The 72089-nt window shown below is 36.7% G+C and overlaps 3 protein-coding genes across 6 annotated transcripts; all 3 read right to left on the reverse strand.

The window, feature by feature from the left end:
- Positions 1-47074: 47074 nt before the first annotated feature.
- On the reverse strand, positions 47075-51069 carry LOC115718548 (disease resistance protein RPV1). Its single transcript, XM_030647348.2, has 4 exons — positions 49865-51069; positions 48687-49749; positions 48267-48569; positions 47075-48161 (listed from the first exon to the last, which is right to left on the reverse strand). The coding sequence occupies exons 1-4, from the start codon at positions 50344-50346 to the stop codon at positions 47283-47285; spliced, it is 2727 nt and encodes a 908-aa protein (XP_030503208.2). The 5' UTR covers positions 50347-51069; the 3' UTR covers positions 47075-47282.
- A 119-nt stretch (positions 51070-51188) lies between these two features.
- Positions 51189-55165, reverse strand: LOC115720925 (riboflavin biosynthesis protein PYRR, chloroplastic). Of its 4 annotated transcripts, none has more exons than XM_030650137.2 (10): positions 54563-55165; positions 54335-54469; positions 53831-53930; positions 53622-53747; positions 53237-53550; positions 52992-53111; positions 52641-52886; positions 52431-52556; positions 51874-52093; positions 51189-51455 (listed from the first exon to the last, which is right to left on the reverse strand). In XM_030650137.2, exons 1-10 carry the CDS (start codon positions 54932-54934, stop codon positions 51445-51447), a joined length of 1770 nt encoding a protein of 589 aa, XP_030505997.2. In that variant the 5' UTR covers positions 54935-55165; the 3' UTR covers positions 51189-51444. The 4 variants fall into 4 exon arrangements, with proteins under 4 accessions (XP_030505997.2, XP_030505996.2, XP_030505995.2 ...); XM_030650136.2 differs by having other exon boundaries at positions 51189-51463; positions 54563-55164; XM_030650135.2 differs by having other exon boundaries at positions 51189-51585; positions 54563-55164.
- A 12940-nt stretch (positions 55166-68105) lies between these two features.
- Positions 68106-71582, reverse strand: LOC115718645 (uncharacterized). Its single transcript, XM_030647467.2, has 8 exons — positions 71120-71582; positions 70520-70543; positions 70302-70407; positions 70125-70193; positions 69313-69806; positions 68774-69035; positions 68451-68659; positions 68106-68355 (listed from the first exon to the last, which is right to left on the reverse strand). Exons 1-8 carry the CDS (start codon positions 71122-71124, stop codon positions 68289-68291), a joined length of 1236 nt encoding a protein of 411 aa, XP_030503327.2. The 5' UTR covers positions 71125-71582; the 3' UTR covers positions 68106-68288.
- Between the last annotated feature and the right edge of the window lie 507 nt (positions 71583-72089).

The raw sequence follows: 72089 nt of genomic DNA on the forward strand, positions 1-72089 counted from the left end.
GTGTGACAAATTATTGTTCATATATTTAATAATTCTTTTTGATTAATGAGATTCATATATATATAAATGTGTATATTGAATTCTTTATTCAAATAATTATTTTTTATTTTTACGTGATTATTTATTGTTCTTTATTCAAATAATCTCACCTAATAACTAATAATGTTTTTTCTTTAATTTTTTATTGTATCACTTTCAAATAACATAGAAAAAAAAACTAGCATAAAATTTAGTATACGTGCCTCGCACGTAGTTTTTGCTAGTATATATATAAATTTATATATATATATATTTACGGCTTAGTTGGTAAAAAGAAAAACTCATAATACTTATTAGTCCAATCAGTACTAGCTAGTATTGGTCGGTTTGGCCTAATATATATTTTTTCCTTTCAAACTTAGCTCTTTTATGATTCCATTATTTGAATTTCATAAACTTTGGATAAGATAGGATTCATAGTTTTAGGGTCAATTGTCTTATTTATTTAAATGTATTATCTATCATGACACATGGTTCTATTTTTTAAGAGAAGAATAAAAAAAAAACAAGATTAATGTTATTTGTGTTTTCAGCAAGAGATACATGAATTTTAAATCAGGATCAAAAGTTGACCCGTGAGTCTAAAAAAGATGATTTGGGCCAAGCCCAAGTCATACAAGGCCTTCCAGAAAGGTACCTATGCACACAGAATAAGAAATTAAATCCTCCTCAAATTTTGATAGAAGATAGTATCAATCCAAAAAGAAAAACTATCAAAATAAAGATCAAACAATTAATAATTTAATCTTTATCCCTAACTAAAATTTGAAATCCAAATTGTCTTTAAACTAAAACAATTGATTTAAAAATAAATTGAAGAGATTCATCTTCATCTGGACGATTTCACCCTTGGTCCAGCTTTCCAACTCATCTGAGTTCAAGTAGCTTGCCCTATAAGAAGAAGAAAATAAACAAAGTTAGTCCAGAATCATAAATCCAATTGGATAATAATTCACTAAAACTCTTAAAGTTTATAAATGGAAATACCTTGTTTCTTTGCAGGAATTTTAGGACACTGGGGTTTCCAATGACCTTTCTCATTGCAGTAGAAACACTTTCCTTTAAGTGTAGCATCACCAGAAGGAACAGCCTTTTTATTCTTCATGGCTTTTGTTCGCTTCTTGGTGTTGTTCCACTTCTTCTTCGATTTGGTCTTCGAAGCTGTAACACCCTAACTAACATAGGCGTATTACGTGATTTTTAAACATACTGTGCAGCTCGTTGCTAATCAACGAGGTTTATGGAAAAACGTGATTAATTAAAATTTTTCTTTTTAATTAAACTTATAAAACAATATTACAAAAGACTCGGGATCCCGATTATAAAATCATTTACAAAAAGATTTAACTGTTTAACTGTTACATAAAATAAAAGTCGTCTAACGACCAGTTACAAAAATCAGCCTCGATGTCCCGATGATCGTACGCTCCAGGCCTAACCGCCCCGACATGTACAATCCTCACAAGCTCGCTCACGGTCCATCAGCTTTAGCCTTGCCTTTACCTACACATAAACGTAGATCTGTGAGTCGACAGACTCAGTAAGAAAACCATAATAATACTCATACATAATTCTAACTGCCGTGTCCAACACGATACTGAGTCCCGCTACTGCCATGTCAAACATGGTACTGAGCCACTACTGCCATGTCCAACATGGTACTGAGTTCTGAACGTTCATAGGGACGGTACTATTGACACGTAACAACCTGATCGGTCGAACCGGTCATACTCCGGCTGCTGGTCATACTCCAGCCTGTACCGACGTGTTACTATATCCTCCTGATCGGTCGAACCGGTCATACTCCGGCTGCTGGTCATACTCCAGCCTGTACCGACGGGATACGTCAATAGTACGGAACCACCAACCAAGTGTCAGCCTGATCGGTCGAACCGGTCATACTCCGGCTGCTGGTCATACTCCAGCCTGTACCGACGTGACAGGGTTGGATGGTTCGAAGCCAACATACATATCTAATGTAATCTAATAGGCTTCCTACATGCACGCTAAACATGTAATCTACATATGCATACTGTTATACTAATCTTACCTGGATTCCGAATTCAGGTGTGCCGGTCAACCTGACTGGAACTTTAGCTGCGGCGGATTACAGGCTCCTAAACCATAAAAATCACAACACTATAAGTGACACGCTAAATCACTTCCCGGGGACTTAAACTAGGAACTAAAAGTTTCCCTATCGATAAAAAGCATGGCAATACCCCCTAAAACATAAAAACGAGAAAAAACACGGGTTCTGAAAATTCCCCAACCGGCAGACCGGTTGCCCAACCGGAATTCCGGCTCTGGGAATTTTCGAAGCCCATCCGGAATTCCAGATGCACAACCGGAATTCCGGTTCCTCGCAGGCAGCAACATCAAATTTTCATATCTCAACCAATTCAACCCCAAATTGATTCAAACTTTCCAGACATGTTCTATACCTTCCCTAGAACATATCCAAGGCATCAAAACAACCCAGAAACCTCAAACACGAAAAATGCCATTGGAGCTCAAGCTTTGAGTTCTAAACTCAAACTTGAGCAAAACAACCTAATCATGCATTCCACTAGCTTAATTCTACTTAAACTAGCATAAAATCACCTCTGAAAACTATTAAAAACAACAGCAACATCACAGAAACAGATTCACTATATTTCATCAAAAATCACATATTTTGCTTAGAAAAATCATGGCTTTAAACAAGGTACTATACATGCATTTCTAATAGCTTAATTAACCTCAAAATAACATACATACATCCCAGAAATTAACCATAAAACCCAAATAAAGAATAACAACTAAGAATTCATGCATGCATCACCAACTTTTCATCAAAATTCAACAAAACATAAAGAGAAGCTACAAGTGATCAAACCTTGACTAGGATTACACAAAGATGAGTTGAAAATTACAAGCTTTGAGCAGAAAAATCCCAGCCCTAGCAGCCCAAGCTTTGGCCGAAAAGAGAGAGAGAGAGAGCTTTGAGTGTTTTTGAAAATTTCTTCTAATTTTGACTAAGTGTAAAATTTGAGAGAAAAAGAGTTTTAATACATATATCACATTATTTCAGCCAAGATAATCAATTAAAATAAACATTTATTCCATTTAATAACTCACATAAGACAAAACACTAATGGGGCAAAAAGTCCATTTTGCCCCTCCACCACAAAATCACATAAATCATACTAAAGGGGTATTTTTGAGAAATTCTAAATTCCCGGCCATTCCCGACATTCCCAATGTCTAAAACCCGTCCCAAACTAATAACATGCTAAGTTGTGATTCCTACTGAGCCAAACGCCGAGTTCCAAAATACCGGGCACCGGAAATGCAAAATATGAAAACTACTGAATAACATAACCATGCATTTCTGAATTCCATAAATAACAGTATAATAAATTATTTAAATAGCTATAAATAATTTCATAATTAATCATAATTAACTGATAATTTCCAAATTAACTAAGCGGGCTTTACAACTATCCCCCCCTTAAAAGGATTTCGTCCCCGAAATCTAACCTGAATAACTCTGGATATTGAGCTCTCATATCTGACTCTAGCTCCCAGGTGGCTTCTTCCACCTTACTGTTTCTCCAGAGAACCTTGACCAATGCTATGGTCTTATTCCGAAGGACTTTATCCTTTCTATCCAGGATCTGCACTGGCTGTTCTCATAAGTCATGTCTGGTTGTAGCTCAAGGCTCTCATAACTGAGTATATGAGAGGGATCTGAAACGTATTTTCTCAACATCGAGACATGGAATACGTTGTGAACTGCTGATAAGGCTGGAGGCAATGCTAACCGATATGCCACTTGACCTATCTTCTCGAGAATCTCGAAAGGTCCTGTAAATCTAGGGCATAACTTGCCTCTTTTCCCGAAACGTTTAATCCCCTTCATCGGAGATACCCGTAAAAACACATGTTCCCCTACTTGGAACTCAACATCTCTGCATTTCGGATCTGCGTAACTCTTCTGTCTGCTCTGTGAGGCAAGCATTCTAGCTTTTATCTTCTCATCGCCTCATTGGTCCGCTGTACTGACTCTGGACCTAGATATTTCCTCTCCCCTGTCTCATCCCAGTGGATAGGGGATCTACATTTCCTACCGTACAACAGTTCATAGGGAACCATCCCTATCGTACTCTGATAGCTGTTGTTGTACGCAAATTCTATCAACGGTAGATACTTATTCCATGAGCCTTCAAAATCCATAACACAGGCTCTCAACATGTCCTCCAATATCTGAATTGTCCTTTCGGACTGACCATCTGTCTGAGGATGGAATGCTGTACTAAATTTCAGTTTTGTACCCATTGCCCGTTGCAAACTTTGCCAAAATTTGGAGGTGAACTTCGGATCCCTGTCCAAAACTATAGACTTCGGTACCCCGTGAAGTCTTACTATCTCTCTGACGTACAGTTCTGCCAACTGATCCACTGATAATGTTGTTCTAACCGGCAGAAAATGAGCAGATTTCGTAAATCGATCCACCACTACCCAGATGGAATCAAATAAACCTGTGGTCCTAGGTAACCCGACCACAAAATCCATCGTAATATCCTCCCATTTCCATTCTGGTAGGGTTAGAGGCTGCAACAACCCTGCTGGTCTCTGATGTTCAGCCTTAATCTGCTGACAAGTGAGGCATCTTGATACGAATTCTACCAAATTCTTCTTCATACCGCTCCACCAGAAGTACGGTTTCAAATCTTGGTACATCTTAGTGGTGCCGGGATGTAGAGAATACGAGGTAGAATGAGCCTCCTCAAAGATCTCATTTCTAAGTTCCACACTGTTCGGAACACAAACCCTGGCTTTATACAAAAGCATCCCACTAACTGGCACTGAAAATTCCTTGGCTTGACCAGCCAACACCTCATCTCGGATTTTCACTAACTCCGGATCTGTCATCTGAGCGACTTTTATTCTTTCCAACAGATCAGATTGCAGCGTTAAGTTGTGAAGCTGACCTACCACAAACTCAATGCTGGATCTAACCATATCCTCTGCTAGCTGAGGTGAGATCTGAACCATACCAGCTACTTGCCCGGGACCCTTTCTGCTCAGGGCATCGGCCACTACATTGGCTTTTCCGGGATGATAGAGAATCTCACAATCGTAATCCTTCACTAATTCCAACCATCGCCTTTGTCTCATATTCAAATCCTTCTGAGTAAAGAAATATTTGAGACTTTTATGGTCGGTATAGATCTCACACTTCTCCCCGTAAAGGTAATGCCGCCAAATCTTCAGTGCAAAAACCACTGCGGCCAATTCTAGATCATGAGTCGGGTATCGCTGTTCATAATCCTTTAACTAACGGGAAGCATAAGCGATGACCCGATCGGCTTGCATCAACACACACCCCAAACCCTGTTTGGATGCGTCGCAATATACTACGAACTTCTCCTTGTCCGAAGGCAAAGCTAGTACTGGAGCGGTAATCAACCTCTGTTTTAGCTCCTGAAAACTAGCTTCGCACTTGTCTGACCAAATAAATCGCTGATTCTTCTTTGTAAGCTCGGTTAGGGGCATTGAAATTTTAGAGAACCCTTCGACGAACCTACGGTAGTACCCCACTAAACCCAAGAAGCTTCTAATCTCTGTCACTGTCTTCGGTCTCGGCCAATCCCTGACGGATTCGATCTTCCCGGGATCCACCTTGATCCCATCTTTGCTCACAATGTGCCCTAGGAAGGACACCTGAGATAGCCAGAACTCACCTTTCTTGAACTTGGCATAAAGCTTATGTTCTCGAAGCCGTTGCAGTACCATCTGAAGATGTAACTCATGCTCCTCTTCTGATTGAGAGTACACGAGGATGTCGTCGATAAACACAATCACACAGATATCGAGGAAATCCTTGAATACTCTATTCATCAGGTCCATGAATGCTGCAGGAGCATTGGTTAGTCCGAATGACATAACCAGAAACTCATAATGTCCATACCTAGTGCGGAAGGCCGTCTTTGGAATGTCCTCCTCTCGGATTCTCAACTGATGATAACTCGAACGGAGATCAATCTTAGAAAAGACCGTCTTCCCCTGAAGCTGATCGAACAAATCATCGATCCTAGGTAATGGATATTTATTCTTCACCGTAAGCTTGTTCAATTCCCTGTAGTCGATGCACATCCTCATCGATCCATCCTTCTTCTTGACGAATAAAACCGGGGCTCCCCAGGGCGACACACTGGGCCGAATGAACCCTATGTCAAGCAACCCTTGGAGCTGAATCTTTAATTCCTTAAGTTCAGATGGAGCCATTCTATACGGGGTTTTGGAAACCGGTTCCACCCCTGGTGCCAAGTCAATCACAAAATCAATCTCCCGCTGATGGGGTAACCCTGGAAGTTCTTCGGGAAAAACATCCAAAAATTCCCGAACCACTCTGATGTCTTCTGGCCGAATGGTATCTGGCCGAGTGGTGTCCACCACCACGGCCAGAAACCCTAAGCAACCGCCGTGCAACAATTCTCTAGCTGACATAGCCGAGATCACCGGGATCCGAGATCCCTGAACTGAACCAACAAATACAAACGGTCCTTCACTTTCCGGTTGGAAGACCACCATCTTCCTTTTACAGTCAATGCTCGCCGAATATTTAGATAGGAAATCCATTCCTAAAATAATATCGAATTCGACTAAACTCATCTCTATCAGATCAGCACTTAACTCTCTACCATCTATCCTGATCGGCATAGACCTAATCCACCTATTGGAGATAACCAATTCTCCGCCAGGTAACAGGGTTCCAAGCCCTGATTCATATCTATCATACGGTCTACCCAATTTACTAAAGACTCTGGCCGCCACATAAGAATGTGTAGCCCCATAATCAAACAGCACTGAATATAGCGAGTTGTTAATAGAAAGCTGACCTGTGACAACTGATGGGCTGGCATCTGCATCAGCCTGAGTGATGGGGAACACCCTGGCTGGAGTGGGTATCGCTGGAGCTCGCGGTGCCTATGGTCGGAGCTGGGGACAGTCCCTCTTGAAGTGTCCGGGCATGCCACAATGAAAGCATCCCTGACCTTTGCACTCACCCCGATGGTGCCTCTTGCAGTTAGGGCACTCGGGATATGAGAATCGGGTCTCAGTACCACCAGGACGACTCCCTCTGCTCTGGTTCCCCCGGAACCTCTTGTTCTGACTCGAGCCACCGGAAGCAGTGGGTGCTCTCTTCCTCTGGTCAATGGCCAAACCACTACTCCCCCTGCTATAGCCTGATGCAGGAGGGGTAGGAGCCCCGCCACTCACTGGAGTACTGGCTGACTCTGACATGCACCCAACTACGCCCTCAGCTCGCAGTGCCTTCTCCACCATCTGAGCATAGGTGGTGCTGTCGTCGGTGGTGATCATCAAATCATGCCTAATCCTGGCATTCAACCCGTCCAGATACTTCTCCTTCTTGCTGAAGTCGGTCGGCACAATTCCCGAGGCTAACCTCGCCAACCGATCAAACTGAGTAGTATACTCAGTGACGCTCATGTTCTCACGCTGGGTCAGGTGAGCGAACTCTTTCCTCTTGGCGCCTCTGACCGCCTCATTGTAGTACTTTGCATTAAAGAGTTCCTGGAACCTTTCCCAGGTCATGATGGTGACGTCATGGATCTGAGACACCATGTCCCACCAGACCAGAGCGTCCTCCTGGAACTGGAATGTGGCGCACACCACTCTGTCATTACCGGTGACACCCATGAAATTCAGTATCTTGGTGATCACCGTCAGCCACTGCTCGGCTTTCATCACGTCCGGACCTCCCAGGAAAACTGGAGGCGCTTGCTTCCGGAACCGCTCATACAGAGGTTCCAATCTATGGGCCGCCACCACTATCTCGGCCTGGGCAGCAGGGGCAGGTGCCACTGGAACTACGGGCACAGGAACTGCAGGAGCACCCTGCTGTCTCAACCTCTGAATCTCGAGGTCTTGTTCTTCGATCCGGGCTTGCATCTCCGCAAACCGTAACTCCCAATTCTGGGCTCCCTGATCGGCTGGGGGAGCCTGGGCAGCCTGTGGCGGGTTCTCATCACCCCGACCACGAGCCCTGCCTCGGGGACCTCTACCTCGGCCCCTAACAGGTGGGGGAAACTGAGCTCCCTGTCCTTGGTTCGACCCCACTGAGTTTCCCTGACTCCTGGTGGTCCGCCTGGCGTCCATCTGATTAGAACCGCCTGCGAAACCAAGAGTTGGCATATCAGGTCGTATTCAAGGAGAGCTTACTAATGCCGCTTAATTTGGAAATTAGAAACGAAACATGCGCCTATTCTACTATCAGGCTACTAACATGCTTCCTAACAGGCTTTTCTTTTCTTTTTTATAACTGAATAAAATAAACTACTAAAGCAATAAAGGCTTACTGAACCGTGAAACGAGCTAACTGCTGATGATGATTGTACATGTCGTGACGATCTTCGGAAGACAACCTGGCGGCTCTGATACCAAATTGTAACACCCTAACTAACATAGGCGTATTACGTGATTTTTAAACATACTGTGCAGCTCGTTGCTAATCAACGAGGTTTATGGAAAAACGTGATTAATTAAAATTTTGCTTTTTAATTAAACTTATAAAACAATATTACAAAAGACTCGGGATCCCGATTATAAAATCATTTACAAAAAGATTTAACTGTTTAACTGTTACATAAAATAAAAGTCGTCTAACGACCAATTACAAAAATCAGCCTCGATGTCCCGATGATCGTACGCTCCAGGCCTAACCGCCCCGACATGTACAATCCTCACAAGCTCGCTCACGGTCCATCAGCTTTAGCCTTGCGTTTACCTACACATAAACGTAGATCTGTGAGTCGACAGACTCAGTAAGAAAAGCATAATAATACTCATACATAATTCTAACTGCCGTGTCCAACACGATACTGAGTCCCGCTACTGCCATGTCCAACATGGTACTGAGCCACTTCTTGCCATGTCCAACATGGTACCGAGTTACGAACGTTCATAGGGACGGTACTATTGACACGTAACAACTGATCGGTCGAACCGGTCATACTCATTCTTGGTCATACTCCGGCTGTGCGACGTGTTACTATATCCTCCCGATCGGTCGAACCGGTCATACTCCATACTGGTCATACTCCGGCTGTCTGCAGACGGGATACGTCAATAGTACGGAATCACCAACCAAGTGTCAGCCTGATCGGTCGAACCGGTCATACTCCGGCTGCTGGTCATACTCCAGCCTGTACCGACGTGACAGGGTTGGATGGTTTGAAGCCAACATACATATCTAATGTAATCTAATAGGCTTCCTACATGCACGCTAAACATGTAATCTACATATGCATATTGTTATACTAATCTTACCTGGATTCCGAATTCAGGTGCTTGGCCAACCTGATCGGAACTTTAGCCGAGCTGACGGATTACAGGCTCCTAAACCATAAAAATCACAACACTATAAGTGACACGCTAAATCACTTCCCGGGGACTTAAACTAGGAACTAAAAGTTTCCCTATCGATAAAAAGCATGGCAATACCCCCTAAAACATAAAAACGAGAAAAAACACGGGTTCTGAAAATTCCCCAACCGGCAGACCGGTTGCCCAACCGGAATTCCGGTTCTGGGAATTTTCGAAGCCCATCCGGAATTCCGGATGCACAACCGGAATTCCGGTTCCTCGCAGGCAGCAACATCAAATTTTCATATCTCAACCAATTCAACCCCAAATTGATTCAAACTTTCCAGACCTGTTCTATACCTTCCCTAGAACATATCCAAGGCATCAAAACAACCCAGAAACCTCAAACACGAAAAATGCCATTGGAGCTCAAGCTTTGAGTTCTAAACTCAAACTTGAGCAAAACCACCTAATCATGCATTCCACTAGCTTAATTCTACTTAAACTAGCATAAAATCACCTCTGAAAACTATTAAAAACAACAGCAACATCACAGAAACAGATTCACTATATTTCATCAAAAATCACATATTTTGCTTAGAAAAATCATGGCTTTAAACAAGGTACTATACATGCATTTCTAATAGCTTAATTAACCTCAAAATAACATACATACATCCCAGAAATTAACCATAAAACCCAGCAGTAACAACAACTAAGAATTCATGCATGCATCACCAACTTTTCATCAAAATTCAACAAAACATAAAGAGAAGCTACAAGTGATCAAACCTTGACTAGGATTACACAAAGATGAGTTGAAAATTACAAGCTTTGAGCAGAAAAATCCCAGCCCTAGCAGCCCAAGCTTTGGCCGAAAAGAGAGAGAGAGAGAGAGCTTTGAGTGTTTCTGAAAATTTCTTCTAATTTTGACTAAGTGTAAAATTTGAGAGAAAAAGAGTTTTAAACATATATCACATTATTTCAGCCAAGATAATCAATTAAAATAAACATTTATTCCATTTAATAACTCACATAAGACAAAACACTAATGGGGCAAAAAGACCATTTTGCCCCTCCACCACAAAATCACATAAATCATACTAAAGGGGTATTTTTGGGAAATTCTAAATTCCCGGCCATTCCCGACATTCCCAATGTCTAAAACCCGTCCCAAACTAATAACATGCTAAGTTGTGATTCCTACTGAGCCAAACGCCGAGTTCCAAAATACCGGGCACCGGAAATGCAAAATATGAAAACTACTGAATAACATAACCATGCATTTCTGAATTCCATAAATAACAGTATAATAAATTATTTAAATAGCTATAAATAATTTCATAATTAATCATAATTAACTGATAATTTCTAAATTAACTAAGCGGGCTTTACAGAAGCAGAGGCAATATTTGCTTCAGGTTTCATCGTCTCATTACCATTCCCAGGATTGTGAGGTTTACTCCCTTTCTTCTTGGGTCCTCCAATCAAATTTTCATAAGTTTGAAGGTCATTGACTAATTCATGAAAGTCAATTTCCTTCTTATTCATGACATAATTTGATGTGTATGGTAGAAATGCTGGAGTCAGGCTATTCAAGATAAGACTTACTTTAGTAGCACCATCCATTTCAGCACCATGATCCTGGGCTTCTTGGAAATAACTTGACATTAGGAGAACATGGTCACGCACGTTTTGATGAAGTTGCATCCGTGCATTAATGTACTTCTTAGTCGCATCAAAGCGTGACTGAAGTGATGCCTTACCGAATAGCTCATTTAACTTCGTCATAACTTCAGCAGCCTTCTCGTTTTAGAAAATCGAGTTTTGAGGGTGTCAACCATGCTAGAAAGCATAAAGTATAGAGCTTTGTCATTTGCTTTCTGCCAACGCTCATACTTTTCTTTCACAGCTTTGGAAGCATTGTCCCCAGGCACTTCAGGTGACGGCTCAGTTAAAACAAACAAGGCACTTTCTCCTATGAGAGAAATATTAATGTTCTCATTCCACTTATTAAAGTTAGATCCATTCAGCTTGTTTTCAGTCAACAGTGATAACATGGGATTCATTTTGATAATACAGGATACTACAAAATAATAGAAATCAACAAATAGAAATTAATAATGGTTTAACACAAAATCAATTCAGAAATTATAAGCACATAGCAAGTAGGAATGATATGAGAAAATACTTAAAAAAAAAAAAATCAATCCTAAATAATTTCCAAGGTTTTTCAACAAACTGATATCAGTGTCCCGTTTAGGCGAGAGTCAAAGCTACCATCCATTGAATAGAGTTGTCAGCTCATCTAAAATGTTAAACATTCTAGCAACCTTTTATTCGATCAAGATTGGAATCCAGCATTGTCCCGTTTAGGCGAGAGTCAAGGCTATTCTATCTTATGAGCTTCTACCATTGTTTCGCAATTTGCAAGTCAAATATGGTCGCCACCATTAGGGTGATCCGTACATATAAAACACTTACAAACTACTTATCATGCGAGATTAAACGGTGCGAAATTGCTAATGAACGTTCCTCCATTAGGGAGGATTACTCAATAAAACAAACGCGGTGTAAAACCCACAATGGAGATCGAATATCTTAATAATAATAAAGCTCATTCTTTAAAATGTATTTTCTTTATTATTCTAATAAATAAATTCTCATTAAATTCGAAATTTAGAATTGAAATTCAAAAATAAGAATTTAATATAATATTTATAAAATTATACTTAGATGGTGATTGAAATAAAATTAATTATTTCCATCTTAGTAATAATCTTAAATATAAATATTAAGGAAATTAATTTAAGTTGAATTAAATTAAATAATTAGCAACTTAAAAATTTCCTTTGATAATATATTTATTGAGTTCAAAAATTTAAAGTATATAAAAAATACAATTTTCGAAAATAATAAAAATAGAAAAGAAATACTTCAAGCAAAAATATCACCTATCTAGATTTTCTTTTGACTAGTTAATTCAATTTCTAATAATATATATATATATATTTTAAATTTATTTATTTTAAATTAATCAATTAAATGAAAAAATCATTGATTGTAGTTGGTCCAAGAATTAATTAAAATAAATAATTAATTTACAACTCAATCTATTTTTCAAGATAAATTCGGAAAAAATTGCATAAATAAAATGCAATTTTCGAAATTGATTAAGAAAATAAAGAAAAAATATATATTGAAAATTATTTAAGTTTAAGTTGAAAAATTAAATTTTAACCTAAAAAATAATTTTCTATTTAATTAAGTGTCATGAAAAATAAATAAATATTAAGTATCATGATGAAAATCAACTTAGATATTTAAATTTTTCAAGTTAATTAAATGTATTAAATTCAAGAAATAAATAATTAAGTGTAGAGAAGGTTTAATTATTAATTTCTAGTTTAATACTAGGAAAAATATACTTAATAAAATTGTACCAAAATTAATTATTTAAATAATTAATTTCACAAAGTATAATATTTTCCTATTTAAATATTAGAAATAATAAGTAGTCTAGAAATTACTATCTAGAAAATATCTTATTTGACTAAGTATCTTTTCAAAAAAATTTGAAAAATATCTAATTTAAGTTATATAGAAAAAATCTAAAACTTAAATAATTTCAAATTTAGATTTAATTAAATATCAAAAATTAAGTTATAACCACTTAATTTGAAGATATCTTTTTAAGTTAATATTCGAAAAGATATTAACCTAAAAAATATCTAAAATATTCCATTTTAAGTTAATATTCGAAAAGATATTAACTTAAAAAATATCTTAAGAATCTTTAATAACTAATTCCTAGGATTCCTCAACTTGATTTAAAATTTAAATCAAATATTCAAATTTAAGTTAGATAAGAAAAATCAGTTGATACAACTAATTTATAACTTAAATAGGAATATTTAATTAAGTAAGCTCCAGAAAGAATCTAGTTAGTTAAAATTCTATATTTAATTAAATACAAGAAAAATACAAATAGTTTTGTCTAGAAATAATATCTAAACTAAAAGTGTTTTTCTTACAATTAACTTTAAAATATTAAAATGAAAATAAATTTTCATATATTTTAAAAGTTAATTATGTTGCTAATTCAATTTTATTAGGTCAAACTAATATAAATAACCTAGTACAGTTACTTAAATCAGGCAAATGGGCCTTCACAATTGTGGTAGTTCATGTGAGGGGGTGCTAGGTTCAGTATGTCGTACCCACTTCTATGGCTCCCAACTCTCACACAAAGCCCAAAAGAGAGGAATTTAACCTTAAAATAAATAACTGTTATTAATTGAATAGGTCCTATAACTAAATGGACCTAAATAAAATCTATCATGGTGTGACATTTTATTTAGCAACAACCTATATGCATCTATATAATAAAATAAACACATAGGCTCACACAGGTACACACTTGGATGGATCCTATCATGTTGCTAGGTCATACACAGATGAAAGAAGATTGTAAAATTGACCTGTTACAAATTATTAACTTGACCAAGGAAGCCATCAAATCATTAGATCTGGCAAAAAGTAACCATGGCTATTTGCAATCAAGTAATAATAGGTTTTGAAAACTTACACAGAAGCTAAAACCACATACTCCTGCAACAAGGTTAGCTGGATAGTTGGAAGTAGGATTTATTTAATTTTAAATAAATAAATTTCGAAATTAATAATTAAATAAAAAAATATTTAATTAAAAAAATAAATAATTTAATTTTCGAAAATAAAAAAAATAAAATAAAAAAAAAATATTTTCGAAAATAAAAAAAAATATTAATATAAATTTAGAAATTATTTAAAATATATATATTTAAAATTAAACCTACAATTTTGAAAAATTAGGTTTCAACCAACCTAAATATCATTTCAAAATTTGCTAACTACTTTTAAAAAATTAAATGTTATTTTATAAATAAAAATTAAATAAAAAATCAGAAAAGATAAACTAAATATCTTTTTCAAATTTTAAATTTAATTTAAATAAATAAAATAACAAAATTTAAAAGTTAGCAAAATATCTTACATCTATTTAAAATTACATGATTATAGTTATCTTATTTTAAATTTAAATAAGGTCAAATTATTTAAAAAAGATTTAATTTAAAAATATTTAAAATCTGACCTTAAATTTAAAAATAAGATAAGATATAATCAAATTTAAAAATAAGATAGATAATTAAGCAATAAGATAGATATTTACGATTTTAAAATTCAAATTACACTAATATCTTGAATTAAATTTAAAAAATATTAAATTAATTCATAATGATAATTAGAATTGAATTAGGAATAGTAAATCTATAAATACAAAACTACACAAAAAATCGGAAGTTAATTCCATGAAAAAGCATGAAAAATCGAAGAAAAACAAAAAAATTGCGAGTTGTACGGACAGTTTTCGCGATGGTAGGAAAATTTCAGCACAACTCCGATTTTTCCGAATCTTCAAAAAATCATAACTAATTCAAATTAAATCGAAATTGAGTTCGGTAAAAAAGTAACTTGCTTAATTTTTTCCATACTATCCAATAAAAATAATTCCAGAAACAGAATCGCAATTATTTTTTACGAAAATTTACAAACACCAATCAATCATCAAATAACACTCAATACAACATGATACCATCCAAAAACAAACAAACAATCATTTTAAAGTCCAAATTTCTTGCAAGTAAATCAATTACCATGGCTCTGAGGCCAGTTGTTGGAGATTTATTTTACCAAGATCTTAGATCTACTCACAAGTATGTTGTTTAAACACCCTAAATAAGAACTTTCTAAAACGATAAATTAAACACATATAAAGTTAAGAAAACCTTACATTGATGCAGCGGAATTAATGTCTCCTTCCACTCAGATCTCTAACCCTTGTATCCTTTCTGTAGCAGAGTAGAATCAAGATCTGAGCCCGAATGTCCTTCTTCTTCAAGTTTGATCCTTCACAGTCTTCCAATCTATGATTGAGTTACTGCTTGCTGTGTGTGGGCACTTACTCTCTCACTAGGGTTCGAAATTGATGAAGAAGAAAAGAGAAGAGGGATTTCGACCAGGTATAGAAAGTGGGGAAGGCTCAGTTTTTCTGAAGAGAGAAATTTCTGTCAGAAAGGCTTGTGAAGACTTGTGAAAGCATGTGTTGTGACTGAGCCATCACTTTCTATTTATAGGCAACTACTAGGTTTAGGTTAGGAATTATTTGGCATTAAAATAATGAAAAAATTAATTTGAAAAACCCTTAATAAGTGGCCGGCCATGGTGTTATAATGGGTCTCACTTGATTTTGCAGTTTTATCAAATTTTATTTCTATTTTTTCAAAAACGCCAATTTTCCAATTCTAACCTTTTAAATGCCAAAACTAATTATTTAATAACTAAAATAGATTATTAAATAATATTGTCATTTAATTTAATTATTAATTAGACATATAAAGTCCATTAATAAATAAATAAACCTAGAATCTCTTTTCTTTACAATTTCACCCTTGCTTAGTGAAAATTCATAAAATTAGACATAGTCTAACTTTAGAATTATAATTGATCAATCACGAATCAATTAATGAGTCTTACAAGCATAATATTCTCAACTAGAATGGGGACCGTGGATCTATATACTGAGCTTCCAATAAGTGAACCAAATTTACCAAGTAAATTCCTACTTATTAATTCTTCGTTGAATCCACTCTTAGAACTTAGAATTGCACTCTCAGACTTATATAGAGCATATTGTATGTTCCACGATATCAATATGCTTTCTCATTTAACCATTGTTATAATCTTATTGTGATTTAAAGATCCTCTATATAGATGATCTACATCGAGATGGGATTTCTTTACCGTTCTCACCCCTCAATGTATTTTACCTCTTAAAACACTTAGCTACCTGTAAATGGTGTTTAGTGATCTAATGATTAGTCAGTTAAACAAGAGCTCATCCATTTACTTCTATTTGCTAAGCTCGAAGGGAATCATCACTTGACTTCTATACACCAGTAGAAGCTATAGATTCCATATTTATGTTCAGCACTCCCACTCAATCATACTATCATGTTCCCAAAATATACGTATCACCCTGACCCAAAAGTAGGCTTAACTAATAAATCAAAGAACATGAATAGCACTCCTGAGTTGAGCCTAAGCATATCAGGATTTAGATTCTTTTAATCTTAAGATCAACTACTGATATTGACTTGGAAAGATATGTATAACGGTAAGTTTGTAATATCTTAACTTAGTTGCAATATCGGTCCAGTCCAATGTATACTCCATACATTCGAAACTAGTATACTTTACTAATGTCCTGGAAAGAACATAACACTTACTCCAAGTGTAAGTACACATCATCGCTGATTATCACATTAGTGTAAATCCAATAACACTGATGAAACAGGGACCAAGTCTTTTGATTCATATGATCACAATCACATTCCACTGTGTTGACGATACTGTAATTGTGAATAAACATATGATCTAGATTTAACTGATTTTGTGTGTGTAATTGTAATAAACATATTAAACCATTAGCATGTAAAATTCATGCAAACATCAATCACTTCAAATTTCTTATATTGATAACTAATCAGATTGTAAAGAGTTTTATTTAGAGCATAAAACCCAACAAAAGCTAACACCGGAGCTGTTATCAAACGTTGCTTTAACTCCTAAAAACTTGCTTCACACTTATCTGACCACACAAATCTCTGATTTTTCTTGGTCAATTCGGTTAGGGGCATAGAAATTTTAGAAAATCCTTCGACGAGACGCCGATAATACCCTGCTAAACCGAGAAAACTTCGAACTTCCGTCATAGACTTTGGCCTCGGCCAATTATTCACTGATTCTACCTTATTTGGATCAACCATAATCCCATTCTTCCCAACAATATGACCCAGAAAGGACACCTCAGACAACCAGAATTCACACTTTTTGAATTTTGCATATAACTTGTGATCCCTAAGTCGCTGCAATACCATTCAAAGATGACGCTCGTGCTCCTCTTCTGACTGAGAGTATACAAGAATGTCATCGATAAACACTATAACGCAGTTATCGAGGAAATCCTTGAATACTCTATTCATGAGATCCATAAAGGCCGCAGGAGCATTAGTCAATCTGAATGACATTACCAGAAACTCATAGTGCCCATATCTTGTTCTAAAAGCAGTCTTCGATATGTCTTCCTCTCGAATTCTGAGTTGATGATAACCAGATCGTAGATCAATCTTCGAAAACACTGTCTTTCCCTGAAGTTGATCGAACAGATCGTCGATTCTGCGCAACGGGTACTTGTTCTTAATCGTCAGCTTGTTTAGTTCCCGATAATCAATACACATCCTGAGGGAACCATCTTTCTTTTTCACAAAGAGAACTGGAGCTCCCCAGGGCGATACACTGGGTCGGATAAACCCAATATCAAGCATCCCCTAAAGTTGCAACTTAAGCTCCTTGAGTTCTGCTGGAGCCATCTGTTGGGTTTTATGCCCTAAATAAAACTCATTTTAATATAAGCAGATTTACTTATTAATATAGATCAGAAATAACATTTAATGTTGCATGGTTCACATGATTTATTTCATGATTATATGTACATAATGTATGAATTCTATTTAAGTCCAGAACATATCAATTTGTTAATGATTATAGTGTTGTCAACACAGTGGAATATAATCTTAATTATATGTTCGAATGTTTATTCCCTGATTTGTCAGAACACTGGATTTAGTCTAACATGGTATAATCAGCGATAGGTATTCTTACACCTTGGATAAGTTTTATGTCCTTTCTAGGACATTGGCAAAGTTTACCAGCATCGAATGTATGGAGTATACATCGAAAGGGACCGATATTGAACTTTGATTAGATATATTAGAATTTACCGTAATATCTATTCAATTCAATGTCACATGTTGACCCTAGATCAAATGATCTTAATCCTGATATGATTAGGTTCAATCTCAAGAGTGTTATTCGTGTTCTTTGATTTGTTAGTTAAGCCTACTTTTGGGTCAGGGTGATACGTACATTTTGGGAACACGGTAGTGCAATTGAGTGGGAGCGCTAACATAAATATGGAATCTATAGCTTCTATCTGGCGAATAGAAAGTAAAGGATGATTTCCTTCGAGTTTAACCAAACGAAAATAAATGGTGGAGATCTCATTTCACTTAGCTGAAATATCATTTATACAGGGTTAAGTGTTTTAAGGATAAAATACATTGTAGAGTGTTCGGTAATTTAATCCCTTTACAGTGTAAATCATTTATATAGAGGATCATTGATCACATTAGGGTTATAACAATGGATAACTAATGACGTGTCTATATCGTGGAACATATAGAGCGTTCTATATACTGAGAGTGCAATTCTAAGTTCTATGCGTGGATTCAACGAAGAATTAATAAGTCAGTGAATTTAAGATATAAATTCTTGATCTACTTATTGGAAGCTCGGATATATAGACCCATGGTCCCCATACTAGTTGAGACCATACTGCTTGTAAGACTCAGTTAATTTATTTTGATTAATCAATTATAATTCTAAAGTTAGACTATGTCTAGTTTATGAATTTTCACTAAGCAAGGGCGAAATTGTAAAGAAAAGAGATTCTAGGTTTATTTATTAATTAAGAGACTTTATGTGTCTAATTAATAAATATATTAAATGAAAATATTATTTAATAATTAATTTTTAGTGATTAAATAATTAGAATTGGCATTTAAATGGTTAAATTAGAAAATTGGCGTTTTTGAGAAATTGGGATGAAAAAATGACAAAATGGCAAAATTACAAAGTGGGCCCAATCCAACATCCTATGGCCGGCCACACTTAGTATTTACCATTTATTTTTCTATTTTTTTAATGCCAAATAAATCTAACCTAAACCTAGGTGGTTACCTATAAATAGGTAGTGATGGCTTCAGGAAAAAGATGATACATCTCATTCCTTCACAGAAATTTTTCTAGCCGCCACTTCCCTCTTCTTTTCTTCTTCTATTTTCGAATTCCTTGAGTGAATGAGTGAGTGCCCACACACATCAAGTGGTATCTCAGTCATAGTGTGTAAGACTGTGGAAAATCAACCAACAAGAAGGAGATTCAGCATCAAAGGAAGGAGAGAAAGAGATCCAGGTTCAGATATTGATAATGCTCTACTACAGAAAGGAATCAAGGGCTAGATATCTGAACGGAAGGAGTCATTATATTCCGCTGCACCCAATGTAAAGTTTCTTAAACTCTTATGTGTTTATTTCATTGTTTTAGAATTCATATTAGGATGTTAATGAAACATACTTGTTAGTAAATCTAGATCCTGGTAAAATATATCCAACACCATCCTATATGGAGCTTTAGAAACAGGTTCGACTCCAGGTGCTAGATCAATTACAAAATCAATCTCTCGTTGTGGCGGCAATCCCGGAAACTCCTCGGGAAACACGTCGAGAAAATCTTTCACCACCCTGACTACCTCAAGCCCAAATGTTTCAGGTCTGCTGGAGTCAATTACCACTGCTAGAAATCCTACACAGCCATTGCATAGTAAATCTCTAGCCCTTAGTACAGAAATAACCGGGATCCGAGACCCATGTACTAATCCAACATAGACAAACGAATCTTCACCTTCTGGCTGAAAAATCACCATTTTCCGCTTACAATCTATATTGGCCGAATACTTGGACAAAAAATCCATTCCCAGTATAATATCAAACTCAGTTAATTTCAGTTCTATAAGGTCAGCGCTCAACTCCCTATCTTCGATCCTAATTGGCATAGACCTAATGCGCCTATTAGAGATAACCAACTCCCCACTAGGCATTAGGGTTCCTAACCCTCTTTCTAAAATATCATAAGGCCTACCCAAAAGATCAATTATTCTTGTAGCTACATATGAGCGTGTAGCTCCCGAATCAAATAAAACTGTAAACAAGGAGTTGTTGACAAGAAGCTGACCTGTCACAACAGAAGGACTGGCTGCAGCATCAGCTTGGGTGATAGCGAACACTCGAGCAGGAACCGGTTTCACCTCAGCTTTCGGCTCCTCTTTCTTTGCCTGGGGACGATCTTTCTTGAAATGCCCCACCATGCCACACAGGAAGCATGTCTTCCGGTTACACTCTCCTGGATGATGTTTCTTGCACCGTGGACACTCGGGGTAAGAGTAACCCTGGCGTCCACCACTGCCTTGGTTCCCACGGAACCGCTTACTTTGCCCTGAGCCACCAGAAGCTGGGATAACTTTCCTTTTCTGCTCAGTGGTGGAGTCACCACCATCCCTACCATAAGCAGGAGTAGGAACAGTGGGGGTTCCACCAACACTCGGAGTCACCCGGGGCTCCTGAAGAAATTTCACTGCACCCTCGGCTCTCAAAGCCTTTCCGACCATTTCTGCATATGTAGTTGCCTCGGTGGTAGTAATCACCAAATCGTGCCTAATCTTCGCACTCAACCCAGCCAAATATTTTTCTTTCTTGCTGAAATCAGTAGGCACGATTCCCGCTACGAGCTTGGCTAGACGGTCAAATTTTGTCGTATATTAAGTAACCGACATTCCCTCAGTTTGAACCAATTCAGTGAACTCTATTCACTTGGCACCGCAGACAGCTTCATTGTAATATTTGGAGTTAAACAACTCCTTGAATTCTTCCCAGGTCATCACTGTGACGTCCCGAGTGAGGGTTATCAACTCCCACCACACGAGAGCGTCTTCCTGAAACTGGAAGGTGGCGCATGTCACCCTATCATTACCAACCACTCCCATAAAATTAAGGATACGCTCGATCACTGTGAACCACTGCTCAGCCTTCATTACATCAGGACCTCCCAGAAACACTAGAGGTGCCTGCTTCCGGAACCTTTCATACAACGGCTCCATACGGTTGCCAACAACAGGTTATTCTGCTGGCACCGCTGGAACTGCCACGGCCTGAGCAACTTGAGGAGGCATGGCAGGAGGACCCTGCTGCCTCAATCTCTGAATCTCTTCATCTTGTTGGCGGATCCGATCTTGCATCTCCGCAAATCTTTGCTCCCAATCCGGAGGAGCTTGTGGTGGATTTACAGGGCGACCACCCTGAGCTCTGCCACGGCCACGGCCGCGACCACGAGGATTTTGGAGATTCCTCTGACCGCCTGCGGTCTCAACCATCTCACCCTGACTTCTTGTATTTCGCGGGGCGTCCATTAATAGGACTTAGCCTGTGAATCCATAAGCCAGGCAGGTTAGACAGCGATCAAAACTTAACACTGCTCTTAAAGACTTAAAGGCAACACACTCTTTTTTTTTAAAATAATTAATTAAAATCTAATATGCTTCCTAACATGCTTTCACATTCATAATTATTTAAAATACTAAACAAGTACAGGCTTACTAAACCGTAAACCGAGCTTTCTCTTATGAAAATTGTACATGTCTTAGCAAGCTTCGGTAGACAAACCTGGCGGCTCTGATACCAAAATTGTAACGCCCTAATGCTAAGGCACGCTACAGTGCTTTTTCAATTATAGTGCAGTCTTTGCTAATCAAAGAATTTTCTCGAAAAATGTGTCAAATTAAAACTTTTATATTAATTATTAAACTTTGTAATGTAATAAAATATTTACATATATCGGGATCCCGTTTTTAAACTTTTAAAAGTTAACATTCCAAAATATATAACTGTTACAGGTCGCACAGCGACTATCAAAAAAAATCCCCAGATGTCCCGAGACCGAACACTCTAGGTCGCTCTGCTTTGACATGTACAATCTCACTCGAGCTCAGGTTCACTCTTGTTCAACCTTCGCCTTTCCTTTACCTACACATGGAAGCAGAACTGTGAATCGACAGACTCAGTAAGAAATGCATATAACATATCATATAATTTCCGACCTGTAAATAGGCGCCCATACACCTATTTACAGAGCTTAACAAATGAGTATGAACGTTCAATACTAGGGCACAACCACTATACCACATACACAACGTACCTCACTGTACGAGTGTTGGTAGGGTTTACTCCGTACCCTGAGTGCCACTGAGTGATATACCACACACCTTAGCACTTTCCCGTACCCGTGTTGGTATCACTGTATATCGTACTCACAACAACAACACTCACTATACCAATGCACTCTGTATCATATCCATACAAGTGTTTGTAGTGCAAATTACAATTTAAGCATCCATATACAAACACATATACATACATTCTGATAATCACATCACATATTATATTCAGTTCTTACCTGTTTTCCGAATTCAAGTGTGCTGGCCGACCTAAATGGAAATCTCGTGCTAGATGGATGCCCTAATAACATTTTGAAACTGGGTAAGTTACATGATTAAAACCCTAATCCCGGGAAACCTAAAACCAAAACCCTAGGTTCTGCTATGCTCTTAATGGGTTATTCTAACTCTGGAAATGGGGAACACCCAACTGAGGCATCGAAAAGGAAAAAATTGAGAAAATGAAAGGCCCGAGGAACCCTGCCAAAACCGGCTAGCTGGTTTTTGTGGAACTGCAAACCGGCTAGCTGGTTTGCACCAGGTTTCCCCAAACTCTTCATTTGTTGCTCCATTCTCCACCAATTGCCATGAAACCTTCCAGAGCTCCTATACAATGTATAAACAATAAAACCCAACCAGTATTTCACAGAACAAACCATTCAAAATCAAGTTACCATTAAAGCTCAAAGCTTTGAACTCAATGTTCAAAGTTGCACAAAACTTAACCCAATCAACAAAATCAGTAGCTAGGGACTAAAATCAACTCAAATAACCTCTAAAATTCAAACCCTAAGCATTTCAAAACCTAACAGCCACCAAAACCAAGAATCACATTCTCAAACTAAAGAAAAAGCTTAAAAAAAACATATAACCAATGGTCTAGAGTTTTACCTCACTTGTAATAACCTTAAATCCTTGCTTAAACCCAAAGAAATGAAAGGAAAAATCTGGTATTTGCCCTTGGTTTGTCCCAGCTGAAAGAAAGAGAGAGAGAGTTCAAGAGGAATTGATATTTTCTTCTAATTTCTTTTCTTTTCTTTTCTTTGATTTCCTAAATTGGAAAAAGGATTTGATTAACCATTTGCTGAAAGTTAATTTGCTAGGTGTCAAATAATTGGGCAGCCACCTCACTCTCCCCTTAACCAAAAGACTAAAATGCCCATGAACCCAATACTAAGGTTTTTCAAAAGCTAGGGGTAAAATGGTCAAATTCCATAACCCCGCTCAATCCCGATAATTTATTTTCTCTAAAATATTTTCCACTAAGAAATAAGGTTCTAAACTTACACATGTGATCAATCTAGCCATCCATCGCATTTTCCGTTGTCGCGGAGCAAAAATTACAAAAATAACATATTTCACATATAAGCTAAATAATACCCCTAGAGTTTAATAAAATCTCCAGAATTGAGAAATTATAACTCTAATATTTATTTCCAAATATTGGGGTCCACAATTAAATAAATTCACAAATAATAAAAATTAGTGCTAATTGCCTTTACTAATCCAAATTACTAAAGCGGTCATTACAAGAAAGGTACCACTCCAAATACTGCACAGAAGTAGGCAAAGTAACCCTTTAGGAAAAGGTGTGCGCCCATCTCCACAAGGGCTTAGCTCCAGATGCCGAACCCCCCTTCCGAACACTTTCTCGGCTGCTCTCCGTGAATGAAAAACCTCTTCCAATATTGTCTCTAACACGCTCGAGCCCTCGCTAAGTGTCATACTTCCTAATGTTATTCTAAATCCTAAATTTTTTTATATACTGGTCCATTTCCCATGCACTATCATTCAATATCAAGTAGTTAGCTACCCAAACGACCTAGTGTTCTCCTACTCCAGAACTTCTTCTTCCAATTCAACCTCTTCCTGTTCAATATTCTTAGACATAGATTTTATAAAAAGAAAGAAAACCAAGTAGTTAGCTACCCAAACGACCTAATATAGAGAGGGAGCAGGGAAGTCTCTCCCATAAATAGCTTGGAGAGGTCCGTACTAGATTTACTATCTAGAAACAAAAACCTTCAGGGATCATTCGTTCTAAATAGGAAATCAAGAACAACAAGAGGACAAATGAAGAAGAAATCTACAAGGTATCCAAAACCAAAAGGATTCTGGCCACAAAATTTTTTTCAAACAATTCTGCAGCAAAATAGCCATTCCTAAAAAATCCTAATGATAAAACCTAAAGGCCATAGTCTATTATGCCTAAAATTTCCAACAATATCAATCAAAAGCTCTAAAAATCCCAATTTCATTCAAAAAAAAGGCCATGTGAATCCTACGTGCAACAGTAAATCTAAAAACACAGTTAAAAGACGAAAGGGTAAATAAATGCATAACTGATAATGGGAGCGAAGGCACCAAACTAATTGTCATTGGGTTTGGTTGAGGTAGTTGAGCACACCTTTTGCAAAGACAAATGGCGAAAGTTATCAACAAATTAATGTCTATGTCGAAATCCAAAGTCACAATGTTTTCTAGTGTAGAATGCGTGGTCACTAGGGGTTGAATGCTTGGAAATTCTCGAGCCATAATTCTTAAAAGAAGTTGTATACAAAACTCAATGACACGATCCAGATTGGTTTGGGTCATTTTGATTATGGGTTTGGTTTCTGCATTTAATGTTGCAGAAAAATTTGAATTCTAATTTCTAAAAAACTAAAATTGGGAGAAAAGTGGTAAATAGAGTCTTCTAAGGGTATTTATACCCGAGGTGGATATCCGCGTGAAAAGGAATGGATAATCCATGATTGTATCTCTAAAAGAACAAATACATCTAATAGTTGGGGAATCCAACAATCAAGCATGAAAAACAATTAATATATTCTGGAATCGAGGCACAAATTAATGATGAAGATGCTTTTCCTTAGTTCTCGCACCAAAAAGTGAACAGTCGTCAAAATAAAGGCTTCCCTAAAAAGCAACTCCTCAGTAAATGTGCTCCTCCACCAACAGATGACTGCCAAGTTAACCTACCACGATTGAAGATGGAAGTTCACCTTCCATGGTTGATTAACATTTGGAAAGTAATGTAAAATTACTTTTGAACCTCCACATGTCAACACTAATGGAATGGAGCAAGCTTCCACCATACGTAACATTTTAGAAAGTTGGGGTAAATCTTATCTGTGTTTTCAACAAGGGACACATGGAATCTAAATCAGCACTGAAAGCCCACCTGTGGTTCTAAAGAAGATAATTTGGGCCAAGCCAGAGTGATACAAGGCCTTCTAGGAAGGTACCTTAGCTCCGCGACCAGATGAACTTCCGCTAATGACAATCCATATTTGGAAGCACTTCAAGTATTGTAATTCTGAAGGGCTAGATAGTGTATTCCTATAAGACAAGTTCGATTTCCCTTTTTATTCAAATGTACAGAGTAAAGAATTAAATGCTCCTCAAATCTTGACAAAAAATCGTATCAATCCAAAAAGGGAAACTACCCGACATGGAGATCAAGCAATTGATTGTCCATAATTATAGGACACGGTGTTGACAATTCAACCATATCTAATCTGCCTAGCAATGCAGATCATTTCCTTCAAGAGCTGGACCTAACGAGAATAGCCATACTTATGTATCTTTTATGTAAACTCCCCATTAGAGGGAAAGAAGGAAAACTAAGTATAATTCTCTTAACACTATAAATACCTAATAAAGCTTGAAGTCTATAGTAACAAATGGAAAATGATTGGTGCACCTGGGTATTATGAGTTTGGAAGGATATACTTCTGAACTCAGAAGAGACATTTTGGCAGGAAGGAAGTAATCCATTCTGAAAATGGATTTCACTAAAGAAGCCAGAGGTTTACAAAAAATGACAAGCTTGAACTGCCCTTTTATACCCGAAGTCCAGTGATAAGAAAGCCAAAGACTGAGAAATCTAACGGTTGGAAGTTGTGCAAAATATAAATAGGCGATTCATAATGACTCTCGAAACCGTACAACCGCCAGAATTAAAGGATGCATTTTTTCCAAGAAAAGATCACGATGAAAATGCCCTCTGAAATTATTAAAAAGCTCTTTTTTACTAAAAAAGAACTTTTTAAGGGACAATTGCTATACCCAAAATTTGGCTAGAGGACACGTATCAAGATAAAGGGAATATGAATCAGTGAAATATCTTTTTATGGAATAACTCATTAATTACGTAAGTATCAGAGTATGCAGAATACTCAAAAATCTGAATAAGATTGACTCGTGGACTATGCATAATTTTAACTACAAAACCACGTAAAAAACCCTGTGCTCATATTTTATTTTTCTATAGCTTTTATTTTTTTCTGTGATGAATTATCATCATGAGGCTCAATTTGGTTAACGAAAATTTGCGTTAACACTTTGAATTTCAAAAAAAATTGAAATGGCGGGTTTGCATTATACCATGTATTTCAAGATGAATTCCAATTAATCATACATAAATGCCCCTTAAGTAATTTTTAACGAATAAAACTTTGTAATTACTTAATACAAATGATTCTCTTTATTCATAACTGAAGTTTAAATTTTACATCAATAATGCAAGTTACATCATTTATTTATTGGTAGTAGGGTCGCAAAAGTTCTACGTTCCAGTAGTTCTTTATAAGCGAGTTGTTGAGTCGAGTCAATTTATAAACTCCAACTCCAACTACTGCTTTGATGACATATGGACCCTCCCAATTTGGGTTGAACACTCCTGCAAATGCATCTCTCGTATTTGCAAATACTCGTCTTAGCACCAAGTCTTCAACATTGAATAGTCTTTTCTTAATATTTTTGTTGAAGTATCTTGTAACTCGGTGTTGGTATGCTGCGTTGGTGATTTGCGACTCAGTTTATTTTTCCTCAAGTAGATCCAAGGATAATTTCAAAAGTTTCTGGTTTTCTTCTTGATTATAAAACTCTCTTCTGTAAGTCGATATGTTCACTTCAACAGGTAGCATTACTTCCGAGCTAAATGCTAGCGAGAAAGGAGTGTGTCCTGTTGCTGTTTTCTCAGTAGTTCTGTGGGCCCAGAGTACCTGAGGTAGCGCATCAACCCATCTGCCTTTGGTAGCGTCTAGCTTCCTCTTGATAGTATCCTTTAAGGTTTTATTAACAGCTTCCACTTGTCCATTTTCCTGAGGCCTGGATACTGACGAGAAGCTTTTGATAATTTTGTTCCTCTCGCAGAATTCAGTGAACAAGTTGCCATTAAATTGTGTTCCATTATTGGATACTATCTTCACGGGAATTCTAAACCTACAGATAATGTTCTTGACGACAAAGTCAAGGACTTTCTTGTAGGTTATGGAAACGAGGGGCTCAGCCTCCGTCCATTTAGTGAAGAAGTCGACTGCTACTACCACATACTTAGCTCCTCCTCGCCTAGTGGGTAATGCCCCAATTAAGTTGATTCCCCATGTAGCAAATGGGTAGGGTGAGGTCATCATTCTTGGTTCCGTTGGCAGCATGCAAGGTATATGTGAGAACCTTTGACATTTATCACATTTCTTGACAAACTCGTGGGTGTCCTTATTGATCGTTGGCCAATAATATCCTTGTCTAATGATCTTTTAGACAGGCGTTTCCAACCCGCATGATCCGCGCAAAAGCCTTCATAAATCTCTCTAATGATTTCATTCGCTTCTGCATGGAGAACACACCAAAGTAGGGGCATCGAGTACCCTCTTCTATATAGTTTGCCTTCAATTATTGTGTAATGAGGCACTGAGTACAATATTTTTCGTGCCTCATTTTTTTCATTTGTTAGATGTTTGTCAAGTAAGTAACTGATAATAGGAGTCATCCAGGTAGGAGAGTCGTCTATCATCTCGACGTCTTCCGTTTCACGTATACTTGGCTCGCTCAGCATCTCTACCGAAACTAAGTTCAATTCATCCAAGTCATTCTGCGAGGCCAGTTTTGCTAAGGCGTCGGTGTTAGAGTTATGTTCTCTCAAAATTTTGTTCTATTTTAAAGTAATCGAATCTTTCCAAGTTCTTCCAAACTTTCTCTAAATACCTCGCCTTTTTTAAGCCTTTCGCTTGGTATTCCCCGAGGACTTGGTTCACAATCAGCTATGAATCACTACGACAGATGAGGTTTTTGACTTTCAACGCCTTAGCTATCTTTAAGCCGGTGATCAAGGCTTTGTACTCAGCCTCGTTGTTTGATGCGTCAAATTGGAACCTCAGAGCATAGTGAAACTTAAAGCCTTTTGGCGATATTAATATTACCCTTCCACTCGAACCCTGTTCATTGGATGCACCATCCACGTATAATTTCCAGGTTTTTGCGTCTCGCTGAACAGGTGGAATTTCTTCTGAAGTTATACCTTCTATCAAGAAGTCAACTAAAGCTTGGCCCTTGATGGATGTTCGAGGATGGTATGTTATGTCGAACTGCGCTAGTTCAATTGACCATTTTATCAATCTTCTAGAAGCATCTGATTTTGATAAAACTTGTCTCAAAGGCTGATCAGCTAACACTTTTATGGGGTGCACCTAGAAGTATGGTCGTAGTTTACAAGACGCATGGACTAGGCACAACGCGAGTTTTTCTAGAAGGGGATATCTGGATTCTACCCCTAGTAACATTTTACTTACATAGTAAACAAGTTGCTGGTGCATGCCCTCTTCTCGCACTATAGCTGCACTAATCGCATCTTCCGAGATGGCTAAATAGAGAAATAGCGTTTCTCCAGTGATGGGTTTTGCCAAAATTGGAGGCGTCGCTAGATGCCTTTTTATGTTCTGAAAGGCCTTTTTGCACTCTTTTGTCCACTCAAACTTTTTGTTACCTCACAATATATTGAAGATTGTTACACACTTATCAGTTGACTTCGAAATGAATCTGTTAAGTGCAGCCATTCTGCCTGTCATGGCTTATACTTCCTTAGGCTTTGTCGGTGATGGCATGTCTATTTAATGCCTTAATTTTTTCGGGATTTTCTTCAATACCCCTCATATTAACTATGAGTCCCAAAAAAATTTCTGAGGAAACTCCAAAGGAACATTTTTTCGGGTTTAGCTTCATGTTATACTTCATTAATATCTTAAAGCATTCCGGCAGGTCTAAGGTATGATCCCTACTCTTTATTGATTTTACCAATATATCACCGACGTAAACCTCCATGTTCCACCCTATTTGGTTTGCGAACATTTCGTTTACCAATCACTGATACGTTGCCCCAACGTTCTTCAGTCTGAACGGCATGACTTTATAACAATAGAGTCCCATGTTGGTGACGAAGCTTGTATGTTCTTGATCCAGGACATACATTTTTATCTGGTTATATCAAGAATATGTGTCCATAAATGACATAAGCTCGTGCCCAGCAGTTGCATCCACTAACCGGTCGATCATGGGAAGTGGAAAACAATCTTTTGGGCACGCCTTATTAAGATCAGAGAAATCAATACAAGTTCTCCAAGTTCCATTAGGCTTCGGGACGAGAATAGGATTGGCTATCCACGAGGGATAAAACACCCTGCGTATAAAGTCGTTGACTAACAACTTGTCAACTTCCTGTTTTAGTGCCCCTTGCCTCTCAGAATCCAAGGGTCTCCTTTTCTATCTCTTCGCTGGATAGTTTGGATCAACATTTAAATGACGGCAGATAATATTAGGGTCGATCCCTATCATATCTCGATGGCTCCAGGCAAATTGATCCTGGTTCACGTTCAAAAAACTTATTAGTTGTTATTTGAGCTGATCGTCCAGGTTTTTCCCGATGTATACACACCTTGTGGGATTTCTTGGGTCGAGAATAGCCTCTTCTGATTCCTCAATCGGTTTCAATAGGTTTCTCTCATCTTGAACTCGGAGGGTCAAGATCTTCGTCTTTCTTCCCATTTTCTTCTGCCAAGATTGCCATCAACTGATGACCGGCTTTCCTATGCTGCAACTCAATGCGATAGCAATCGCGAGCTAGCATCTGGTCGCCACACACCACTCCCACGCCTTCTTGCGTTTGGAATTTTATGGATAGGTGCTCGATCGAACTGACTGCCCCTAGTTTGATCAGTGCTGGACGACCCAACAATATGTTATAAGTCGATGGCAGGTCGACAACTAAGAAGTCTTGCATAACAGTGGCAGATAGGGGTGCCTCGCCTAAGGTTAATGCGAGCTCGATTATGCCAAGACTAGCAATGCTATCTCCGGTGAATTCGCAAAGATTCACCATACAATGCCTCAATTTGGCCTTCAAGCGCCATTTTCCGTAGAGTCTCCTTATAAAGGATATTTACCAAGCTCCCATTGTCTATTAACACCCTCTTGATCCTTTTATTGGCGAGTTGAATGGTAATCACCAATGGATCGACATGCGGATACCTCACATTTTTCTCGTCTTCCTCTGTGAATACAATGGGAGGTTCCTCGGTTTTCACTGTCTTGGAAGGTTTTGGGACAAATGCCAACTGCTCATTCTTTATCTCTTTCACATATCTTTTCTGGGGGTTATTGCTTTCCCCTGCGATATGTGGCCCTCCCGAAATAACCAGGATGTCCTCTCCTTCAATTGGAAGAGGTTGTAACCCCTGGTTGTTTGGATTATTGGGCAGACTGGGCAAGTTGTATCCATGGCCCTGTCTTTTCACGTACTATTTAAAATGGCCTCGAGCAATGGGACTTTCCATCTCATCTTTCAATTGGCGACATTCGTCGGTCATATTCCCAATATCCTTATGGAATTTATAATACTTGTTAGGATCTCTTTTGCTCCTCAAATTCCTCATGGGCTCAAGCTTTCCGAAGGCAACCTTCTGCTCATGTGCGAGGTAAATATTCTCCCAAGTTTCATTAAGCTTGATATAAATAGTATACACTGGCATGTACTTATCTATGCTTCTTTTGTTTCTTTTTATCCTTCGACGGTTCCTTGGTACCGTCTTTTCTCTTCGAACCAGAAGCCCCTAAGTTATCAATTCTCGTGGAAAACATTACTTGTTGAAACATTGCTGGTTTTGCTTCCCGAGCTTGTTTTCAACAAATTCATTTTTTTTCGGGCTTCTTCCTTCCGAACGAATACCTGAACCCTTTCATTGAGCTCAGTGATGCTTCTTACTGAACAACCTTGTAAGTCATCCCACAACGCGCCCCCTGCGGTCAATGGATCAGTAGAGATCCCCACCTGAAGGGGGTAAGTTGTGTGTTGTCATCCAAATTGCTAACCCTAGTCACAACCCGTGCTAAAACAACTTAAGTACGCCTTAAGTGTCTCACTGAGCTGCTGCTTATATTGGTTAGCGAGGCCGCTTTGGGTCGTCTATCCCTAGCAGCCTGGAGCTGTTTCTTGAAATCCCTAGACAGTTGTTCCCAGGAGGTTATTGAATGATGTGTAAACTTGTTAAACCAGCTACTCGCTGCTCCAACAAACGAGGTGGGGAACAAAATACAGCGTAATTGTTCGTCACATTACTCGCTCGCATTATTGTGTTAACGTTATTCAAATGCGAGACTCGATCAGTGATTTCGTCATATGACATGACATACGGGGTTTTGAATCCCAAAGGAAAATGGGTATTCATTATATCTGGATGATATGGCTCAAGCTCCTCGTCTGAGTCATATCCAGATTGTTTCTCTAATTCTCCCACTTGATATCTTCTAAACTTGTCCTCCAGCTCGTTTATTCGCAATTGGATGGGATCCTCTTGCTTTGGACCAAGTTGTTGGCAAAGGTCAGGTTTCTTCCGATTCAAGTGCTCTCGCAGATTCGGTTGGGAGTAATTGCTGGCAAACCTCGTCTTACTCATAGATCGCGTCCTACTCATAGACTTTGTCTTTGAGTGACTCACAGATTTACTAGTTCCCATACTTTCTTGATCATTAGCTTGTTGAGTACTTTCTCCTCTTCGAGTTGATCGATTGTGGGTTCTTAACCGCCTCGAGGCCACACTTGCTTCTTCACGCTCTGTTCTTTCCCCCTGAGAGCGGTTTCTCGTATTTCCCCCATCAGGGTCTGTACGAGTCCTCGCTCTATGGGTTTGGGAAGAACGCTGGTGATTTCTAGCAGGTGACCTATGTTCTCCCGGTTGAGTCCCAAGATCTTCCTCATTGTCATGAGGGATTTCTCGTTCATCAGTTTCCGGTTGTCTCCCTTCTGGCTGTTCGTTTTGATTTTCAGGGGGTATCTCATTTTCCCTGGGTTGTTCTTCTAGGGCATTTTCCTGTCTCTTGGTTCGTGAGCCACGAGGTCTGCCTCGTGGTCTTCTTACTCCAGGTTCAGATTGATTTTGAGGATTTGTCCCATGTGCCACCTTGGTCGAGGCTGCATCACGCTCTAACTCAGCGTTTCAATGCTGCGCCTCTTCTAGACGGCGTCTCAGGCGGCAGTTTTCTGCTTCATAAGTACCTTCTCCCATAGATTGGGCATCTCCACGATTGAACTTTTCATCCCTCGTCCCAGGGTTTTGACCACTCCCACGTTGAGTTATCCTCGAGCGTGTTGTCCGCGTACTAGGACCAACATCGGGTTGGGCTCTCCAGGAACGTGTGGTCCGTGTACCAGGGCCACCCTCAGGTTGAGTCCTCCTGGAACGGGTGGTCCGTCTGGACCACGGGTTGGTAGACCTTCCGGAGCCCATGGGCTCTTTCCCAGAATAATGATTAGTTTCCTCATTTGGGGTGTTAACATTTTTTGGATTTTCAGCCATGAAGGAGGTGGTTTTTCTTCAAAAGAAGGGAGGGTTTTTCTAAGCTTTTTCACAGAGGCTCTCAATGAAAGCACCAAACTGTTAACGCAGATTTTTATTATCCAAATTTGAGCCTCACAGTAGTGATTTCACACAGAAAATTAAAAGCTGTAAAAATAAAATTATGAACACAGGATTTTTTACGTGGTTTTGTAGTTAAAATTTTGCATAGTCCACGAGTAAATCTTATTCAAATTTCTAATTGTTTTTCAGGGCTCCTCTTGTATGAGTTTTTTGGTCCCCATTTTCATCCTACTTGCCACTATTTATAATTACATAGTGGATAGTTAATTACAAAGTTGATCGTAATATGTTCACAACAATCATCCCTAAAATCATGGGATTTGATTACATATCACGTAGTATAAATGCGGTTATGATTTGAAAATCACATAGCTGTGATTTTCCCGCTTTTACTGGGTCAAAATGATCGTGAATTAAACACGTCTTCAATTATTGTATCTGGAGTTGTCTCGCCAGAAGCTTGGTTCCAGTAATCTTAATAGCAAGCTGGGGCCATTTTTTCCTTCCAAGGTCGACGATGCATGTCTTGTGTCGATCGCGGTTCTTATTTACAAAGAGTTCTTCGAAGCTCATTTGAATGTTAGCTTTTGACTTGCCAGGGTTATGATCCTCACTGACGTTAACTGGATGAAGTTACAGGAACTCTTCCCATAGCGAGACGGGCACCTCGCTTACTTGGTCTCGAGCCGATCCCACTGTTACACTTAGTTTGTACACTAAGGGCTTTCGCAATTGATATATGTCACTTTCATCTTCCTATGTGTACTGTCCTTGATGCCTCGCTATTCGCATTCAGCAACATATGGTTTCTCGCTAATAAACTAAGCAGCAGTTTGTATATTGATTCCTCGCCTAAGACTTTACAGTCTGCAGGTTATAAATATACTCTGATACTCACATAATTAATGAGTTATTCCATGTAAAGCGATTGCATCGATCCATATTCCCCTTATCTTGACACGTGTCCTCCACTGAGATGGCAGCCAAATTTTGGGTATAACAACATGTAGTTCCATCGATTCGATTTGATTTTGTCTCGGGCATTTTTCTTGTTTTGCTCCCAGAAATATAAGTCGACCCATGTAAAGGGGCAAGCCGACACGAGAAGGAGTCAAGGCTCGAGTGGAGCTCTCCGCATAAGCAGCTCCCCACTACCACTCCACAATTCGTGCGTGTCCAAGGGAGTTGGAGCTCCTCACTCCCATCATTCCCCACATGCACCAAGGGAGCTCCTCGCTCTCGTCATTCCCTGCACCCACCAAAGGGAGCTCCCCACCTCACTCACTCCTTGCGCGCTAAAGTAGCTCCCCACTCCACTGGCCTCTCCCCACTCTCTTCATCTCTCTATCTCTCCTCAAGTTCCTTTTCCCCTTCACTCTCTCAACACTTAGCCAAATTACCAAGTGTTGCTCCCTCTCCCAACACTTAGCCAAATTACCAATGCTGCTCCCTCTCCCAATACAATTAAAATACCAAGTGTTTCTCCCTCTCCCAACACTTTGCCAAATTTCCTAGTGTGGCTCCCTCATTATAAGTACAAGTTGTAATGGAAAAGATACCAAAGGGATGTACGACTAAGGGCAAGTCTGTTAAAGCTAAAATACCTTCAACAAAACTTGAAGAGAGGAGGTGGTTGTACAACGAATACTACAAGTACAAGTAGTGGAGACACCATTTGCCTTACTCTAGGTACAAGTTGACATTCGACCAACACTCCTCCACTATACATCTGACACACTAACCTTTATAGTACAATCAGAACTTTATTGTAATGACCGCTCTAGTAATGTGGATTAGTAAAGGCAATTAGCACTAATTTTTATTATTTTATTATTTGTTGTGAATTAATTTTAATGTGGACCCCAATATTTAGAAATAAATATTAGAGTTATAATTTCTCAATTCCGGAGATTTTATTAAACTCTAAGGGTATTATTTAGCTTATATGTGAAATATGTTAATTTTGTAATTTTTGCTTGGCGACAACGGAAAATGCGATGGATGGCTAGATTGATCACATGGGTAAGTTTAGAACTCTATTTCATAGTGGGAAATATTTTAGAGAAAATAAATTATCGGGATTGAGCGGGGTTATGGATTTTGACCATTTTACCCCTAGCTTTAGAAATACCTAAGTTATATCTTTAAGGGCATTTTAGTCATTTGCTAATAAATAGAGATAGGTGGCTGCCTTAGGTTTTGACACCTAATCAAGTTAATTTCAGCAAAGGATTAACTTAATCCTTTTGTCTCTTTTGAAGAAAAATCAAGGAAAAGGGGAAAATTAGAAATTGCATTGTTCTTGAACCCTCTCTCTCTCTTTCTTGCTTTCGGCTGGGACAAATCAAGGGAGTTTGGTGTTGATTGTTGGATTTCAGCAAGGATTTCATAGGAGATAATCAATCTAAGGTAAGCTCTATTGAACCCTTCTTAGTTTTCAAGTTTTTAAGTTAGGTTGAAATGGTGTTTTGGGATAATAGGAGCTGTTAAGGTTTAGATTACTTAGGGTTCAAATTCAAGGGTTAATTTGAGTTGATTTGAGTCCCTAGCTACTGTTTTTAAGGCTAGTTAATGATTCTAAGCAAGCTTGAGTTTTGAAACTCAAGCTTTGAGCTTTAATGGCATAATTTGAATTATTGGTTTGTTCTGTGATTTGTTGGTTGGAAATGGATGTTTATGCATTGTATAGGTATACTGGAGAGTTTGGTAAGGTTTGGGATTGAATTGAATTAAGGGGGATGATTTTTGGTTCCCAGCAGCAGAACCGGAATTCCGGTTCTGGGAGACCAGTACCAACCGGTCGACCGGTTGGTGACCCAGAACCGGATTGCCGGTTGGGAACCGGTCTGCCTGTTGGGGGAAATTCCAGAACCCTAGTTTTGGCCAATTTTGAGATATTTAGGGTATTGCCATGAGGTTTATCGATAGGGAAACTTTTAGTTTCAAGTTTAAAGTCCCGGAAAGTGATTTAGCGAGTCACTCATCTGTGTTGCAATTATTGTGATTAGGGCATCCATCTAGCACGCGAATTCCGTTCAGGTCGGCCAGCACACTTGAATTCGGAAAACAGGTAAGAACTGTGTATAATGTATGATGTGATTATCTGAATGTGTATATGTGTTTATATATGCATGCTTGAATTATGTTAAGCACTACCAACACTTGTATGAATAAGTTATAGAGTGCATTGGTATAGTGATTATTGTGACTGTGAGTACGATACAGTGATACCAACACGGGCACGGGAATATGCTAAGGTGTGTGGTACATCACTCAGTGTTACTCGGTGTTCAGGGTAAACCCTACCAACACTCGTACAGTGAGGTACGATGTGTATGTGGTATAGTGGTTGTACCCTGGTATTGAACGTTCATACTCATCTGTTAAGCTCTGTAAATAGGTGTATGGGGGCCTATTTACAGGTCGGAAATTATATGGTATGTTATATGCATTTCTTACTGAGTCTGTTGACTCACAGTTTCTGCTTCCATGTGTAGGTAAAGGAAAGGCGAAGGCTGAACAAGAATGAACCTGAGCTCGGGTGAGATTGTACATGTCAAGCAGCGCGACCTGGAGTGTTCGGTCTCGGGACATCTGGGAGTTATATTTTGAAAGTCGTTGTGCGACCTAGAACTTGTGTATTTTGAATGTATAGTTGAAAAGTAAATTTTACAAAGTTTAAAAACGAGATCCCAGAATTTGTAATTATTATATTATATTGCAAAGTTTAATATTTAAAGCAAAAGTTTTAATTTGACACGTTTTTTTCGAGAAATTTCTTTGATTAGCAAAGATTGCACAATAATTGAAAAAGCACTGTAGCGTGCCTTAGCATTAGGGCGTTACAATTTTGGTATCAGAGCCGCCAGGTTTGTCTACCGAAGCTTGCTATGACATGTACAATCTTCATCAGAGAAAGCTCGGTTCACGGTTCAGTAAGCCCGTACTTGTTTAGTATTTTAAATAAATATGAATGTGAAAGCATGTTAGGAAGCATATTAGATTTAAATTAAATATATTTCTTTAAAAAGAAAAGAAAGTGTGTTGCCTTTAAGAGAGCGGAGTTAATTTTGACCGCTGTCTAACCTGCCTGGCTTATGGGTTCGCAGGCTAAGTCCTATTAAATGGACGCCCCGCGAAATACAAGAAGTCAGGGTGGCATGGTTGAGACCGGAGGCGGTCAGGGGAATCCTCAAAATCCCCGTGGTCACGGCCGTGGCCGTGGCAGAGCTCAGGGTGGTCGCCCTGTAAATCCACCTCAAGCTCCTCCTGATTGGGAGCAAAGATTTGCTGAGATGCAAGATAGAATCCGCCAGCAAGATGAAGAGATTCAAAGGTTGAGGCAGCAGGGTCCTCCTGCCGTGCCTCCTCAAGTGGTTCAAGCCGTTGCAGTTCCTGCGGTGCCAGCAGAACAACCTGTTGTTGGCAACCGTATGGAGCCGTTGTATGAAAGATTTCGGAAACAGGCACCTCCAGTGTTTTTGGGAGGTCCTGATGTGATGAAGGCCGAACAGTGGCTTTCGGTGATCGAGCGTATTCTCAACTTCATGGGAGTGGTTGGAAATGACCGGGTGACCTGCGCCACTTTCCAGTTTCAGGAAGATGCTCTCGTGTGGTGGGAGTTGATAACCCTCACTCGAGACGTCACGCTGATGACCTGGGAAGAATTCAAGGAGTTATTTAACTCCAAGTATTATAATGAAGCAGTCCGCAGTGCAAAGCGGAAAGAGTTCAGTGATCTAGTTCAAACTGAAGGAATGTCGGTTACAGAATACACGACGAAGTTTGATCGATTGGCCAAGTTGGCAGCAGGAATTGTGCCAACTGACTTCAGTAAGAAAGAGAAATATTTGGCGGGTTTAAGTGCAAAGATTCGACATGACCTAGTGATTACCACCACTGAAGCAACCACATATGCGGAGATGGTTGAAAAGGCTTTGAGAGCCGAGGGAGCAGTGAAATTCCTTCAGGAGCCCCGAGTGACTCCGAGTGTTGGTGGAACCCCCACTGTTCCTACTCCTGTTTATGGTAGGGATGGTGGTGACTCCACCACTGAGCAGAAAAGAAAAGTTGTTCCAGCTTCTGGTGGCTCGGGGCAAAGCAAGCGGTTCCGTGGGAACCAAGGCAGAGGAGGACGCCAGGGTTACTCCTACCCTGAGTGTCCACGGTGCAAGAAACATCATCCGGGAGAATGTAACCGGAAGACATGCTTTCTGTGTGGCATGGTGGGGCATTTCAAGAAAGATTGCCCCCAGGCAAAGAAAGAGGAGCCGAAAGCTGAGGTGAAACCGGTTCCTGCTCGTGTGTTTGCTATTACCCAAGCTGATCCTGCCCGGTCCCTTGTGACAGTCGGCCTTCCCGTCAACAACTTGTTATTTACAGTATTATTTGACTCGGGAGCTACACGTTCATATGTGGCTACAAGAGTGATTGACCTTTTGGGTAGGCCTTGTGATATTTTAGAAAGAGGGTTTGGAACCCTAATGCCTAGCGGGGAATTGGTTATCTCTAATAGGCGCATTAGGTCTATGCCAATTAGGATCGAAGATAGGGAATTGAGTACTGACCTCATAGAATTGAAACTAACTGAGTTTGATATTATACTGGGAATGGATTTCTTATCCAAGTATTCGGCCAGTATAGATTGTAGGCGTAAAATGGTGACTTTTCAGCCGGAAGGTGAAGATCCATTTGTTTATGTTGGATCGGTTCAGGGGTCTCGGATCCCGGTTATTTCTGTGCTGAGAGCTAGGGATTTACTATGCAATGGTTGTGTAGGATTTCTAGCGGTGGTATTTGACTCCAGCAGACCTGAAACATTTGGGCCTGAGGTAGTCCAGGTGGTGAAAGATTTTCTTGATGTGTTTCCTGAGGAGTTGCCGGGATTGCCGCCACAACGAGAGATTGACTTTGTAATTGATTTGGCACCTGGAGTTGAACCTGTTTCTAAAGCTCCATATAGGATGGCTCCAGCAGAACTCAAGGAGCTTAAGTTACAACTTCAGGGGATGCTTGACATTGGGTTTATTCGACCCAGTGTGTCGCCCTGGGGAGCTCCGGTTCTTTTTGTGAAAAAGAAAGATGGTTCCCTCAGAATGTGTATTGATTATCGGGAACTAAACAAGCTGACGATTAAGAACAAGTACCCGTTGCCCAGGATCGATGATCTGTTCGATCAGCTTCAGGGAAAGACAGTGTTTTCGAAGATTGATTTACGGTCTGGTTATCATCAACTCAGAATTTGGGAGGAGGACATACCGAAGACTGCTTTTAGAACCAGTTATGGGCACTATGAGTTTCTAGTAATGTCATTCGGATTGACTAATGCTCCTGCGGCCTTTATGGATCTCATGAATAGGGTATTCAAGGATTTCCTCGATAACTGCGTTATAGTGTTTATCGATGACATTCTTGTATACTCTCAGTCAGAAGAGGAGCACGAGCATCATCTTCGAATGGTGTTACAGCGACTTAGGGATCACAAGCTGTATGCCAAGTTCAAAAAGTGCGAATTCTGGTTGTCTGAGGTGTCCTTTCTGGGTCATATTGTTGGGAAGAATGGAATTATGGTCGATCCAAACAAGGTAGAATCAGTGAAGAATTGGTCGAGGCCCAAGTCTGTGACGGAAGTTCGAAGTTTTCTCGGGTTAGCAGGGTATTATCGACGTTTCGTCGAAGGATTTTCTAAACTTTCTATGTCCCTAACCGAATTGACCAAGAAGAATCAGAGATTTGTGTGGTCAGATAAGTGTGAGTCAAGCTTTCAGGAGTTGAAGCAACGTTTGATAACAGCTCCGGTGTTAGCTTTGCCATCAGATCAAGAGAAATTCGTTGTTTATTGTGATGCATCCAGACAGGGTCTGGGATGTGTTCTGATGCAAGCTGACAGAGTCATAGCCTATGCCTCTCGTCAACTGAAGGATTATGAGCAGCGTTACCCAACTCATGATTTAGAGCTCGCTGATGTGGTTTTTGCTTTAAAGATATGGCGACATTATCTTTACGGTGAAAAGTGCGAGATTTATACTGATCATAAAAGTCTCAAATACTTTTTCACCCAGAAAGATCTGAATATGAGGCAGAGAAGGTGGTTGGAGTTAGTTAAAGACTACGATTGTGAAATACTCTATCACCCCGGGAAAGCCAATGTTGTGGTCGATGCTTTAAGCAGAAAAGGTCCCGATCAAGTGTGTACTACGGTTATGATAGCCCCTCAACTAGCCTCGGAAATGGTTAGTGCAGGGATTGAGTTCGTGGTCGGGAAATTACATAATTTAACACTCCAATCTGATCTGTTGGAGAGAATCAGAAAGGCACAACTGGAAGATCCCGAACTAGTTAAAGTTCGAGACGAAGTAGTGGCTGGTCGGCCTAAAGGCTTTTCAGTCTCGAGCAGTGGAATGTTGTTATATAAAGCTCGAGTTTGTGTTCCTAGTGTTGATGAGCTTAAGAAAGAAATACTGGATGAAGCTCACACCACGCCTTATTCGTTGCATCCGGGAACCACCAAGATGTATCAGGATTTGAAACCCTACTTCTGGTGGTATGGGATGAAAAGAGATGTGGTGGACTACGTGTCCAAGTGTTTAACCTGCCAGCAGATTAAGGCTGAACATCAGAGGCCGGCAGGGTTATTGCAACCTTTAGTCCTTCCAGAATGGAAGTGGGAGGACATCGCAATGGACTTTGTAACTGGTTTGCCTAGAACTACGGGGATGTATGATTCAGTATGGGTCATCGTGGACAGATTCACAAAGTCAGCTCACTTCCTACCAGTGAAAGTTACCTATTCAGTGGATCAGTATGCTGAATTGTATGTGAAGGAGATAGTTCGTCTCCACGGAGCCCCTAAATCTATTGTGTCAGATAGGGATCCAAAGTTCACATCGAAGTTTTGGGTGAGTCTTCAGAAGGCTATGGGTACCAAGTTAAAGTTTAGTACAGCCTTTCACCCTCAGACTGATGGTCAGTCAGAAAGAACTATCCAAATTTTAGAAGACCTACTGCGAGCCTGTGTCATGGACTTTGAGGGTTCATGGAGTAAATACTTGCCTTTAATTGAATTCTCCTACAACAACAGCTACTAAAGTACAATAGGGATGGCTCCCTATGAGATGTTATATGGTAGAAAATGTCGTTCTCCTATTCATTGGGACGAGACAGGAGAAAGGAAGTACTTGGGTCCAGAGTTAGTGCAGAGGACCAATGAAGCTATTGATAAGATCAAGGCTCGGATGCTTGCTTCTCAAAGCAGGCAGAAAAGTTATACTGATCCGAAGCGCAAAGATGTTACATTTCAGGCAGGGGAACATGTTTTCCTGCGGGTTTCACCAATGAAGGGTATTAGGCGCTTCGGGAAGAAGGGTAAGTTAAGGCCTAGGTTCATTGGGCCATTTCAGATACTCGAGAAGGTCGGGCAGGTAGAGTATCGGCTAGCCTTACCACCAGCATTATCAGTTGTTCATGACGTATTTCACATCTCTATGTTAAGGAAATACGTATCGGACCAGACTCATGTCTTGAGTTATGAAGCCCTTGAACTACAACCAGACTTATCCTATGAAGAGCAACCTCTCCAGATATTGGATAGAAAAGAAAAAGTTCTTCGGAACAAGACTATTGCACTGGTTAAGGTGCTCTGGAGGAACAGTAAGATGGAAGAAGCCACCTGGGAATTGGAGTCAGATATGAGGACTCAACATCCAGAGCTATTCAGGTTAGATTTCGGGGACGAAATCCTATTAACGGGGGGATAATTGTAATGACCGCTCTAGTAATGTGGATTAGTAAAGGCAATTAGCACTAATTTTTATTATTTTATTATTATTTGTGAATTAATTTTAATGTGGACCCCAATATTTAGAAATAAATATTAGAGTTATAATTTCTCAATTCTGGAGATTTTATTAAACTCTAGGGGTATTATTTAGCTTATATGTGAAATATGTTAATTTTGTAATTTTTGCTTGGCGACAACGAAAAATGCGATGGATGGCTAGATTGATCACATGGGTAAGTTTAGAACTCTATTTCATAGTGGGAAATATTTTAGAGAAAATAAATTATCGGGATTGAGTGGGGTTATGGATTTTGACCATTTTACCCCTAGCTTTAGAAATACCTAAGTTATATCTTTAAGGGCATTTTAGTCATTTGCTAATAAATAGAGATAGGTGGCTGCCTTAGGTTTTGACACCTAATCAAGTTAATTTCAGCAAAGGATTAACTTAATCCTTTTGTCTCATTTGAAGAAAAATCAAGGAAAAGGGAAAAATTAGAAATTGCATTGTTCTTGAACCCTCTCTCTCTCTTTCTTGCTTTCGGCTGGGACAAATCAAGGGAGTTTGGTGTTGATTGTTGGATTTCAGCAAGGATTTCATAGGAGATAATCAATCTAAGGTAAGCTCCATTGAACCCTTCTTAGTTTTCAAGTTTTTAAGTTAGGTTGAAATGGTGTTTTGGGATAATAGGAGCTGTTAAGGTTTAGATTACTTAGGGTTCGAATTCAAGGGTTAATTTGAGTTGATTTGAGTCCCTAGCTACTGTTTTTAATGCTTGTTAATGATTCTAAGCAAGCTTGAGTTTTGAAACTCAAGCTTTGAGCTTTAATGGCATAATTTGAATTATTGGTTTGTTCTGTGATTTGTTGGTTGGAAATGGATGTTTATGCATTGTATAGGTATACTGGAGAGTTTGGTAAGGTTTGGGATTGAATTGAATTAAGGGGGGTGATTTTTGGTTCCCAGTAGCAGAACCAGAATTCCAGTTCTGGGAGACCAGTACCAACCGGTCGATCGGTTGGTGACCCAGAACCGGATTGCCGGTTGGGAACCGGTCTGCCTGTTGGGGGAAATTCCAGAACCCTAGTTTTGGCCAATTTTGAGATATTTAGGGTATTGCCATGAGGTTTATCGATAGGGAAACTTTTAGTTTCAAGTTTAAAGTCCCGGAAAGTGATTTAGCGAGTCACTCATCTGTGTTGCAATTATTATGATTAGGGCATCCATCTACCACGTGAATTCCGTTCAGGTCGGCCAGCACACTTGAATTCGGAAAACAGGTAAGAACTGTGTATAATGTATGATGTGATTATCTGAATGTGTATATGTGTTTATATATGCATGCTTGAATTATATTAAGCACTACCAACACTTGTATGAATAAGTTATAGAGTGCATTGGTATAGTGATTATTGTGACTGTGAGTACGATACAGTGATACCAACACGGGCACGGGAATATGCTAAGGTGTGTGGTACATCACTCAGTGTTACTCGGTGTTCAGGGTAAACCCTACCAACACTCGTACAGTGAGGTACGATGTGTATGTGGTATAGTGGTTGTACCCTGGCATTGAACGTTCATACTCATCTGTTAAGCTCTGTAAATAGGTGTATGGGGGCCTATTTACAGGTCGGAAATTATATGGTATGTTATATGCATTTCTTACTGAGTCTGTTGACTCACAGTTTCTGCTTCCATGTGTAGGTAAAGGAAAGGCGAAGGCTGAACAAGAATGAACCTGAGCTCGGGTGAGATTGTACATGTCAAGCAGCGCGACCTGGAGTGTTCGGTCTCGGGACATCTGGGAGTTATATTTTGAAAGTCGTTGTGCGACCTAGAACTTGTGTATTTTGAATGTATAGTTGAAAAGTAAATTTTACAAAGTTTAAAAACGGGATCCCGGAATTTGTAATTATTATATTATATTGCAAAGTTTAATATTTAAAGCAAAAGTTTTAATTTGACACATTTTTTTCGAGAAATTTCTTTGATTAGCAAAGATTGCACAATAATTGAAAAAGCACTGTAGCGTGCCTTAGCATTAGGGCGTTACATTTATCCCCTTATTTTTGAAACTACTTATATTTCAGAGCCATTAGAGCTCAAGTATAAAAGCCCCTTTTGAACACTTGTAAATGGGTTAAAAAATCAAGTTTTGTAATCCCATGCTCTAAAAACTAATACAAGAGGCACTTTTCACAATTATTGTTTATTTTACTAGAACTTCTTTAGTTAATCATATCTATCATCTATTCTACATTTGATTTTTCGGCCTTAACATAGTTGATGAGTTCTTATTATCAATAGTATTTTTTTCCTCTTCAATAGTAAGCATCTATTAAAAGATATGTCATCAAGTGTTTTTTAAATTATCCCCATGAAAGATGCTCTAAAACTGCTAGGCATCATTGTTGATGCCGCCATAGCATTTCCATTTCCTAACAATGCTCTAATTTTATGCCCCAACTAACAAAATTTTTTGAGTTCACTCCTGTGTTACTGTGTATACGCGCATACTGAAAAATTCATGATTGTGATCATTGTATATGAATATATTCATTTAGTGATATATAATAAAATCATAGAATTGAGAACAAAATCAGTGAATCATCTAATTAATTAAAAAATAATTGTAATAATATTATGCATATCTTAAGTTGTTAGAAGTATATATTTATATATATATATAGGAGGATTGGAGGAGTGTTAATTACTCCTATTACAATCTTAATTAATTTCTATGCCCAAAATTATATACTATAAATTTTTTTTCTAAATTTTTATTATAGTGATATTCGTTATAGTTATAACATCATCTTTATAAATTTTTAAAAAATTTTAAATAGTTTATAATACTGAAAAAAAAAAAAAAATTCTTGATATTCCAGTCTATCACATACGTTTAAAAAACTTTAAACTTAATTTCAGCACTGTAAATTATTCGAAATTTTTCAAAAAAATTATAGGGTTGATGTTGTAACTATAATAAACACTACCATAAAAAGAATTTGAAAAAAAAAATACTTCAGCATGTATTTTTCAGACACGGAGGTCGACTGAGAGATTGTAATAGAAGGTTGACGATAGTACTCTTATCATCATCTCTATAGCATTTTATTGCGAAAGATGTTACATTAATTGTGCACATACATATATATTTAAAAAAAAAAATGTGTGTATATTTATCCCAATAGGTTTTGGTTGATTTATGCCCCAATGTAAAAATTGAGTTATAAAAATAAGTGTAACCCGTCTTATTAAGAAAAAAAAAATTAGTAATCCATCTAATAAAATTGGTCGGTTTAGTCGGGTTAACCTGTCCAAACCGACAACTAATATTTTTTTATATTCAATTATTATATTTTAATTAATTGTGATAATAAGACAAATATATATTAAATTTAAATTCAAACTAACTATTATAAAACAAACAATCATAGTAGTTTGAACTTTATATTGTTGAATATGTATGTAAATTATATGATATGTAAATATATACATAATAAACCATATATACACATATATATAACTCTCTTAATCAGGTTGGTCGGATTAGTTTAGGTTGATTAGGCGATTTGGTATTATTTTTAACTTGCCCAATATAAAGATTGGACGGATTATATTTTTGTCGAGTCATTCGATTTATATTATTCGTGAGGTTATTCGGTTTGAGCAATTTACAAAATTTTATGTACATCCTTAGTCATAACTTCATAATAAAACTTTGGTCATTGAATAAATATTATGTTTGTTTGTTTGTTGTGATTTTATAAAAATAATAATAATAATAATAACAACAAGGTAACAATTTAAGTGTAGTTAGGGATATTTCATCTAAGTTAATAATACAAATCTATAGAAAGCATAAAACATTAACATCTATTCTCCGTTATTGCATTGACAAAATTATCAAAGTAAAATGTAAAGGGCCAATAAAATCAAATAAATTTTAACACTTTTTTCATGTGGAAATTTTTATATTCTCTTTTAAGATATTGGCTGTTTGTATCTTCTTTTCCATTATGGTGTTCGAAGACTTTTGTAATAACTAATAATTATCTTCAAATTTGACCAAATTATAACTATTTAATATTTTCCTATATCCATTATTGTAATTGCGGTACTATATGTGTAGTCTCTCCTTCTATTGCTTATAGATTTGGAAAATAAAGTTTTGATTGCTTAATAAATTACGTTTTTTTTATATAGATAATCTATTAATGTTTAGTCCCAAAAGTTTGGACCGGGCCTTCTACCCAAACCAACAATCTCCAGTAGTTCCTATCCTATGGTCAATTTTTACTAGATTTTAATTATTGAAGTTCCTTTACATTTTTTACTAATTGAAAGAAAGAGAAACACAGGACAAAGGTGATGAAAGAGGGATTGCTTCGATGGCAATTTGGACTATTTTCGCGGGTCGAGTCGGCCCCTGGCCCGATGAGGCGACTTTGGCCCGATTATTTGGGGCTTTTATCGGGCTCTAAGCCCGACCCGATTTCAAATATTAAAAAAAAATATAAATAAGGCTCGACCTAACTCGATTATCTCGGGTCGGATCTGACCCGATAAGTTGAAGAAAGTAGTCTGGCCGGGTCCGGCCCTATTAACATTCCTAGAGCTAAACACAGCCATTATGTACCAAAGCAAGAAAAGCATTTGATGCAATCACTAACAACAACTAGAAACAAAATTACAGTAACTAATTAATACAACGACTGAAATCCTAACTAACTCTAAAAGAAAAGGTAACCAACTTCGAACTTTTTGTGCTTTAACATTAATTAAGTAGTTTGTAATTATTCAATTTAAAAAAAATATATAATACTAAAACAATAATCTGATGATTTGTTAAGACATTAGTATTAAGATGAAAATATTATAACAATTATCACAAATCCATTGTCGTCCAACGGTTAGGATATCTGGCTTTCACCCAGTAAACTCGAGTTTGATCCCCGACAACGGAATTTTTGTTGTTTTTAACTAATATATTTTTTATATGATAATATTATTACACTATTTTTACTCCCGCTATATTTAATTCTTGAGTGAAGCGAAGTAGTTGATTTGAGTTTTTCACCATTAATGAACCAATTATTATTAGATGAAGATTGCAAAGCATCTTAGGTTTGGAGTAGAGCAGGAATGTGGAATCAACCAAGTGTGTGTAATTTGTTTAAATTGACAAGATCAATGTTGAAGTCTACCACTTCTTGATTAAAAACAAAGCATGTGACATATTTGACCAAATATGCTTTGTGTAGAAAACAAAAACATGATTATCAAGTCGGAGTTAAAACTAAGTTAACATCACCTACACTGAGTTCAAATTGTGAGCAAAAAAGGAAAATACTTGTGTATAGTAGTAGTGTACTAGTATTAAGAGTATAACTTGATAATTTGTTAGTCTAGAATCATGGGATCATGGTAATCTTCTTGACTTGAACATGGCAAACCTGTACCTGCAGGGACTCTATGGAAGAAATTATAACGTCTTGATTCATCTCCAATATTGGAGAAGTCATTCCAACCCCCCATAAGCGTAGTTTCAACATCAAGACTTGATGATGACTCGGGCCAATCTGGACACAGCAAAAGTTCATTGCTCGGTGAAGATTTAAAATTGGTACAGCGCCAGAGGCTAACATAATCTAGAGAACGTATGTTATGGATGCTGTTTGGGACAGACTCAAGGTTACTGCACATTTCTAGGTGCAATGATTGAAGCCCGACTAGATTCTCAATCGACGAGTGGAGCTCTCTAATCGCTGTTCTATCTAACTCGAGTTCCACTAGGCATTCCATAGGCTCTAAGATTTCTGGGAAGTTTTTGAATCTCATGCATCCAGAGAGGTAAAGTCCTTGTAATTTTTTTAACTTACAAATGCTTGTGGGAAGATTCTCCAGCTTTGAACAATCAGTAAGATCAAATATCTCAAGACAAGATACATACTCGATTGATGAAGGCACTTCTTTAATGGATGTTGTACTCAAGTTTAAGCTTCTTATGTTTCTAGGAAGGTTTTGAAACTTGTTCAGAGAATAACAACCGTGAAGACTAAGAGTTGTTAGACTCAAAGCATGAGAGATATCAGGAACTTCTTTAATGGATGTTTTACTCAAGTTTAAGCTTGTTACATTCATAGGAAGGTTCGGAAACTTGTTTAGAGAACGACAACCTTGGAGACTAAGAGTTGTTAGATTCGAAGCATGAGAAAGATCAGGAACTTTAGCAAGGTCTCTGCAATAACTAAGATCCATCTTTTTCAAGCTACCTAGAGGCTGTAAAACAAGTCAATTAGCTTAATATTAGAATGTACATAACAAGCTAGACATATTGAATAATACAATGAACTATTTATAGTGGATAGACAGACATAGGCATACCTGGCTTACATTCCACAGCCTATCAACCCGACTATTGGGCATGATAAGTTCTACGAGATTATCTGGAATAAAATTTTCTGGCAAAAATCTAGAGCAATATCCATCCCATTGTAGATATACAAGCTTATCAGAGAAATACACTAGATCTTCATAAGGGCACACATTGCTCTCCCTGTTACCATATGGTGAATTATAAATTTTCAAGTATCTTAGATTATACATCTTTTGGAAGACCTCAGGGTTGAAATTGATATCTCTAGTCTTAGACATGTCTAAACATATTCCTTCAACTGCTTCAGTCCCCTAACAATTAAGAAACAATAATTTTTATGCGTACATAAACTATGAACTACACAGCTGAAAATTCATAGTTTTTGTTTTCATGCAACCTGTGAATAGTTTTAAAGTATTTTTACTTACTGTGTTATTCTTCAGCACGTGATATATATCCTCTGCAATCCACAACCTACTACGCTGTCCAGGCTCTTTGATGGATTCTTTTCGAACAATCTCTTGACCCATTTCTTGTATCAAATCATGCATCCAGAGTTTGTTGTCAAGAGATACAACTATAAGTGACTTATCAACAAGATTATCTACTTCTATGTCACAGTTTAGTATTCTTTCAACAAAATTTCTTTCATTGCCTATAAAGAAACATGCAATGTCAAGAAAGAGACTCTGCTCACTATCATCAAGTTCATCATAACTTGTTTTCAATATAGTTTGAAGTTTGTTGCTCGATCTTTTCTTTATTTTATCCAACGCAGTCTCCCATTTTTCCTTCTTTTGGCAACGGAGGAAGGAACCCAAAACTTTCAGAGCTAGTGGAACACCTCCAGCATAGTTTACTGCTATATCTACCAACTTTGTATAGCTTTTCTTCGGAGAGGACACTTCTTGGAAAGCAGCCAAATGAAAGAGTTGTACAGCTTCATCATCATTTAATTCTTCAACCTTGTAAATTTCATTAGCTTTGATGTTCCTAAGCACTTGCTCATCTCTAGTTGTTATAATAATTCTACTTCCAGAGCCAAAATAATTCCCATCTCCAACTAAAACTTCTAATTGTTCAGGATCATTCACATCATCGAGTACAACAAGAACCATTTTAAAGTGGAGCCTTTTCTTAGTATATGAAGTACTTCGTCTATCTTCTTCCAGTAGCTCAGAATAAAGTATACTTTGTACATGAGGCAACCCGTGTTTCTTTGATTCTTCCCTAACATTCAATAGAAAGCAGCAACCTTCGAATCGAGAAGCAAAACGGTTGAATACAACTCTAGCAAGAGTTGTTTTACCAATTCCACCCATACCAAAAATCCCCACAATACGAGTACTTTTCGATCCAACTTCCAGCATTCTTTCTATCTTCTCAATGCGTTTCTCCATTCCAACAAAACCCTTTAAGTCTTCAATCGGTACACGACTGAGTTTCTTCAAAATGTCTTCGACAATCTCTTTCACTAACTTTGAATCAGGGCTATAATACAAGTAGAACAAACAAATGCTAGCCAATGAGAAGGAACTATAACAATGAAACACATAGAAATGAGTTCTGTTTTAGAGTAGTAGACATTATTGTAGGGAGGGACTACCTGACGTGCATTGAAGCCCATCCAGATAGATTGGCTGCAGTGATCAAAGCCTTCCTCCACTCATGTACTTTATCTATTTTCCCCAGATAACATTCCTCGAGCTCAGCCAACGCATCTGCATAGGTTCCCAACTGTCCCCGGACATGAGATGGTTTCACATTGTAGAAAATAGGAATGACTATCTTCCCCAGTTCTTCTTTGCACCAAATTATATGCACGAGTTCATCCAAGCACCATGTGGAAGAAGCATAGTTTTCTGAAAAAACTATGACTGACACCTTTGACTCTTCTATAGCTTTCTTTAATGCTGGTGAGATCTCATCTCCTCTGTTAAGCATGTTATCTATGTAGGTTTCAATTTTCTTCTGAAGCAATGCTTCGTGAAGATGGCTTGTAAAATGATCACGAGTATCCTCCCCTCTAAAACTGATGAAAACATCATATTTTTCGGGCATAAAGTTAGAAGAAGTAGAAGCAGCCATATTATTTCTTTCACAGAAAACCCATGTATTGTACAGATGAGAAACAAGAAAGAATGATGACAAGCTTGAAAATTCTATCCTTGCATTGCTGTTCGTTGCAATTTGCAACTTTTGAGCAAGAATATTATGTCCTTGAAGTCAACTATGTTGTAGGAATTTTACAGTCTTATCCCTACACCACTTGCAAATACACATCACCAAGCCTAATTAAGGTCATACAGAATCTTTCACACACACAAAGACAATACAATTATTCAACTAAAACAATATAAATTTTACTAAGATGTATTAAGTGTTCTTCTCTTTATTTCCTTTTTATAATAATTTTGAACTAACACAGAACAATTGAGAGAAATAAGAATCAACGCCATTAGAAAGCCATGTGTTTTCATCACAATCCGAAATTGTATTCAGTTTTCGATATTCAAATTTCCTGTGTGCTCGTTCATTGAGATATAGATGCCTTCCAGTTCCTGTTATTTCCTTTTTTTGTAAGAAACTTGACCGATGACTTAAGATTTACATAAAAATTATGAACGAAATAGCACTTTTTTTTTTTTTTGAAGATTTGTGAGGAAATCTTTTTCACCTTTTTGCCATAAACAAGTTCCTGTATTTTGGAATATTTCAAAAGTTCTCGAAATATAAAATAAACAAAATTTATCATCAATAACATTGGATTACTCAAAAATATAACTTAAACACTAATAACAAAATAAAATTGAAGTATGATCCCTTCTATCATTTTGCTAGTTACATAAACTATATTCTAATTTGTTTGGTCGTTTGTTCTTTCTATTTTTTCCTTCTTTTTAGACTCTTTCTTTGAGTATGTCCAGTGCTTATAAAGAATAGATTTGTATTATCATTTCATTAATTTCATAAAAAAAATTAATATGGTTAATTCCCAATATACATAATTGCTTACTGAAATAATATAAATAAAAAGAATAAGGTCAATTGTATAGTAATTCCAAGAACACTATGGTCCATTTTCATCTCTGGACAACCAATTGATCTGAGTCAGGCAGGCTTATACCATGACACTCAAGAGCAGAATCTTAACTTGAGGATACCTTCGTACACCTCTCTTATTCTTTACCAGGCGTCTGCAAACCTAGAGAACAGCTTTTCCATTAACATATTTCACTGTTTATTATAAGTTGAAAATCTTGAGAGCAAGCCAAAGAAATACAATGGCAAACATTCAACAGACCAGTGAAATCAAACACTAATAGCCTGTTACAAGAAGATGTGCAGCTTCACTTATACTATGTACCTCAAATTAAAAACTTGTGAAATTGACAATGTACAGTACTTAAAAGTTCAAACATTTGAATTCTTCTGCATGTTTTAAGTTAGACTAGAATATAAAACTAAAAGTTCTCTTCTATCAAATGAAAATTCTGACTCTGTTGAAACAATATTAAGGTTGCAGGAAAGAACTCGCTAATTAAGAATACTAACTTTGCTGCTATTACTATCCAACTAGGAAAGTGTTTTGATTAGATGCAGCAGGGGACTCACCAAGAAACTCGGATCTTAATTGCATTAAAAGCCGCCCCAAATAGTTTAAGCCCTCTCCATCCCGGCCTCCACCCCAGAAAAAATCATGCGGTGAAGCTTCAACAAGAACAGATCCAGCAGTAGAAAGCAACATAGAATTCAGATGCGGATAAATTGAGAACTTACATTTCACTGCTTTGTACATAACATTGATCTTGGCACTTTCCCAATCAGATCTTACCTGAAACAGGTTACTATTCATAAGTGTTTGAGAAACTGATGTATAGTACGTCTAAAACTATACTCTATCACAATATCATGGATGGAATTTAATATCATGTTACTTGTGTAATTATTAGCAAGAAATGCATTTCATTGGGTGTGCAAATGATTAATGAATATTATAAATTTTAGCACAGCTTTATATCTTCTATAGGAAATCTTCATGGCATGAGAGAGAAAATAATAATTTCCGGTGCTTCTATCAGGTTTATAAAATCATTGAATCCCCTTTGGATATATAGTAACTTAAACATCCAGTATTATACTAATTAAAAATGAGCTCACATAAACTATACCAGATCAGGGCGCTGCCTCTGCATTGATCTTCCTAATCTTGCAGCCTCCTCCGGACTTTTGGCAGACTTTATCCTTGCTACACAATCTGACGCGAGAGGATCATTGACTCCAACAAACTTCTGAGCCTGATTATTAACAATAAATCTTTAACGGCATTCAAACGATGTTTTTAATGAAAAAAATGATATGTATTTGGTAATATATGATACCTGGTAGTAATGTTCTACACTCGACCAGGAGACATAACCACCATTGTCATCAGGCATTTGAATTGGATGAGGAGAAAAATTTGAAAAAGCACCATACAGGTCCCATGTTTTGTAGAAAGAAATGATTTTTGATTCATATGGAGTAACGGTCTGATCAATTGCATAAGTTTCTTCAACTGATGGGATAACAGGCGTTACATCTGGTATGGGCTGAAGGAATCCGCTAATAAGCATGTCTGGTCCAACCTGTTGAACAAGTAGCAAGAGCAGAGTTAAGGCCAATCACAATAAAATTTGAACAAAAGATTGTCTTGCCAAGGTATGTGGACCACAGCACAGAATACTGCCAACCTGTTCATAGCAAACATCAATCAAATCTAAAGCTTGAGACATCTCAACCATGCCAAGTTCACCTACAGGAGATGGAGCATATTTGCCACCTATAATCTTAGGAGCAACAAATGCGAAAACCTGCATGATAGCAGCAGCATCTGGTGATGTCAATGACAATAGTCCAGTGCAAAGGTTATGATAACAAATAAAAACAAACCCACCAAGAAGGAAGAAAAAAAACAGAATAGAAAAGTAAGAAGGACCTTGTGTATTACTCCAGCTGAAATTGCAGATGCAGCTAATGTTCCTCCACACTCCCACAAAACTGAAAGATATCCACAATCGTGAAAGTATTCCATTACGTCTCTAGGATTTAAGATGTCGAACTCCACTACTTCAACTCCTTTAGAAGCAAGAAATTTCTGGAAACTTCTTCTAGCCCCCCTTTGGGTTGCAACTATGGTAGATGCTTCCGACACATCCCAAAGATTTGCTTCCTCAGGCAGATCAAGTGTCTGTGACATTACAATCCGCATGGGCATATGCCCACCTCCATGTCTTGCCGTCAATTTTGGATCTAATAAGAAAACAAATCAGAACATATATTCACCATACATCAGCTTATACACTAGTAAAGTCACAACTTACTGTCCCTCCGGACGGTATTCCCTCCAACAACAACAGCATCACTTCTACCCCGCATTTCAAAAACTCGACTTCTAGAGACTTTGCTGCTTATCCATGATGCATGTCCACTACTAGCAGCAATTTTTCCTGTTTCCCAAAAGAAAGACTATCAAAAAACACGCCTTTATTCTTAACTTAGAGGCCTCTGCAATTATATTAATAAAGCTCACCATCAAGTGTCATTGCAAACTTGAAAACAGAGAAGGGAACACGGGAAGCTGCTCTACAAATCAAAGGGGCATTGACTAGGAGGCATGTTTTTTGAGCATTCTACGAGAGACATAAACATGGACGTGTTATACTGAATACTGCAAATGAAGACAAAAATTTATTTCAACTATTACTACATAACTAAACTCCAACAACACAGAATAATTGGTAAAATAGGCTTTTCTCTAATATCATCTTGCGAAATGGCATTCCTTTAATAATTCTGTACAAATTAGCTTCCCTTGATTGGAAATGCTAATTTTTACAGACTTATAAAATGAAATAAAAAATGGCATTCTGCAATTGACATTAAGAAAAAGTTTTATTTTGTCAAACACCTCGTGTCAAATAATTCACTCCAAGTCATCACATTCATCATTCCATTAGGGTTTTAGTTCAAGATCGTCGTGATTCGTCAAAATTTGGAAGTTAAAAGAGTAAGAAATGGCCAATTTTTAACATACCTCAATGATTTTGCTTTTGAGATCCTCTCCAAGAACATCGACCTGCACTCCCTGACCTCTCAATGCCCTTACAGCATTGCCTCTGAGATGCTGTAGAGGATGCCTGATCCCAACCACTACCCTCGCAATCCCTGCCTAATCCACACAACAAAACCATCAATCAATCACACACAAAACAAGTCAATTCCACCCAAACTGAAACAAAGCACAAAGCACTCGCAACAAAACCTCGACGAGAGCGGAGACGGCGGCATGGTCACCGTGGCAATCACCGGGCTCCATATTAAGATAAGCGGTGGAGGTTCGGCAACGTTCGCCAGCAGCCTCGACGGCGAGAACCTCAGCAGGTTTGGTCCCCTGGGCGTAGAGAAAGCCCTCGCCGGCAACGGTGCTGGAAGAGGTAGCGATGACGCAGCCGAAATTAGGGTGAGGAGAGGTGAAGCCGGCGGACATGTCGGCGAGTTCGACGGCGCGTTGAATGTAAGCGGCGTCGCGCGCGTGAGAAAAGGAGAGAGAGGCATTATCGTTAGAAGCGGCTCTGCATTGTAAGGGAGAAACACGGAGCCCTCCTATTCCTACAATTCCTATAGACAAGGCCATATCACTTGGGAACTAGAAAAACATGTCTACTTTAATATTACTACTACTACTACTTTGTTTAGTTAAAACTGTATGTTATGTCCCTCTGTTTTCTCTTTCTTTCTTTGCTTTTTAAGTAGTCATGGCCTCGTTAAAAAAAATTAAAGGGCAAAACTTGGTGTGCAGAACGATACCTTTATAAAAACTCGTCTACTGTACAGTATCCTCAGTAGCGAACGAAGAATTTCAAGCTACAAAACGAGTTACCCAGTTAACATCTGTAAGGCATAACAAATAAAAGAAATCATTACACACAAAAATTACAAAAATTAGAGTATTGTCATTTTTTTTTTATCTATTTTTTTAAAGTCTATCATTTTTACTTTTTTTTTTAAATATTGTATCAATTTTGGTCCTATCACTTAAAGATACTCTCCATGTGACTCTCTTATATCGGGTATTTTAGGTACAATACATACAAAAAGAAAGGTATGTTTCAATTAAATATAAAATTAGAGGTAAATTTAATTAATTAATTAATAAAAATAATATTTTTCAACTTTCCCCAAAAATTATAACACTAATAATAATTAGTGTACCGCTATCGGTGCTATAAGTGTAATTATATCACTAGTTCAATTATAATTTAATAAATACTATAAAAAAAAATTGCTAACTACGTGGTATATCAATATAGTATTAAATATTTTAAGGGGTTGAGATGTAAAATGGCCCTCAATTTGGTAACTAAGTTAGTAAATGTCCACTTTTTAAAAAAATTAAGAAAATATCTAATAAATTAGATAATAAAAATTATAAAAATAGATTTATCACATATTTTTAAAAAAATATATATATAATAACAAAATTAAATTACATAATTTTTTTTTTAGTATTGCATATTATGATATTGTAACAAAAATAAATAAATATATTAGATCATTTAAATATATACAGCAGTATTAGATATATCGTAGTACAGAAAATTAATATACCGTAGTAATAAAATTATATACCACAAAGAAATTATAACAATACTAAATTAATACTCAAAATATATATATATCATGCTAACAAAATTATGTATACCACCATTAAAATATGAATACATACCCAAATATTTATATATAATAAAATAGAAACTAAATATCATATTAAATAAATAATATATTATAGACAACAAAAATGATATACCATACACTAAAACGTATATACCTACAATAAAAAATAAAACAAAATAATATAATATTATTAAAAAAAATTATATATATCATATTAACAAAATTATATATCACCTTTATGTATATTAAAATAAAAACTAAACATGCATTATCTAAAATAAAATGATATACTATACAATAAAACTTATATACCATATAACATAAAATATATACCTTACAATAAAAATATATATAATAATAACAACAAATAAAAATAAAAATATATAGGATGCTAATAAAATTATATATCATGTCAACAAAAGTACAATAGAAAATAAAACTTAAATATTATTTTAAAAAAATTATATACCGTATAACAAAAAATACATATATCATACACCAAAACATATATACAAAAAATAATAATAATAAAAATATAGATTACTAATACATATATATGTATACTATACTAACTAAATTATATACCACAATTAAAATATATATATACCATGACCATTGTATATAATAAAATAAAAACTAATTAAATATTATTTAAAATAAATAATCATACAATCAAAAAATATAAAAATAATAATTAAATATATGTAGCAGGGCAATAAAATTATATACATACATTAAAATATTTTTATTATGCTAATAAAATTACATACCACTATTATACATATCATAATAAAAAATAAATATCATCTAAGAATAATAATATACCATACAACAAAATAGAAATATACCGTACAACAAAATCTATATACCAACAACCCAAAACAACTCATAAAAAATTAAAAAAAAAAAATTGACATAACTTTAAAATAAAAAAGATTTTAACAAAACTAATATAGATATACCATAATGTTTAAATAATTTGCTTCTAATTCTAAAAAAAAAAAAATTAAAAAAAATTGAAATAAGGACATTTACTAACATAGTCTTATGATTTAGGGCCATTTGCTATATTTTTTTGAAATGAGGACATAAACTAACTGTTGAAATTTATTTTACTAGGATCTTAGATCTACTCACAAGTATGTTGATTAACACCCTAAATATGAACTTTCTAAAACGATGAAATAAACACATATAAAGTTTAGGAAACCTTACACTCGGTGCAGCGGAATTAAATGACTTCTTCCGTTCAGATCTCTAACCCTTGAATCCTTTCTGTCGCAGAGTATTATCAAGATCTTAACCTGGATCTCTTTCTCTGGTTCTTTGGTGCTGAAACTCCTTCTTGCTGAAAGTCTTTCTTCACGATCGACTATGATTGAGGTATCACTTGCTGTGTGTGGGCACTACTCTAATCACTAAGTGTTTCGAAATCTTAAGGAAGAAGAGAGAGAGGGAGTGGTCGGCCAGAGGTAGAGAGAGAGAGGCTCAGTTTTTTCTGAATGAAAAGTGTGTTATTTTCTGAAGCATTCACTACCTATTTATAGCATTCCACTAGGGTTAGGTTTGAATTATTTGGCATTAAAATAATGAAAATATCATAGGATAAATCCTATAAAAGTGGTCGGCCAAGGCTGATTGGATTTGGGCCTCACTTTTTGCAATTTTGCAGTTTTATCACTTTTGCATCTGATTTTCTCAAAAACGTCAATTTTCTAATTCAACCATTTAAATGCAAATTCTAACTATTTAATAACTATAAATAATTATTAAATAATATTGTCATTTATCATATTTATTAATTGAATCATACAAAGTATCATAATTAACAAATATGCCCCTAAAAACTCTTTCTTTACAATTTCGCCCTTACTTAGTGAAAAATTCACAAATAGACATAGTCTAACTTGAGAATTATAATTGATTAATCAAAACCAATTACATGAGTCTTACAAGAAATATTATCTCAACTAGTGGAGGGACCATGGGTCTATATAACCGAGCTTCCAATAAGTAGATCAAGAATTTATTACTTAAATTCACTAACTTATTAATTCTTCGTTGAATCCACGCATAGAACTTAGAATTGCACTCTCAGTATATAGAATGCTCTATATGTTCCACCATATAGACACATCATTAGTTATCCATTGTTATAATCCTAATTTGATCAATGATCCTCTATATGAATGATCTACACTGTAAAGGGATTAGATTACCATTACACCCTACTATGTATTTTATCCTTAAAACACTTGAGCCCGTATAAATGATATTTCAGCTTATGTGAAATGAGTACTCCACCATTTATTTTCGTTTGGTCAAGCTCGAAGGAGATCATCCTTTGCTTACTATTCGCCAGATAGAAGCTATAAATTCCATGTTTATGTTAGCGCTCCCACTCAATTGCACTACCGTGTTCCCAAAATGTACGTATCACCCTCACCTAAAAGTAGGCTTAACTAACTAATCAAAGAACACGAATAGCCTCCTGAGATTGATCCTAATCATAACAGGATTAAGATCATTTGATCTAGGATCAACTAGGCGATATTGACTTGAATAGATTTTACGGTAAGTTTAATAAATCTAAGTCAAAGTTCAATATCGGTCCCTTCCGATGCATACTCCATGCATCCAACCTGAGCTTTACTTTAACCAATGTTCTGGAAAGAACATAGCATTTCTCCAAATGCAAGTAAACTCTTGTTGTAGATTATCATATCAGTAAAACCCTGTGTCTGATAAATCTAGGAAACTTTATTCACATAGTCATGTTTACTTTCCAAAGTGTTGACAACACAATAAACAGGATCAAGTATGTGAAAAGGGTTTCAGATGAATTTATAAATCAAATAGACAAGCAATTGATAAAGTGAACCAAAACATACACAAATGAATGAAAAATACTTCTGTTTCTTTATTGATGTTGAATAAAATAGATTACATTGAAATGGAGTTTTATTTAGGGCATAAAACCCAACAAACTCCCACTTGCACTAATATAAAACTAATCAGTACATATCAATTAATCCTAAATTCTGACGGTGCTTTTCAAATGCTGTCACGGCCAAGACTTTGGTAAATGGATCAGCTAGGTTGTCCTCTGTGTCAACTTTCTCAACTAGTACATCCCCTCTTGCCACGTATTCTCTGATAATGTGATACTTCCTCTCAATGTGTTTGCTTCTCTTGTGGCTTCGAGGTTCTTTACTGTTAGCTATCGCTCCATTATTATCACAAAGTAGGACCAGAGGCTTTTCCATTCCAGGGACGACACCGATGCTGGTGAAGAACTTTCTTAGCCAGACAAGTTCTTTAGCAGCTTCAGCTGTAGCTATGTATTCAGCTTCCATAGTCGAGTCCGATATCGCGGTTTGTTTTGCACTTCTCCAAACCACTGCTCCACCCCCAAGAGTAAACACCATCCCAGATGTAGATTTCCTATGTTCAAGACTTGCCTGGAAATCTAAATCAGTGTAGCCTATGGGATTTAAAGCACCACCCTTGTAGACTAACACAAGATTCCTTGTACTCTTTAAGTATTTCAGAATATACTTAACTGCATTCCAATGTTCCTGTCCTGGATTAGACTGATACCTGCTCACGATTCCCACTGCATAGCAGATGTCAGGTCTAGTGCATAACATTGCATACATTAGACTTCCAACTGCAGAAGCATAGGGAATTTTCGCCATGTCCTCTATCTCTTGAGGATCAGTCGGAGACTGTTCCTTAGATAGACGAATACCATGTCTAGAAAGCATGTTTGCCCCATTGGTGTTGTTCATGGAGAATCTCTCTAAAACTTTGTCAATGTAGGTTGTTTGAGAGAGAGCAAGAGATCTGTTCTTTCGGTTTCTGATAATCTGAATACCAAGAACATAGGCTGCTTCACCCAAATCTTTCATATCGAATTGAGTGTTGAGCCATTCCTTGATGTGAGTTATTTTCTTGACATTGTTTCCAATAATCAAAATGTCATCAACATAAAGGACCAGGAATACTACTACTTGGTCTTCCTTGAGTTGGTAAACACAAGGTTCATCTTCATTATGAAGAAAGCCATAGGTCTTGATGATTTCATCAAACCTTTTGTTCCATGAGCGAGAAGCTTGCTTAAGTCCATAAATAGACCTATTTAATTTGCAAACTTTCTTTTCCTGCCCTGGAAGAACATAGCCTTCTGGTTGCTCCATATAGATGGTTTCTTCAAGTACCCCATTAAGGAAGGCAGTCTTGACATCCATTTGCCAGATTTCATAATCGAAAGTAGCAGCTATGGAGAGAACAATTCGGATGGATTTGAGCATGGCAACAGGACTAAAAGTTTCCTCATAGTTCACGCCTTCTCTTTAGGTATAACCCTCGGCTACAAGTCTAGCTTTAAAAGTTTCGACTTCGCATCCAGCTCCTCTTTTCTTCTTGTAAACCCACTTGCATCCTATCGAATGATAGTCGTCAGGTGCATCTACATATTCCCAAACTTTTTCCTTTTTCATGGAATCCATTCTGAATCCATGCCGGTCGACCATCGTTTCCGTTGCGGACTAGCCATCGCCTGTTTATAGGTCAATGGATCGTCTTCAATACCGTCACCAACGACCATATTGATTTCACCATCCAAGCCATAACGAGCTGGTTTTGTTGAAACCCTCCCACTACGACGAGGAGCGGTGATCTTCTGAACAGAAACTTTAGTAGTAGATTTCTCAGTTGGTTCGACTGAGGGAGTGGGATTGTCCTCTTTACGAGTGGAGGAGGACGGAACATTGGAAGGACTTATATCTGAAAGCAATTCCTCTAGAACAACTTTACTTTTCGGTTTGTTGTCTTTAATATAGTTCTCTTCAAGGAAAGTAGCATTTGTAGAAACAAACACTTTGTTATCCTTGTGACTATAAAATAGTCCACCCCTAGTCTCTTTAGAATTTCCGACAAACATGCATACTTCGGTACGTGATTCAAGTTTGCCTTCTTTCTTTCTTAAGACATGAGCAGGGCACCCCCAAATTCTGTAATGGCGTAAACTAGGTGTACGACCATTCCAAAGTTCGACGGGTGTCTTAGGGACTGCTTTAGATGGAACAACATTTAAAATGTCATTTGCCATCTGAATAGCATATCCCCAGAAGGACGTAGACAGAGTTGAATAACTCAGCATAGACCTAACCATTTCCAAAAGAGTGCGATTTCTTCTTTCTGCAACTCCATTTTGTTGTGGAGTGCCTGGGGCAGTGTATTGGGATTCAATTCCAAGTTCAATTAAATGATCTTTGAACTGCATATCCATATATTCTCCACCCCTATCAGTTCGCAAGATCTTTAATGATTTACCTAATTGGTTTTGAGCCAGAGCATGAAACTCCTGAAACTTTTCAAACGTTTCAGATTTCTTTTGCATTAGGTAAAGAAAACTATATCTAGAGAAATCGTCAATGAAATTGACAAAATACTCATAACCACCTCGAGCTTTTACATTCAAAGGTCCACAGACATCGGAATGCACTAACCCTAGGGGGATTTTGGCACGCTCTCCCTTTGCAGAGAAAGAACGTTTAGTCATTTTTCCTTCTAGGCAGGACTCGCATACTGGCAGTTCTCCTAAGACGATATTTTTCAATGAACCGCCTTTGGTTAGCCTATTGAGTCTATCAAAGCCTATATGACCTAAACGTAAATGCCATAGATAAGTTTGATCATCATTACTAATCTCTTTTCTTTTGAGGTTTCTAGGTTTAGCTACATTGAAAAGTTCACTGTTTAGTGAGATTTGTGTATTCGGTCTTAAAACATAAAGCCCTTGTTCCATGGTAGCAACACATATTTAAAATCCATTACGAGAAATTGAACAATTTATACTCGAAAAATTCAATATATAAGATTGTGTTTGCAAACATGAGACACTAATCAAGTTTCTACTAAAGTTTGGAATAAATAAAACATTTTCTAAAATTAAAAATCTTTGTTGAAACTTGATGCGGGCTTTTCCTCTAGCTTTGACCGACACTAACTCGCCATTGCCAACTTTAAGCTTTAACTCTCCTGGAAGCAGATTTTCCCAAGTTTCAAGCAACTGCAGTGAAGAACATGCATGGTTAGTAGACCCAGAATCAACAATCCAGACGGATTTGTCGTTCTCTAAAACACATGATTCAAAGACAAAAGCATTACCTTCGTTTGAATTGTTTAGAAGTCGGGGACATCGTTCTTCTTGATGTCCCTTTTCATTACAATTCGAACATAGAAGATTATGTCTGATAATTGTACTTGAAGAAGCAACTTTGCTAGAGCCTTCATGCTTAGTCCTTTTCCTCTGATTATGAATTGCAAACCCAGGGGGACCCATTGCAATCAGATTCCGTTCATGGGCTCGTAATTCTGCTTCGAGCTTGTCCATGTCGGAGGAGTTGAAATTGTTGATCATGTAAGAAATAACAAATTCATTATACTCTGGAGGAAGACTATTAAGAATGAGTTGGACCCATTGTTCTCTTGATAAATCAATTCCTAGTAGATTTGCCTTTTGGAACTTCAGATTCATCATCAATAGGTGCGAGTTTATGCAACTACCAGGATGCACTTTCACACTATAGAGTTCTTTTGCTAAGATATTAACTAGGAGAGGATCGGGGTGAGGGTTATTCATAATGACACTACAACACATCAATAAAACAGAAGTAAGGTTTTGGTTCATAAATTCATACACATGTTCAGAAAATAACAAATAATCAATATGTTATAAAAATACTAAATCTAACATAGTTTATTTTCCAAGGTCTTTCAACAAACTGATACAGTGTCCCATTTAGGCGAGAGTCAAAGCATCATCCATTGAATAGAGTTGTCAACTCATCTAAAATGATAATCATTCTAGCAACCTTTTATTCGATCAAGATTGGAATTCAGCGTTGTCCCGTTTAGGCGAGAGTCAAGGCAATTCTATCTTATGAGCTTCCACCATTGTTTCATAATTTGCTTGTCAAATATGGTCGCCACCATTAGGGTGATCCATACCATATAAAACACTAACAAACTACTTATCTTTCGAGATTAAACGGTGCGAAATTGCTAATGAACGTTCCTCCATTAGGGAGGATTACTCACTAAAACAAACGCGATGTAAAACCAACAATGGAGATCGAATGTCTCTTGATTAAAAGCTCATTATTTAAAAAAAAAATATGTATTTTGTATAATCATTTATTCCATATTATAATAATGAAAAATTACAAATTAAAAGTTGGTTTAAATAAAAAATCAACTTTAATTAATTTTCTATTATTATTTAAATTCGAAAAATAAATTCGAATAAAAATGGAATGAGTTCCATATAATAATGAAAAATTACAAATTAAAGTTGGTTTAAATAAAAAATCAACTTTAATTAAATTTCAATTATTATTTAAATTCGAAAAATAAATTCGAATATAATGGAACAAATTTGAAAATATCTTGTTTAAGTTATTTTTAGAAGAATCTAAAATATTAACTTAAATATCTTTCAAATTAAATTTAATTAAATTAAAATTAAGTTATGACCACTTAATTTGAAAATATTCCATTTTAAGTTAATATTCGAAAAGATATTAACTTAAAAAATATCTAAAGAATCTTAATAACCAATGCCTAAAATTCCTCAACTTAATTTTGAAATTTTAAATCCAAAAGATATTCAGATTTAAGTTGGTTAGTTATAGATAACTAAATATCAACTTAAATAGGAATATTTAATGAAAAATTTAAATTAAGCTTCAGAAAGAATCTAGATGGTTATAATTCTACATTTAATTAAATACAAGAAAATACATATAGTTTAGCTTAGAATATAAAATTCTTTAAACTATGGTTTTCTTAAATTAATTTCAAAATAAATAAAATTAATTATATTGCTAATCAATTTTATTAGGTTAAACTAATTCAATTTTATTTTACCAGGATCTTAGATCTACTCACAAGTATGTTGTTTAACACCCTAAATATGAACTTTCTAAAACGATAAAATAAACACATATAAAGTTAAGAAAACCTTACATTGATGCAGCGGAATTAATGTCTCCTTCCACTTAGATCTCTAACCCTTGTATCCTTTCTGTCGCAGAGTATTATCAAGATCTGAGCCCGAATGTCCTTCTCTTTGTGTGTGATCCTTCACAGTCTTCCAATCTATGATTGAGTTACCACTTGCTGTGTGTGGGCACTTACTCTATCACTAGGGTTCGAAATTTAGAAGAAGAAAAGAGAGAGAGAGGTTCGGCCAAGGTATAGAAAAAGGGAAGGCTCAGTTTTTTTGAAGAGAGAATTTTCTGTCAGAAGATGTTATGAAAGCATATATTTGACTGAGCCATCACCTTCTATTTATAGGCAACTACTAGGTTTAGGTTAGGAATTATTTGGCATTAAAATAATGAAAATATCAATTTGAAATTCCACATAAAGTGGTCGGCCAAGGTGTAGATAATGGGCCCCACTTGATTTTGCAGTTTTAACAAATTTTATTTCTATTTTCTCAAAAACGCCAATTTTCCAATTCTAACCTTTTAAATGCCAAAACGAATTATTCAATAACTAAAATAGATTATTAAATAATATTGTCATTTAATTTAATTATTAACTAGACATATAAAGTCCATTAATAAATAAATAAACTTAGAATCTCTTTTCTTTACAATTTCGCCCCTGCTTAGTGAAAATTCACAAATTAGACATAGTCTAACTTTAGAATTATAGTTGATTAATCACAAATCAATTATTGAGTCTTACAAGCAGTATGTTCTCAACTCGAATGGGGACCATGGATCTATATGCTGAGCTTCCAATAAGTGAACCGAATTTACTAAGTAAATTCCTACTTATTAATTCTTCGTTGAATCCACTCTTAGAACTTAGAATTGCACTCTCAGACTTATATAGAGCATATTATATGTTCCACGATATAGATATGCTATCTCATTTAACCATTGTTATAATCTTATTGTGATCAAAGATCCTCTATATAGATGATTTACATCGAGATGGGATAATTTTACCGTTCTCACCCCTCAATGTATTTTGCCCCTTAAAACACTTAGCTACCTGTAAATGGTGTTTAGTGATCTAAGAATTAGTCACTTAAACAAGAGCTCATCCATTTACTTCTATTTGCTAAGCTCGAAGGGAATCATCACTTGACTTCTATACACCAGTAGAAGCAATAGATTCCATATTTATGTTCAGCACTCCCACTCAATCATACTATCATGTTCCCAAAATATACGTATCACCCTGACCCAAAAGTAGGCTTAACTAATAAATCAAAGAACATGAATAGTACTCCTGAGTTGAGCCTAAGCATATCAGGATTTAGATTCTTTTAATCTTAAGATCAACTACTGATATTGACTTGGAAAGATATAACGGTAAGTTTATAATATCTTAACTAAGTTGCAATATCGGTCCAGTCCAATGTATACTCCATACATTCGAAACTAGTATACTTTACTAATGTCCTGGAAAGAACATAACACTTACTCCAAGTGTAAGTACACATCATCGCTGATTATCACATTAGTGTAAATCCAAAACACTGATGAAACAGGGACTTAGTCTTTTGATTCATATGATCACAATCACATTCCACTGTGTTGACGATACTGTAATTGTGAATAAACATATGATCTGGATTTAACTGATTTTGTGTGTAAATGTAATAAACATATTAAACCATTAGCATGTAAAATTCATGCAAACATAAATCACTTCAAATTTCTTATATTGATAACTAATCAGATTGTAAAGAGTTTTATTTAGGGCATAAAACCCAATAGTACAAAGTTAGTTAACCAAAACAGTTAACTGCTGCAACTAAAAATAGTTAAAGAATAAAAGCTAACTAACTAACATTTTGACAGTTACTAACTGTATTATCCCCCCTCAAACGAAAGGGTATGTTACACACACAGATGAATTTGAAATACTTGAATTGATCCTTGGATAAGGCCTTTGTAAGTATATATGTAGTTTGGTACAAGGCCTTTGTAAGTATATATGTAGTTTGGTCAATGGAAGGAACATAACGAACATCCAAGAATCATCTCAAATTACATATTAATAAATGCACTTAAATGACTCGCCTTAGGAAATATAATTAGTAGAAATACTCAAACTCGCTGTCACATAGACAATAGCGAGATATGAGTAATAACTATCGACTGATGAGACCAGCGAGATGAATAAGTCCATCTCGGGATAAACAGAGTACGTAATAGTACTGTTTGGAACGGGTAGATAATGAGTTTGCAGCTCATTGACCAATATACTCATGAGTATGTTCGAAGAATAAGGACAACAACTTCAACATTCTTCATCTCGCTCTTAACGCGTTGAAGTAACCATCTCGCCTATACTTCACTTAAAGGAAGGATGCGAGATGCACTATAACTATACACTTAGACATTTTTCTACGAAGATGTTTAAGAAAAGTATTACTTGAATGGCAAGTACAACAAAGCACAGTCAGCATATCCGTCTACAGATAAAGACAAAGAGCAGTTAGGCGGTAATTTATAATTATCTCATGTACAGAAAAATAAAACGTGAGAAATGTTCACGTTTCATGAACAGTTACGAATGATCATATCCCAAAGGAATAAGTGTCACCTTGAACTCTTATAAATAGGGACAGAACCCAAGGAACAAAGAACGACCAACCTTTGGAAAAATAGATAATATTGTGATTATTTATTGTTCATTCATGAAAAATAGTGTCATTGTATTTTATATATAATCTTTCAAACTTGAATAAGATGAACTCGTGATCAGTCAAAATTTAACTTCAAAACTACATAAAAAAACCCTCTTGTCATTTATTGTCATTCTTATTATTAATTATTATGTAATTAATTCTAAAGTTTATTTATTATAGAAAAAAGACTAATAATTATTTAGTTAACGAAAATCTGTATTAACAGTATGTTGTATAGAAACTTTTTTCAACTTGAAAAAGTTAAGTACTATCTTTTTGTTTGGAATAAGATGAGCATTCCTAAGCACAAATTTATCTTTTCGCAAGTGGTAAATTCTAAGTTACTCACAAGGGATCACTTGGCTCGGCTTGGCATCTATTTAGAGAGCTTGATTTGCCTAATTTATGGAGTGGACAAGGAGGATCATGAGCATCTCTTTTTTAATTTCTCCTTGTTCAAAGTTGGATCGGTTGTAGGTGGCCTCAAAATTATGAGAACTGCCTCTCTTGACTAGAAGGTCTGAAGAGAAGGATCAAAACTGGTGCTATTTCGACTGTGATGGCGTTAATTATATACTACATTTGGAATAATAAAAATACTTGCATTTTTGAGTTCATTATAAGATTTATAGTTTTTTACAGTTGAATCTTAAGAAGAACATCAAGTTTTGTGAGCTGGAAGTAGCTTGTTGAGCCTTGCTTGGTTGGCCTTTAGGTGTAACTTTATATGTGATTAATGAAAAAAAAAAAAAATCTTGTAAAAAAATAATTAATTTTTTAACAAAATTAAATGAACAAAATGAAGCTTCTTTCGGACCTTATCGATTATGCCACTACAATTTGAAGCTTTCTACTTAGTTGGTTTGAGATTTACTCTAAGATATCTCATTCAGCCATATGCTAAATACCAAGGAGTTGATGCTTATGGGGCATTTAATATGAAGTTTAGACTTAGTAAAAATGAGATGGTAAATATTTCAATGACAAAGAATTTGTATTTTTAAGGAGATTTTACTTTATTAATTAAAATAATAATAATGCTAATCTCTTCTAACACATAATTTTATATTCTCTCAAAGTTTACTCCCTTCAACTCTACTCTCTCCAACCCAAACTCACATAACAAACACTGAATTAAAAAAAATAAAAACATAACTAAAATTAAAATAACATTCCAATACTTTAAAATAAAATTAAATAAAAAAACAAAATAAAAATAACTTCACTTTCATTTCAGCCAATCAAACACCACCTTAATGTCAGCACCAGTCCCTCCAAATCTTAACCATCCTACATTTTGTTACTATATACTTTTTCATTTAAAGAAAACACGATCCAATAGAAAACAATTAAAAAGAAAAAGCTGAATTATAAATTAGAAAAATGGGAATAAAAAAGGAAAACTTGATAAGCAAAACAAAAAGTAGACTTGATTATTCAAAATTAATAAAGCATAAGAGTGGGTCATAGCAACAGCACAGCACACATTTTCTTTTATGAGTTTTACATCTCAGCAGCAGCAAATATAAGGGAACGCTACTTCACAGCAAGAGAGAGAACGAGAGAGCTAGACAAGGCCTAGCCTTGCTTTCTATTCCTCCTCTTCTGCTTCTTCCAGCCAATTCACAAATGGCTCCAGGGCCTTCACAAAAGTTTGCCTGCAATGTTATCCAACCAAATTTCACATTATTATTATTATTATTAAACAACCACAGAAGAAGAAGAAAACGACCAGATGAATCATCCATCATACCTGCCCTTGGGGTTGGTTCCTTTGCGGAACCAATGAAGAATGGTATCCTCAGCAAGAACATCCTGGTCATAAAGGGATCTTACAATTTCAGGGAACAGTTTCATAAGCTTAGCATCCTCGTAGCACTGCATCTGAACTTTGTAAATCAGTTCCAACTCGAGCTTCCCGCTCGTACAGAAGGCGTTCAACAACTTCGCCCATGTTTTCACCTGTGCCATACATTATATACATAGATAGTCAACCTTTTTCACTACACTGAATGATATTGTAAAATCAAAACATTAATATAACAAAAATTATAACTTCATATCATTAAAGCATACCTGGCGAAGAGCTGAATTAGCATTCTGCTGCTGGTTCTTTCCAGACCACTGAACAGCATCCATTATGACATCCCACAAAATTCGCACCACCTCAATATCAGGTAGTTTAGCATCTCGCACACGCTGCTTCACAGTCTCTATGACTTCTGATATATCAGTTTCCTCTGTTATCTGGGTTGTCAAGGCAGATTTCATCTCCTTCAACTTCACCTCGAATATTTTCTTATCGTTGTATTCAACCAATGGTACCAACCCTTCTTTACTGAAAATGAGGAAAAAAAAAAGAAGAGATAAATTCACAAACTGGTTATCATTACAATACTAATCATCAAAGGACTAATCCATCAACAGCTTTCTATCATAGACTTCACCTTGTTCCATATAAGGTAATACCAATAAATGTTATCACACCATACAAACACAGGGTGTATTGTACTCGTATGATAACTGCAAAAGATTAGACACTAAAGAAATGAAATTCTTTCAAACCAATGCGCTATACACAAGCAAAAATTCAATATCAAATATAGGTAACTCACGTGAAATGTTCAGAGAAGCCTTCAGCAGAGCGCTTTGCAGATGGGAAGAATTCGAGAAGATTTTCCTCCACTTTACCTCGTTTCAAAATTGCAATCAAATCATCGAGGCTATTATCAACAAGGTACTCCTTGAAAAAGTCAGTAATAAATGAAAGGACTAGCCCTTTGCCAACAAGATTGTCCTTGAGTAGTGGCTGAAACACAGTCTCCGGTGGAAGACCAGATAGCTTCTGAGAGAATGCAAGGGCAGTAAAAATTGCCAGCTTCTTCCTTTCATTTTCCTCAAAAAGCTCCAAGGACTGGAGGAACTTTCGCATGACATTTTCAAGGTTTTTAATGAGAAATGGCCTCCGTCTCAGAATTTTCTGTATGTAGATAACAGATGGTAAAATGACTTCACGTGTGGCCTCATAATCTAATATAGAGTACGGGTGACGCTCCCCCTCATCAGGTTTTGTTGTTCCAGGTTGTGTCCGACCCCCAGTGAAAATCACCTGAATTGATTGTATACAAAGTAAAAAATTAACCGAGTCACATAATACTGCCAGTTCAATAAAGTACATCAACCAATAAACTTCAAGTGTTTAAAGATATGCCAAAAATTAAACTTGCCAGCATTTCTAAATAAACTTGAGCCCTATTTCCAACTCAATCAAATATGATATTTCACTTTTGCAAAATTTATGTTACCTATTTATAAACAAACTATGCGCAAATCACATTATAATGCCCTATCATAGTTCTTAATGGAGCTGTAGACCAAGATAGACAAATAATACAATAAGAAACCAGTGAATCACAAAGATACTTGCCTCAAAAAAGGTGTCACCGTATCTAGAGAAGTTAAGGTCTGAAGATTCGATGCTCTTGGCAATAGCTTCCTGCATATGGAAAAAACTTGCTGATGTTGTTAACCAAGATAACAAAATGTCACAGCATAAAAGCTCACAGATACTTGCTGAAATTCAATAAGTGCATAAGATACTTACCAGATCACCAGCATTATCCAAATAAATCTGGACCACTGCATCCGCAAAAGCTGCAGGGTCCAGAGGCGCTGCTATGTTCCGTTTGCGGGTCTTAATCCGCGTACCACTGTATACAGACAGATTCATGAAAATAAATTAAACATGCAATAAAGCTTACAACTTCAATAGCTAAAACAATAATAATGTTGTAAAGAAATGAAAACACGGTGAAAACTTACCCGAGAGTGGGTCTCTCCTTCGAGCTGCACGTTAAAAAAAGACAAAGATTTAGTTATTATTTAGGTCAACCAAATAAAAAAATCAAAAGTTAATTAAAAAGAATGAAGATTGCACCAAATTGATGATAAAATAATCAAGAAACACGAAACCCACAGGAGAAAGAAAAAATGACTGTCCAGTTATAAGTGTAAGACACCCAAGCAAAATAAAGTTTCAAACATCAACTTCCGACCTAAATTAAATATGCACTTGAGAGAAAGATGGATCGCAACAAAGGGGAAAACAAGAAAACATCAATCAAAATTTCCCCCTTTTTAATTTTCTACAGAGCAATTATGAAGGTTTTTCTTTAATAACTTATAAAATACCATAAAAACTCACCGCAATAAAGCTAAACCGTACAAGATCAATCAAAAAACTCAAAACCAAACAAACCCATCATGTAAATTCAAAACCTAAATACCCTCCAATCAAAAAGAGAAAAACTTTGAAAGAAAAGTTACGTAAAACTACAGAACCAGATCTGCGACGAAGAACGAAAAATTAAAGGCCTAAATCAAACCAGATTGAAAGCGGAAATCGAAGGGTGAAGAAATAACCTCATAAACCAAGACGAGGAGGGATCGGAGAGGCGGTGAGTCTGAGACTGAGTTTTGGGCCTTGGAGGTTCGAGGTTTGAGAGAAAGAGAGGAAGAAATGAAGAGAAATGGAGTACAGATGGGTGTGCTTGAGTTTAGGACTGATATTTATTGGAAGGGAACATTATTTTAATACCTAGGGGAAATTTTCAGATATCTTTGTCCTCTGCCTTTCAAATTTGTCGTTTTTCTGTAAACGACATTCGCTTTTCCTTTCGAGGAAATAAACGACAACCCCTTTCTAAAAACTCTTGACGGCATAGAACTTGTTTTTGGTATGTTTTTATTTCTTTTTTATTAAAAAATAACATTTTAAAAGTATTTAAATTGGAAGAAAAAACATTTGTAAGATTTTCTTTCTTGGCAAAAAAAGGATTTTCTTTTTTTGTGAAAGTAGAACTCTAAAAAGAAGAAGCTAATTTTACTACATCAAGCGACCGAATCCTAGCAAGTTAATTGTTTCTTAGACCTCAGTTAAAAATTTAAGAAAAAAATAAGGCTGAGCATTTGAGCTGATAATATATTACAGGTAACAAATAACAATGCTACTCGATGTACATAATTTAGAAAGATTTTTTTTTTTTTGGAAAGAACATAATTTAGAAAGATCATCTCAGCATATATGTATAAAGTTTTCTCAGTGAATATGAATAAATGTGGTTGAGGGTAACAAGTGCTGCAACAAAACGACACGTCATATAGGTACCACACATATACATTAGAGTAATTTGCGGCAAAACCTCTTTAATTATCAATTTACTTGCAAAAAACCATCTAACTTCATATTTTTGTGGGAAAACCCTCTAAAGTAATGTTCAGTTTACATTTTTAAGGTGTCGTCTGTCCAGTCTTGTGAAGTCCTAATTTTGCCCACGTGGCAATGACAGGTCACTAAAAAATTATCTTATGTAGCCATATTTTACAAAATAAA

Source organism: Cannabis sativa, chromosome 2 (assembly GCF_029168945.1).
Source record: "Cannabis sativa cultivar Pink pepper isolate KNU-18-1 chromosome 2, ASM2916894v1, whole genome shotgun sequence".
Lineage (NCBI taxonomy): Eukaryota > Viridiplantae > Streptophyta > Magnoliopsida > Rosales > Cannabaceae > Cannabis > Cannabis sativa.

Coding starts and splice junctions, on each gene's coding strand:
- LOC115718645 (XM_030647467.2), bottom strand. Junction 69,807..70,124: donor ACGGTGACACCTTTTTTGAG/GCAAGTATCTTT, acceptor CAATCAATTCAG/GTGATTTTCACTGGGGGTCG. Junction 68,660..68,773: donor CTAATTCAGCTCTTCGCCAG/GTATGCTTTAAT, acceptor TGTATGGCACAG/GTGAAAACATGGGCGAAGTT.
- LOC115720925 (XM_030650134.2), bottom strand. CDS start 54,934: ATGGCCTTGTCTATAGGAATTGTAGGAATAGGAGGGCTCCGTGTTTCT. Junction 53,748..53,830: donor GTTTGCAATGACACTTGATG/GTGAGCTTTATT, acceptor TTTGGGAAACAG/GAAAAATTGCTGCTAGTAGT. Junction 52,557..52,640: donor GTGTAGAACATTACTACCAG/GTATCATATATT, acceptor GTTAATAATCAG/GCTCAGAAGTTTGTTGGAGT.
- LOC115718548 (XM_030647348.2), bottom strand. CDS start 50,346: ATGGCTGCTTCTACTTCTTCTAACTTTATGCCCGAAAAATATGATGTT. Junction 48,570..48,686: donor ACGTGCTGAAGAATAACACA/GTAAGTAAAAAT, acceptor CTTAATTGTTAG/GGGACTGAAGCAGTTGAAGG. Junction 48,162..48,266: donor GGCTGTGGAATGTAAGCCAG/GTATGCCTATGT, acceptor CTTGTTTTACAG/CCTCTAGGTAGCTTGAAAAA.